The sequence below is a fragment of the Lactuca serriola genome, chromosome 4 (assembly GCF_051521515.1).
Source record: "Lactuca serriola cultivar US96UC23 chromosome 4, Lser_US96UC23_V15, whole genome shotgun sequence".
Taxonomy (NCBI): Eukaryota; Viridiplantae; Streptophyta; class Magnoliopsida; order Asterales; family Asteraceae; genus Lactuca; species Lactuca serriola.
In genome coordinates this window covers 111736859-111808947 of record NC_136411.1, presented here as the reverse complement: position 1 = coordinate 111808947, position 72089 = coordinate 111736859, and the positions used below count along the sequence as shown (strand labels likewise).

Below are 72089 nucleotides of genomic sequence, written 5' to 3'. Positions count from 1 at the left end.
TTCTTGGTGAGCAAATTTTTTGATTTAACACATTTTGACATGTAAGATTCACCAAGAGAGCTTTGAGTCCTTTTGTTTATCATTGAGTCACAACTGAATTCAGTGTCAGAAGGAGTTTGATCAGTGTTAGATGATGAGCTATCAGTGACTGATTTTGACTCATTCACAGATGGATTGCAATCAGGGAAATGCTTAAGTTGTTCATGAACAGCATGAAACACACCATTTGAGATAGGAAAAGCAATAATATTCTCAGTTAGAGGAGTTGGTCTTACAAGATGTGCAGGATAAGAGGTAGGATCACTTCCAGTAATTTCAACATTACACTCAGTAATACCATCAGAATTAGTAATACAGTATTCATCAATTAAACTTTGATTAATAAAAGAGTTACTGACAAACTTATTTTTGAAATTGTTTTTCAACTCATTCATGGAATAGAACTCAGAATCCTTTTCTTGTGATTTAAAAACTTTTTCAGCTTCTGCAAAATTACCCCCAAGAATTTTCTCACATGAATGTGGAATTTGAGCTGAAATAATATAATTTGCATTCTTATGAGATTTTGCCCAAGTGTGAAGCACAGTTTGTTCTTTGATCAAAAGATTTTTAACTTTGTCAATTTCAGCAGACAAAGAAGAATTTGACAGACTAGTAATTCTAAGATTTTCCTGAGTGGACTCAATAATGCTATTTTTCATGGATATATCAGTTTCAAGAAGATCAATTTGATTTTGCAAAGTTCTTATAGTTTGATTCTTCTTAGAATTAATGACACCCAAATACTCAAACATTTTGATTTTTTCATTCATTGAATAGGAAACAAAGTTTTTAACCTGGTACATTAAAGAAGAGTTAGTGTTGTGCTTCCTGGAATTTTCAACAGCATCAGACATATCAGCATCAAATGTACGTTTGTCTTTATCAGAAACATCCGGGTCTTCTATCTTTACCATTAGACACTTGACTTCATCATCTGATGACTCTTCATCAGTTTTCCATTTTTCTTCTTCAGCCACAAACACTTTATGTTCCAAGTTCTCAGCTTTCAGCTTATCAATCAGCTTGTTGTACTTCTGCTTCCAGTATTCATCTGAGCCTTGTTTCTTTTGTTTACATTCCTTTGCAAAATGATCAGTGCTCCCACAGTTAAAGCACTGAGCCTTCTCTTTCTTATCAGCACCATGCCTTTTATCAGCTCCTGATCTTTTTGAGAACTTTCCACCCATCTTCTTTTGAAATTTTGAGAAGTTTCGACCTGATTTTTCAAAAGTCTTTACAATCAAAGCTGCACTAGCCACAACTTTTTCAAGATCATCAGTGTCAGTTTTAGATGAATCAGTATCTGAATTACTTTAAGTGTCTGAATCTAACACTAGTTTTTTGTTGGAGAACAAAGCTACAGATGATTCACGTTGAGAATCTTTCATCAGTTCCTTTCTTTGAAGCTTGGATTCTTCATAGTATCGAAGATTTCCATAGAGACTTTGTAAGTCCATAGAGTTGATCTTCTCACTGTTTTTCAGCACATCAACATGATTCTCCCAACCTGCACCCAGAGAATCCAAAAACTTCTGCACTAGAACAGTTCTATGCTTCAACTGATCTAGTCTCCGAAGATCATTAACAAGAGTATTGAATCTGTTAAAGGTTTGAGTCAAGGTTTCACCTTTCTTAGCAAAAAAATGTTCATACCTTCGGTTAAGATCATTTATTTGAGTAGCCTTGACTTCTTCAGCGCCTTCAAAAGATACAGTCAGAGTATCCATCATTTCTTTTGCTGAGATGCAATTTTGAACTAGCCCAAAGATGTTGTATGGCAGAGAGTAGCTGATTGCGGCACGAGCACGAACATCTAGACCATGTTTTCTCTTGTCATCTGCCGTCCAGTTTTCTTTGGGAGTTTTCTTCATAGTACCATCAGGAACATTATTTTTAAGGGGCTGATACATCGGAACATAAGGACCATTCTCAACGATGTCCAACATGTCTTCATCTACTGACTCTAAAGCATATAGAGCCTTTATTTTCCACATAGCAAAGTTTGTTTCATCAAAAGGAGGAATTTTAGTAGAAGGATGATTTGATGAATTTGACGAAGAAGAAGATGAAGCCATTTGTTTGATAAGAGAAACCTGCTCTGATACCAATTGAAGAGGCCTTTAGATCAATCAATATATCAAACAATGATGGTAAATAAGAACAAGAGAAATTCACGAAGAAAAATTTTCACTAAGAAAGATAATCTCACAAAGAGATTATCGTGTGCACAAAGCAGCGATTAGGGTTTGTGAAAGGCGTAACCATTCACAAACCTTTACAAGAGATTATATATTGCTATTCTAGACAATCCCTACAATTCAGGGATACGCTAGCTAACTAATTAAGATAACTAAGGAAACACGATAAATACAAGATTTGTTACAATGCACTGAACAAACTAAACTATTACAAACTGAGCAGTTGACATGCTGGTGCTGATACTTAGATATGTGCTGACGCTGAGTCTGTTTTAAACATTATCATATTTCAAGGTTTGACCTTACAAAAAGTATTTTTATTCATTTTAAAACATTTCGGATGTCATCGTCAATACAGAAACATAAGCGTAAACAGAACTTACATTCATTATCACTATTGATTTATATATCCTCAATCTTTGAGTGTAATGTGACTTCATATCAACACATGTGATATAAATAAACTGAGTGGGTCAGGTTGGGAAACCTGGTGAGTACATAGGGTTTTCAACCCACAATAAATAAGTTTATTAACTATATCAAACCAAACAAACCTGATTACCCGTTCACGTTATCCTCACTTTACGTCCCTAAAACATCTAACACAAGGGACCTAGTCTAAGGACTTTCATCGGGGTGACAACACATGCTTCGAGGGTTCCTCAACAATTCATGTCAAATAAGGCAACCATGTGGGGGATGGAGTACTGCTGGTGAGCACACAGTTCAAATAAACACCTATAGGTTGCGAGCCTGCTAGCGTTCCACTGGACTGTCTAGAATAGTCCGTGGTCGTCATCTATACTCCGCTAGACGACTGGATCATCGATAACATCTATATCGAGACCTCTCCTTATTTTATTTAGTTACACAGCAACTATTACATCTACCCATGTTTTACCCAACACATTTTGTAGATATAAAATACATATACAATTTAAATCATTTAAAACGTGTATAAAAATATTTCACCCAGCATAGACAGCAAGTATTCAGACAATATGCACACATAGCACATAATTTATATTAAATAGAGTAATTTACACGAATGGTCCCTATGGTTTGGGGTAACTTGCGCGGTTGGTCCCTAACTTATTTTTTTAACTCGGAAAGTCCCTACTGTTTGTTTTTATTACGCGCTTGGTCCCTACTGTTTGTTTTTGTTACGTGATTGGTCCTCGTCTTACCTAAAAAGACTATTAATTAAATAGAAAAAATGGTGAGATCGGTAAAGTAAGGTGATGAGGGTTGGGGTTGGGGTGTGTTTATTTAAATATTTTAAAAAATCAAGGGCAAAATAGTTTTTTTAGGTAAGACAGGGACCAAGCGTGTAACAAAAACAAACAGTAGGGACCTTCCGAGTTAAAAAAATAAGTTAGGGACCAAACGCGCAAATTAACTTAAACCATAGGGACCATTCGTGTAATTTACTCTATTAAATACTTTATATCTATGTGTAAGATGAAAGAGACCATGCACTCACTTGAAAATGTAGTGAATCCGAACTCAGACAACGTTTCACTTCTTAAAAATAATTTCTTTCGACGAAACCTAGTATTATTACCACTAGAGTTTAGTCTATTATTCACCGAGACTAATTAATAGTCTAGCTATTATTACTATTATATAAGCATTAAACAATACTTATATAACCCATAATAATATCTCAAGTACTTATTATAAGTTCCTAATAACGTTACTATAATTAAATAAACGATATATGAAAAATAGCGTAGGTGTAGCTCACTTACAGCGGGTTTTATAGAAAACAGGGCTTTGCTTGGAGCAGCGTTCCCGAGCCGAAAAGCTCTTCTTCTCGGAGTCGCTGAGCACTCCGGGGCTTTCGCCTCGTGCTAGGGAGGTTCCCTAGGCTTTTCGGGGGGTTTCGGGGCTAGATAGAGAGGAAAGAGAAGAAAGAATGGGAAATGTGTGAAGAAAATGAGGATGGGAGAGGTTCTATTTATAGGGTGAAAAATGGCTGAACTTAGTGCCACATATCACCATCTAGTGGCAAGACTTGGGGAGAAAGCAATAGCCAAAATTGTGCCACATCACCCATTTTCGCACAGCACACTTCCGACTTCTAAATTCCATAACTTTCACATACGACCTTCGTTTTTGACGTTCTTTATATCCACGCGTAGGTAAAAATAAGATCTACAACTTTCATTTTGACTCTGTCGGCTAATTTTCGACTGATCCTAAATTTAACAGTAGGAGGAGATTATACTGTTAAATGTCCGCGTAAAATTCATAACTTCTACATACGAACTTTGTTTTCGTCTGTCTTTTTACCGTTGAGTTCCTATTAATGAGATCTTAAATTCTCATTTAGGTCGCATAAGCCAAAAACCACTCGATCTAAAATACGAAGTCAGATTTAGGTGTTCTTTTTTTGTATGTTCTCAGTTTAACGTATACTACAACTTTTGTTTAGATTTCTAAGGCTAAAAAGTCTTCCATCGTAAATTCACTATTTACGTCTTTCGGTGTCGTGCCGGTTTTGCCGTAAAACTTCGACGGACCATAACTTCTTCGTTATAACTCGGATTTCAACGTTCTTTATATGTATGGAACCCTTGAGACGTATTCTACAATTTGGTTAATATTATTTATTCTAAATAATCTTTTGTCAAAAATCCATTTTCGACCCCTATTATCTCTAAATTGACTAGCCCGGATCTACGGGCATTACAAAATCCTTCAACGATCATGGCTTCATTGTCTCAGATTATCAACAGGATGAAGTCGAAGGCATCAAAGACAATCAATTAGGATGGGACAACAAAGATGTTCATTACAGATGAGGCGCGTAAGCAGTGCTCTTCATTCCGTCTTGCTTAATTCCGTCGTCATTACCTGTAATATGTGTATTGATACTCGACTGAAAGCATCGATCGTAGTTCCTGTAGCACAGCAGCGTAAGATATTTCCTTATTGTGCTTCGAGCCAGTTCCATATTAAAAACTTCGCTGAGAGCTTCGTTGCCAGTCATCTAAGAGATTAATATACAAATGACGAGGTCAGGTGAGATTTTGAAATTAACTTTTATGCTGATAATTGAATTTTGATTGTGTAATTGAAGATTACTTGTATAAGAGATGCTTTTCTAAATTCAATGACCTTGACTTCTGGAAAACAAAAGCTTGAAGATTTTCCTTCACAATATCATGCAAGTAGATATTCTAATCCATACATTTTTCTTCCAAATATTAGATTCACTTAATTCAGACTAATATCTTATAATTATCCTCTATTCATCACTCTTCTTCAACTGATGGCCACACAATTTTCTCTTCTGTTAAGTTCCTCACATTTGTTTTGAACATTAGGTGTTTTTCATTATGTCTTAATGAGTTTTTTTTGTTGCTATGATCACGTTTTTACAAGTTGGAAAGAACATACATGTTATATTTTGCTTACTTGCTTAGCACAGAGGTATGTAATATTTATTTTTTTGCCAAATTCATTACGAATATTTATGATTTCATCAAAAATTACATGTTTTTTGAGTCATATTTATGTTCTCTAAAATGTCGTTGATTTTTTTTAGGTTTTAAAATGATTTTTTTTTTTTGTATTTTGGTTGACCATTTTCTTCTTACATCATTATTAGTTGGTGGCATAAAGTTCTCTATTTGATGCTATTAGTGTTATAAGTAGAAGTTCTCTTCATATAGATTCTCCACTTATGCTTTGCATTTTTAGTAAATATCTAAAAAAGAAAAAATAAATTTGTGCTAGAGAAAGTTATTTTTCATTAACATTTGAAGCATTAGCCAACGTGGGGAAGTAAAGTAACCCCATTTGGCCACCATGAGGGAACATGAGTTCTAGTGGGCCATCTTTAGTTGCACATTCCAATTGTTCCTGAAATAAGTTTATATAATCACCTAAATTCATGTGAAATTTGTTAAAGTTTACATGTAAAATTTGTTAAAGTTGTTCAATAATAATATGACCCTACTAGTTTAGATCATAATCATGTTGGTTAACCTTTCATTTTGTCAGATTATTCAACATATCTTGCTTGTTATCCCAAGCCTTGCATTTTTCACCACCTTTGTTCTCTTAGTTTTATTTTAGGCAAGAATATACTACCACAATTAGTTTAATTATTTTATCATATTTCTTTATTATATTTTAATCTTTTTTTACTCTTGGTGTTGATTGGTGAATCTTTGACTGCCATGTGTTGTATCAATTGATGGCATTCCTTTAACTTTCTAACCCTCTATTATTCTAATAGAGGGTGCTTGTGTTCAAATTTCAAAACCGTTTAGCAAATTTTGTAGGTTGATATGATTGTTGTTACTGATGGAAGCAGAATAATGGGTCTTGGACTCTTGGTGATCTAGGAGTTTAGGGTATTGGAATTGCAATTGGGAAGCTGGATTTATATGTTGCTGCAGCTGTAATAAATCCTCAGAGAGTAATGTTTGCATATTATCCATATCAATATATACATATTTCTAAAATTTCTCACATGCAAACATATATCTTTTTCCTTTTTTTTATTGTAACAGGTTCTTCCTATCATGATTGATGTTGGAACCAACAATGAGAACCTTCTAGAAAATCCCTTGTGTAACTTTTTTTCTTCTCTTCTTGATTTTTTTTCGAACCCTATTAAGTAAATTACATGTGATTCACATATGAATCACATGTAATTCACATGTGATTCACATGTTATTCATATATGAATTAGATGTGATTCACATGTAAATCACATATGAATTACATGTGATTCACATGTAAATCACATATGAGAACATTTTAGAAAATCCCTTGTATAGCTTTTTTTCTTCTCTTCTTGATTTTTTTTCGAACCTTATTAAGTAAATTACATGTGATTCACATGTAAATCACATATGAATCACATGTGATACACATGTAATTCACATATGAATCACATGTGATACACATGTAATTCACATATGAATTACATGTGATTCACATGTAATCACATGTTATTCACATGTAAATCACATGTTATTCACATATGAATTACATGTAATTCACATGTTATTCACATGTAAATCACATATGAATTACATGTGATTCACATGTAAATCGCATATAAATTACATGTAATTCACATATGTATTTTTGTGAGTGTTTTTGCATCAACCGATTTCTTTTTATTTTTCTTGTAGATTTGGAAAAAATTGTGGTGAATATTGAAGAGGTGAAAATGATAATTGAAGAAAATATGGAAATTTGACACGAAGACATGAAAACGCTTTGAAATTTTGTAGCAACTTTTGTTTTTTATATTTTATGTTGTATCGAATAAAATACTTATTGTATCGTGTTAATAGATTAATAAATAAAATGAGTTTTCTTATAAATTCTTTACAAATATTATAATATATGAAATATGCATACACTTGTAAAAATATGCATAAATGTACCAAAAATGTTGATTTTTTTTGGTATAAAAACTATACTATTTTTTAAATATTCCAGTTTATTTTTTAAAATTTTATTGATTTTTAAAAGTTTTTAAAAAAATGCAGTTTTTTTAAATATTCCGAAATTTTGATTTATTATGTATTATTTAGACATTTATATTAACTAGTGTGTTAACCCGTGGGGAATTTACAAAGTGATGTGGATTGTTACAAATTGATGTCAATGTTTTTGTCATTACGATATTAAGATGTTGGAAATGTAGAAGGACGGAACAGTAATTATGTCTAAAGTGATGCGGTGAAAGTCTGAAACGTTGAAAGTTTATTGTTCTCAGATGTGTTGGGTTTTAATATATGTATATAATATTTACAATAACACAAAAAAATTAAGCATTAAATGAGATTAATAAGATTACGATCATGCCCTTAATGAATTAGTTTTGATCTAATGCTCCACTTTTAGTTCTCAGGTTCTCGGGAAACTATGAATTCTCAACCGATCTCACCCATATATATATATATATATATATATATATATATATATATATATATATATATATATATATATATATATATAAAAGGTGTTATAAGTACCAAGTCAATAACATAATTTTTGAAAAGTTAAATTGTACTGATTAATTTGTTGAAAGTTTGAAACACCCCTCATGTTTAAAATATTTTAAAAACCATTTAGCCATATGGAAATCATTACTTGAAGAAATAGGGTCTCATAGTCTTAGTTTTAATAAAATTTACAATTCAAAAATATAAAATATGAGAATGATCAACATAATATCATAACATATGTTTCAAAAGTAACCACTATGTAAATTGTGGTCTTTTAAATATCCAATCTATCCTCTATGGTTTTCATCTTCCAGACTCATCTAAATCCATGTCAAAATATATAGGTTAGCATTGGGAAGCCTATTGACTAATATCGGGGTCCATCATCCTAAGAGTTTATAAAATTGACACATTTCTCAAATGAGTGAGAACCCCCAAACTATTTTAAGAACATCATAAGTAGTCTATAAATAAGTACTTTTAAGGAATAAGAATCACTCATAAACATTTTTCAATCTTATTAGTTATTACTCATTAATTCATCAATAGTCATTTGAGCTATTTTCATGTGTCATCAATTGTCATTTTAGTCTCCATACACATTTTATTCATTCTTATTCGTCATCCATAGACTTTTAGTAATCCTCATATTTCATCCATAGTCATTTTAGTCATCATCAAAAGTCACCCGCGATCATTTTAGTCATCATCATAAATTATTCAGAAGTCAATAATAAGTATCATTTGTATTATATCTTATATAAGATGCAATGCAATAAGTTTTTATTTCGTTTACACGTCATATCATGCCCTAAAGTCCTTACTCGTCATAGATAGTCATTAGATGGTTTTATTGAGTCCATGTAATATCTAGCATAAATCCTATTATACATTACTCTTTATTTCGTCATTTTAAGGTGCAAGGGGGTTAATACATAACTATTTTACATAAGTAAACTTTCATAGTGAATAATTCACGTAACATTTTCTAAAAGATATGGTTGTATTTGTAAATTATTACATTATAGGATGTGAATTTTTTTTTTAAAAATTCCAATACATTTTATGAATATAGTTATATTCACAAATGATTACGTCACAGATGAGAAGTTAGAATAATGTTCATCAAAAGATCTATTCATTTAAGATTAAAATGAAGGTTAACAAAAAAAAAGTTTGGTTTGTGGTTTCTCATTTGTATTTTAATAGAATTATATTTATTTGGGTATTAATTTTTTATTTTTTTGGTTTATTCATTGTAAAAGACAAAGAAAGGCAACAACATGATAAGTTTTCATGGTTTGGACGGAAATCTGGATCTCTAGTTTCTTATTTCTTTGAGATTGTTTTCCCGCTCTAAGTGTTTTATTCATTTATTAATATAATTGTTGTCTATGAATTATATAACTATGTATAAAGTGTACTATTTATTTATGAATATAATTATTGTGCTTTATTCATTTATAGTTCTTATTTTTTTACTTATTTATATACACTAACGATTAACATAATAAGATCTAATAAAATTTTCAAAAGAAATCATTTATGAAAGAAAACATGTGAATCAATCCATTAAATTGTCAAGGAATAATAATCTATTAACATATTTATGTTATACAGACCATTATTTTTTATTAAAGAACTGAAATTAGAAATTCATTAATGAAAACAATAACATTATGGAATAAAAATGAATTGTGTTGATATATTAAAAAAATGAAGTTTATGTTATAACATGATTGGAATTTCAATTGATAGAAAAAAAAAATACTCTCTCCGTCCTAAAATTATTGTCCACGGACAAAAAAACACATAGATTAAGAAAACATTAATTACCACTAATTTTATACGATAAAATGACTGTTTTGTTCTTACTTTGCATTTAATGTTGCATTAAATGCTTAATTGGTTAAGTAATAATGAAAGGATATTTTGGTAAAAATGTTATTTATTTTTGGAAGTGGACTATTATTTTGGGACAAACCAAAAAGGAAAGATGGACTACAATTTTGGGACGAAGTATGAATTCTTATATCTTAAAAGGAAAATCATTCAATTGAATTATTTTATATTAATAAAAAAATAATTCTTTTTGAAAAAGTTGAAATAAATGATTGTAATATTATAGGAAACTAACATTTAATTAAGTTCACCGTCTCATTAATGCAATTGTAAAATTTCTATAATGTCCTTTTGAAAATGATTGGTCATGTTCTCATGTTCTCAACCATTTACGTTCTGCATATAACCTCTCTCTCTCTCTCTCTCTCTCTCTCTCTCTCTATATATATATATATATATATATATATATATATATATATATATATATATATATATAGGGAATGGTTATATGGAAAACAAAAAAACCCTAAAAATCATACAAATGCATAAAAAAATACTTAGATATCACAAAAAAAAAATTGGATTTATATAACAAAAAATCGCAGGTTTTTTTTAGAAATTCGCTGGAAAAAAAATCGATTTTTTTTTGTTTTCTTTTTTCAAAAAAGAAATCAGCGAAAATACATAAAAAGCTACGAACATTTTGGACAAATCCAACATTTATATTGTATTAATCAAGCTTTTTCATTTAACTAGTTGCCACTTGTTGTCGTACCACCATCGGACCGCCGCCAGACCGCCTCCGAACAACCGCCGAACTAACACTAGTGGCATTTTCTGGTTGTATTCACAACTTAATAGAACAAGGATTGTTTCCCTCTAAAAAGTTCAATGGCTAAATGTGAACAAACTTCCTATTGTATTATGTTTTAGCAAATTATTTATTTTTGTTTAAGTGTAGCAACATTTGTTAATGAAGAAATCTATGAAATAAAAAAACAAAATGTAACATCCGGATTTCCAGGTATCATAATTTAAGTATTTTTCTTTTGAGTTAAGAAGAGAGACTCAATGAGTTGACCCCTCAACTCGTCGAGTAAGGTCGTGACTGATGACTCGGATTAATAAATGGACTTGACGAGTCGGTGAGACGACTCGATGAGTCTGCGCTGTTGGCAGAAACCCTAAATCTTTGGGCCCGAGCCATATTTAAAGGCACTTATGGCCTTCAATTGCGACTACCTTTCCCATAAGTGAGAACCCTAACGATCTTGAGTGTGTAGAGTGAGAGGAAGAGCTATCTTGAGCTTTTTGGTGTGATTTTGCAAGAAATGAGAAGAGTTCCAGCAAGAGGGACCAAGGAAGGTTATTTTTCTGAGTTATTCAAGCAAGGAGCTTCATTCTGAGGTACAAAAATGAACCCCTTTCCTTCCCTATTATGTAGATTCCATTTTAGGGTTAGGGCTTGAATCACTTCATCTTTGGGGTTTTGAATGCCTCAAACCCCTCTTGCAAGTTTGTGTTATAGATCTAGACCCTTCTAGGTCGAGAGAGCCGAGAATATGAAGCTTTAGTAGAGTAAACCTTGGGGTTTGAAGTTAGGAATCTGGACCCTTCTAGGTCTAGAGAGCCAAGAATATGAAGCTTTAATAAAGTAAACCTTGGGGTTTGAAGTTAGGAAGCATTTATGGGATTTTTATGGTATATATAGTTACTTTCATCTTACTCATAGATATGAAGTATTTTATATAAATTACGTGCTATGTTGCGGATGAAACATGGGTAGATGAAATAGTTGGTGTGTGATGAAATAAAATGATGAGAGATAGGTGATGATAGAGAGGTGATGATAATTAGGTAAATAGATGATGATGAATAGGTGATGTAGGATGAAAGGAGATACCATAACCTTAACCGGCAATGTGGCGATGTAGTCATCTACCAGGGTATAGATGGCGACCACAGACTATTCTAGACAACCCAGTAGAAACACTAGCAGACCCATAACCTGTAGGTGATGAATTACGAGTTCATGCGATGTTGTAACTACGTAATCATGCGATGATACTCTAACTCCTTACTATGAATTATGAGTTCAGACGATGTTGTAACTACGTATTCATGAGATGTCACGAATTCCGCATGCCAAACCAATGGTTATAATTTACATCAGTGAGAATGGTTCATTTTTTTGTAAAACCAAAATCAGATTGGAAATTTTGATTTTTTATTTTGGAAAATGTCAAACCATTGGTTTTTTATTTTGGAAAATGACAAACCATTGGTTTTTTATTTCGGTTTCGGGTTTTTGTTTTTTTTTTAAATATATTTTCAGGGTTTTGTTTTTTTTTTTTATTTCATAGATTTCTTCATCAACAAATATTGCTACAATTTAACAAAAATAAATAATTTGTTAAAACATAATACAAGAGGAAGTTTGTTCACATTTAGTCATTGAACTTTTTAGAGGGAAACGAACTTTCGATTTTGTTCATATTTAGTCACTAAACTTTTTTTCGTTATCTATTCGCCACTAAACTATTGAACATGTTCACATTTTACCCTTATGACCGGTAACAGCCGGTCATAAGGGTAAAATGTGAACAATTTCAATAGTTCAATGGCAAATAGATAACGAAAAAAAGTTTAGTGACTAAATGTGAAAAAAGTCGAAAGTTCGTTACCCTTTCAAGTCATTATCCCTAAGAATTTTATCTACCAAAATAACATTACAAGGAACATGCATATTCTAGAGCTATATGTTAATCTTTGCAAAGAGTAATTGTTTTTTTCTTTAAATGCGTCATCTGTCCCATTTTTATTTGTAAAATGTTAGTTTGATGATTCAACATATTTATTGGAAAAAATGGAGGAGAAATGAATAATATACACAATTTACGATCTTTAGTTCCAATTAACTGATTTTGATTTTGAGGAATTACTTATTCTTCTTATTGCAACAATGTCTAAATGTTATGCCATCTAAATGTTTGATAAAATGCCTATAGAACCCATTTTTTTATTGCACTTTTAGGATTACATTCTATTAGAATAAATTACAATTCTTTAATATGTACTAAATTCTGTCAATTATTTAATGTGTATTAATTTCTGTCAAAATTTATATTTTTTATTCTTTTAGAATGCATTGAATTTTTAATATTTGAAAGTTGATTATGTTTTCTTTATGGATTTTTAATATTTGAACGTTGGTTATGTTTTTTTGTGGATTTAGGTTTTAAATAGGCTGTTATTGATGTGGAAAAAGAAGAAAACATGGAGAACACTGTTGTGGAGAAGCGGTCGTTTGGCCAATAGGTGATCTTCTTCTTCATCTTATTTTGATTTGAATCCATGTATATTTGGATGTTTGGGTTTTCCTGAAAAAATTTATGATAATGGACGGGATATAACTCATGTTTGTTTAGGTTTGTTTCTTGAATTCAAGAAACTGAATTGGTAAGACTATCACTAATTTTTTATGAAGAAACTGAAGAAGCACACCACGTGTTTGATAAAATGCATAGTTGAAATCTAGGTATTTGTAACTGGAAAACAAAATATTATTTACCTTAATCCTGAAAATATATTTTATATCCAATTGTTTTTTTATTTTGAAAATAGATTTTACAAATACAAATGCATCTTACATGTATTTTTTTTTTGTGTTTCTATCTGTGTATGCTTTTGTAAATGTCCAAAATAAGACTAGATGAGCGTGAAGGTACATCTGATATAAACTACATCTTTGTAGTTATTAATTCAAGATACATATTTGTGTTAACATGATCTTTTCCTACATTTATATTTCAAATGTTTTGTTCGTTGAATATATTCTTGATAATACAAATTCTTTAAGAATATTTAAAACCATTCTGCAAGAATAATTTATTCTGTAAGAATATTATTGTTGTATTCTGGTAGAATTATAGTTAATTAGTTATATGTTTAATGTGCAGTTGTTACAAGTGTATCACTACAAAATATTCAACAATGAATTTGTGATAGAATGGCTTGAAGACCTGATAGGAAAGACTCCTTGTATAAAATCATTCTCATGCAATACAATTCTGACAGAATGTCAATCTCACAAAATGTCAATCTCATACAATGCTAGCATATTTTGAAGTGGCTTGGAGGTCAAACATATACAAGACATATAAAAACGAAACAAGAAAGTGAATGAGGATTCTTTCAAGAATGCCGATATTTTTTTTTTTGCAAGAGATTTCAAGAATGAATGTAGTTTATGTTCATAGTTGAATTCGTTAAGAATGAATTTAATTACTTATTCTAGATTATGTATGAATTTGTATTTAAGTTCGGATGTATAATAATATATTAGAATGTTTGTTATTTTTCAACATCTAATTCAAGAACTTTGTTTTTCTTCAATGATATTCTATTAGAGTACAATTCTAGAAGAGCATCATTCTAACAAAATAATATTCTATTAGAATAAAATTCTGAAAGAGCATCATTCTAACAAAAAATATTCTGACATAATATAATCAGTAAAAATTGAAATTGAATTAATTAACAAATTCAGATTTTTTTTAAATTAGGAGAATTAATCATCCCTAAAAATCCGAAAATTTCCTTTTATAAATGTAGTTAATTGTCCATAATACCCTTTTGCTAAAAATTGTGTTATTATATGGTACATGTTACCCTATTGTAATATCATACACTCTCAAATCATGTCCATTGATTAATTCTATCCGTTGGTCCAGATCTGTGCATTCTGGCACACAATACTTAGTAAAAACAATATAACCTAAGCCTATACATATATATATATATATATATATATATATATATATAATTGTCTTGACAAATTTAATTTTCTCTCTTCTAAATCGTAGGTTTTTTTCAATATATATATATATATATATATATATATATATATATATATATATATATATATATAAGACTTATTCATTGTTTAAATTACCATATAAACAGTTTAATAAAGTAAATTCACAAGTTAATACAATAAATTCATATTTTAATACATAAAATTCAATGCTTAAATAGTCAATTCATAATTTAATACACAAAATTTAAAACTTAATACAATAAATTCATAGTTTAATATAAAAAAAAAACTATACAATCACAACTATATTTTCAACTTAAAACTTACATTTTAATCACAACTATATTCTTTATAATGGGTTACTCGATTTGTTTTTTATAAAAATTTATAATCACACTATAAAAATCCAACATTATTACATAAAATTCCAACCTTATTAAACAAAAATAAGGATCCATATTACATATATTGTTAATCTTCATGTCAAGTTTATTTTAATTATTTCAGTAATATTCTTATACTATTAAATATACATTTTTATTTATTTGCAATATTTCTGGTCTTTTTATTGGGATTTTATGTTTTATTTTCAAATTTTTATCGGTTGCTATAATTTTTTATTATAACATAGAATCATTATCTTGTAATAATTTAATTAGCGTTTAACTAAATAATGTTTTAATTGAAAGTTGCTTATAGTTATAAATTGTAACAAAAATGACAAAAAAAAAATTAATATGAAGCATATAAAAGTAAAAAATATCTTCTATGAATAATTGTCTCATATAAGTATGGTGCGAAAGAATTGAGTAGAAAGGTTTAAGAAATAATTTTAGTTAAAAATGTTTAAGATATTTTAAGATATTTTATTGCGATATGAAAAAGAAATCAGACGAAAATGTTTAATCATCCTTTTAGGATAGAGGAATAGTAGCCCCAAGCATAAATTGTTTAGCCCAAAATAAGAGTAAAAAAAAATTATTTTCTAGACAGATTAGACATGAAGGAGGCAACACGAGAGATGGTGATTACATAAATTTTGGCGATTTAAATGCACTAAGGAGGCAACACGATCGGGTTGTGTTTTTTTCTCAGAGAGAAGCAGATGATTTCAATTCCTTCATTACAGATACAAGTATAAAATAAGTTGCGATAGGAGGCTTTGCGTATACAAGGGTGAGTAAAGATGGTGAAAAAAATGAGTAAGTTAGACTGATTTTTGGTTTCGGAAGGTGTTGGAATTGCTTATCCTGAAATTAGTGCAATTACTCTAAATAATAATATTGCGGAAGAGAAGAGAAGAAGGATCGATTAAGTATAAAGGAATCCTTGTATCGGTTTGAAAAAAGAAGTCATGGATTTACAACAAAAGCAAAAATTACATGGAGCATAGAGGGAGATGAAAAATCAAAATATTATCATGGTATTTTGAATTGCAAAAGAAAATAGATTGCTATCAAAGGAATTAATAAGGACAGTGAATGGATTTCAGATGCAAGTTCGGTTAAAAGTATCTTTCATAATTACTATAGGGTTAAATTCAAAGTTGTTAGTAATCTCTGAATTGGAGATCCAAATGGCAGGTTTCAAAACTAGGGGATGAAGCTATTGCAACTTTGATCAGGGACATCACGTTGGAGGAGTTAAAGGTGGCAGTTCGGTCCTGTGCTAGTGATAAAGCTCTGGGTCCGGATGGGTTTAATTTTGAGTTTATTAAACGTTATTGGGATCTTTTAAAAGATGACTTATTGAAATTTGTGGCTGAGTTTTTAGGAAGAGCTTTCTCTCTTCAGGGTGTAACTCATCTTTTATCACCCTTATCCCCAAAACTTCTAGTCCCATGGGAGTTTCCGACTTCAGACCAATTAGTTTAATTGGAGTTTAATATAAGATTGTGGCTAAAGTTCTAGTTGTTCGTTTAGCTAGTGTTGTTGATTCGGTAGTTAGTAGTGAACAAACTGCTTTTATCAAAGGCAAGCAAATATTAGATGGTCCCTTGATGGTCAACGAACTAGTGAGTTGGTTTAAAAAAACTAAACAGAGTATGATGGTGTTGAAAATCGATTTTGAGAAAGATTTTGATTCTATTTCCTGGAACTATTTGGATCAAGTGATGCGTCTAATGAACTTCCCTCCTAGATGGTGCTACTGGATTAAATCTTGTCTTCATTTGGCAAGATCTTCTGTCTTACTAAATAGGATCCCTACTTAAGAATTCTGATTGTTTCGTGGATTGAGACAAGGAGATCCTTTACCTCATTTCTCTTTATTTTGGTTATGGAAGGACTTCATGTGGCTATGGAGGATTTAGGTTCCTTGGGGCTATACAAGGGCATTAAATTGGGTACAATTAAAACCATTACATCTCATATTTTTTATGCAGATGATGCGCTATTTTTAGGGGAATGGTCCAGGCGAAATATCGAAAATCTAGTGGGAGTTCTTAACTGTTTTTATCTAGCTTCGGGATTGAAACTTAATTTGGCGAAATCAAACTTATTTGGTGTTGGTGTTCCCTCTGAAGATGTTCAAGTTCTTGCGTCTTTAATTGGTTTTAAAGCAGAAAATTTTCCAATCATTTATCTTGCACTTCCAGTGGGTGATAACATGGCTCGTGTTAAAGGTTGGGATCGTCTCTTGGATAAGTTCAGAAAGAAACTCTCTAATTGGAAAGTTAAAACTCTTACAATTGGAGGGATGTCCATGCTTTTAAAAACTATTCTTTGATCTTTGGGAATTTTCTACTTCTCCTTATTTGTGATGCCAGTGTCAGTGGCTAAAGATTTGGAGGCCTTACGTGCTAGATTTTTTTGGGTTGGTTCGAGTAATAATTGGAAAATTGCTTGGGTGAAATGGACTTTGGTTATGGTGATTCGTGATAAAGGTGGCTTGGACATTGGTAGTCTTGTTAGTTTCAACTTAGCTCTTATTCTAAAATGGAAATGGAGGTTCTTCACCATGGAGAACTCTTTATGGATTGAGGATATCAAATTTATTTACAGGGACAAGGGTGGTTTTGAAGGCAATGGGAAGAAATTTTTGGGATATAGTCCTTGGGCTAGGAACTTGGCTGATGATCGCAAACTCCATGAAAAAAATGTGGTATATTACAATGTGTTGTATAAGAAAGTAGGGAATGGTACAAAAACTGGTTTTTGGAAAGATAGGTGGTTTGGTGGTATTTTTTTTTTTTTTGAAAGATCAATTTCCAAGGTTAGTGAAGGCTGATTTAAACCCAGAATGTAGTGTTGCGGATTAATGTACCCCCCCCCCCAACTTTGGAAATGGAACTGGGCTAGGAGATTTAGAAGAGGGGTTGTTCAAAATCAATTACATAACTTGTAAAATCTGCTTGGTGGGTTTCGATGTGGTCTTGACCGTGACGTTTGGGTTTTTGGATTGATTTCAAGGTTCTTGACTCCAATGCTAATTCTACTAGATGGTATACATGGGTGCTTAGAAAGGTAAACATCTTTGTTTGGAGGTTGCTGCTTGGGAGATTACCGACTCGATATGCATTGGAACAAAAAGGTATTGATCTTCCTTCTAAATGTTATCTTATTTGTGAGAAAGAGGAAGAGACGATGGAACATCTTTTTATTAATTGTGAGGTTGCAAGGGCTATGTGGGAAGGTCTTTTCTATTAGCCTCAAATTAAGGTTGCCAACTTTAAATATCCAAGTGGCATTTTCAGTTTGGTTGATTCTTTAAAGATCTCTCTCATCAAGAAATACGTCATTCATGCGGTGGTTGTTACTGTAGTTTTGTTTCCTGAGAAATATCGAAACGATATCGTTCATGATACTAAGAAGATAAAGAAAAACATGATTATTGATTCAATTCAAGAATTTTTCTTTTTATGGTGTAGTAGTAGACAGTAAAAATAAAATTTTAAATGGGATATTAGGATGCAAAACCTCATTAACTCTTTGTAATTTCCTTACTCTTCGCTTGTGTGTTTCTATTGTTGATAGTTGTTTCCCAAAAAAGACATGAATATTCTTTTAAATACAAAATTATCCTAATTTCTATATGTAATTTCGTGAGAGCTTTGTACTCATTTCTTTAACAAATTGCAAATTTATAAATGAACCAACGATAAAATAAAAAAAATAAAGCATTGTTGCAGCCTTTTATTGTTTTAACAATATTTTAGTATTTCAAGTTTCAATAATATCATATTCTACTAGAAAGAAAGATAAAAAGTTGTAGGAATCACATTCATAATTTAATAAAATAGTAGACTCTCATTTCTAGTATTCAAACTAAAAAACATACTTGATTTATTGAATCATTTCATCAAACACCTTTTATAAACCATACAAAATCACATTTTAATAGAGGATTTCAAGACTCTCATTCAAAATTTAATAAAAGAATTCAATACTCTCATTCATGATAGGTTCAAAATATACCTCATTTTCATTGGTGGTCGACCTCAAATCCAGATCTTGCGAAGGTAGAGCATGCAGTGGTAGGCAGCGGTGGTCGGTTTCATTTCCCCGAAGACATCAGTAGTTGTTTTTAGTGGTGGTTCATGGTAGTGATTTCTGGATCGATATCTGATTTGTGGTGGTAGTTTTAAGATCAAAATATGATATAGATTTTGTGATATCTGATGTAAATCTAGTGAGATTTAATTCAGATCTAGTGATAGATCGGAGAAGGCGTTGGTGATTTATGTCGATGAATGAGATGACGGTAGAAGAAGTCGTTGGTGGAGTAGGTAGTGGTGCTGCTATCGACAAAGGAACCACCACCAGCCACCAGGTGAAGACAAGTTTTCATATTTTCTCTTCATATTTGACCACAAAACAACTTATTTGGATTCGGAGAGTTTGTTTTGGTGAAGTAGACTATTAGAAAACAATCAACGCATCATGAACCACAGATCTGAAAGAAAGTGGAGACGAAGCAGATCTGGAAGGAGATGGTTGTGGTCCTCACTGGAACTTCATAAATCTGCAGTAGAAAATCGTAGATCTAAAGGCGAATATTGTATATCTGAGCCAGAAATCACAAATCTAAAATCGATTGGAGCTTTTACATCTTTGACAGTATTTACCGGTGGTAGGAGATGATGATGGTACATCAAAGATGAAACAAGGAAGAGGTAACAACGATTCCGGATCTGAAATTCGTCGTCAGTGGTGATAGCGGTGGTGAGGTCGTTTTCGGTGGTGGTGGTGTTCATCAAAGGTGGTTAAAGGAGATGAGAGGGTTTTTTTTATTGGTTAATTATGAAAGATTGTTATCTGATTAAAAGTTATGGAATGGGTTTTATACAAAGACCATTATGCCCTTATTGTTTTGTTTCTATTTATAAAAAATCAAAATATTAGAAAAATAAAAAAAAAAATTGTGCCATCCCCATTTTCACGGCCAGAAAAGACCGATTTTGCTTATGCTTGTTTGAAAATCAGAGTAATATTTTACATAAAAGTCTTGCGGAGTTTGTTCCCAAAATAAAAGTATGATAAAGATTTATCGAAGCATTTCCGTAGAAATGTATTTCATTAAAAAGACTTAGGATGTCATGTTCGATACAGATCAAAAGCATAAACAGTACAATATAAGCCTTACTACATTATTTCATATCTACAGGCTTATATCCGTAATCCCTCATCCAAAACATCACATCTATGCTTGAGCGCCACTACTTGTAATACATGAAACTGAGTGGGTCAGGCTTGGGAGCCTGGTGAGCACATAGGGTTTTCAACCCACAATAAAATAAGTTTATTAATTTCATCAACCAACAATAACTCGACTACCCGTTCCCGTTATCCTCACATTATGTCCCTAAAACACCTATCATAAGGGACCTAGACTAAGGATCAACATCGGGATGGACACTAATGCTAAGGGGATTCCTCAGCAATAAATGTCCTTAAGGCAACCATGTGGGGGATGGAGTACACCGGTGAACACATCGTTCACAAACAGCTACAGGTTGCGAGACTGCTAGTGTTCCACTGGACTATCTAGAAGAGTCTGTGGTCGTCATCCATACTCCGCTAGATGACAGAATCAACAACAACAACATCGAGGCCTCTCATCATTTTATCACACGTCGTCTATTACATTTACTCATGTTTTACCCCAACATTTTTGTAGATATAAAATACATATACAGTTTAAATCATTTAAAACATGTATAAAAATCGTTCATCAGCATAGACAGCAAGTATTCAGACAATATGCACACATAGCACATAGTTTATATTAAATACTTCATATCTATGTGTAAAATGAAAGGGACTATGTACTCGCCTGTTAAGATGGTGATTCCGAAGTTAGACATCGCTTCGTTACTCTTGAAACAATTTCCTTCGTCAATACCTAGTATCATTATCACTAGGGTTTAGTCTATTATTCACCGAGACTAATTAATAGTCTAGCTATTATTACTATTATATAAGCATTAAATGATACTTATATAACCCATAATAATAGCTCAAGTACTTATTATAAGGTCTTAATAACATTACTATATTAAAACATAAGCTATACTAAAGATAGGTTAGGTGTAGCTCACTTACAGCAGGTTTTTCTCAAAACCGGGTTTCGCTGGAACAGCGTTTCCGAGCTGAAAGGCTCTTTTCTAGGGATTTTGGGAGCCTTGGGGCTTCCTTCTGGTGCTAGAGGGTTTACCTAGACTTTAGGGGCATTTGGGGTTTAAAGAGAGAAACTAGAGAGAGAAAGTGAAGTTGGGATGGTGTGAAAAATGAGGGAACCCGACACCTCTATTTATAGGTTGAATTCCTGATGGACTCGCCGAGTCGGTTCACTAACTCGCTGAGTTGGTGCCAGATGTCAGCTTTCTGGTGGCCACACGTGTGTGGCCTGTATTGTGCCATGTCACCCCTTTTGCAGCAGCACCCTGCCGACTTCTAAACCCCGTAACTTTCGCATACGAGCTCCGTTTTCTACGTTCTTTTTTTCACGCGTAGGTAAAAACAAGATCTACAACTTTCATTTAGACTCCGCCGGCTAATTCTCGACCGATCTTAAATTTAACAGTAGGAGGAGATTATATTGTTAAATGTTCGTGTAAAATTCGTAACTCCTTCATACGGACTCCGTTTTCGTTTGTCTTTTTATCGTTGAGTTCCTATTAATGAGATATTTAACTATCATTTAGGTCGCGTAGGCCAAAAACCGTTCGAACTAAAATTCGAGTTTCAGGTCGTGCACTGTTATGCCAAATCTTAGAAAATTCATAACTTCCTCATACGAAGTCAGATTTTGGCGTTCTTTTTTTGTATGTTCTCGGTTTAACGTATACTACAAAAAAATTTTAGATCACTAAGGCTAAAAATTCCTCTATCGTAAATTCACTATTTACATCTTCCTGGTGCCGTGCCGGTTCCGTCGCGAAACTTCGACGGATCATAACTTCTTCGTTATAACTCGGATTTCGGCGTTCTTTATATCCCCGGAATCCTTGTTTCGACCACTATAGCTTTATGTAAAGATATCGGGCTTATCTCACACTTTAATTTTGACGCTTATTTTTATCCTTTATTTATTATACATTTATAAATAAGTAATAAGCACATTAATGCACATAATTCATATAATACTCAAATATTTCATATTTATTACTTCAAAAACAGTTACAATAGTTGACCTAGACTATTACATCATCTACTACTGCTTAGCCCCGAAACACGGGCATTACAAAAATATCTTAAACATAAATTAAAAATGAATGGTTCTTAGGTTCTTAATCTTTTATGATTCTCATTTGATATATATATATATATATATATATATATATATATATATATATATATATATATATATATATATATATATATATATATATATAGGATCCGAATCTGGTAGGAACCATGAGGACTAAAGAAGATAATGGGGATGTGAAGTTGGGATAATTGTTTGATGATTAAAACTAATAATTATATTATTATGGGTTGAAAATCTTATGTAATCACCAGGTTTCTCAACCCGACCCACTCAGTTTATTTGTATCACAGGTATCGATGCGAAGATACACTAGACTGGGAGATTAAAGGATATGTAATTCATTAATATAAATGAATGTAAAGTCTGTTTATGTTTATGTATTGACGATGACATCCCAACGTTTTAATATAATTAAAATACATTTCTTCGGAAATGCTTTGAAACATCTTTATCATATTTTTTTTGGAACAAATTCCACAATATTATTTTTTAAAATGGATACTCTGATTTTTAAATAAACATAAATAAAAAAAATTATAACCGTGAATTTTGGGATGTCACGGTAATTTTGTTAAATCACACTATGTAGTGTGGCTTGTGGTTTTTAGTTATGAAACTGTGGTTCAGACTTGAATAAATTCCTTGAAACGTTAATTTTGAATAGTTTTTTATTTGTCAAACATAACAATATAAAAATTAAAAATTAAAAAAAATAAAAATAAATAAAAAATAAAAACTTAAAGAAATTATTTAGTCGGGGAATGCCAAACTTGTATTGCCTAAATACTATAAATAATATTGATAAGTCTTTTCGTAATATTTTTTCTCTGTCTAAGACATTCAAAATAAATAAATATTTACTAAGAGAGATGTGCATTGTCAACGAGAAATGGCAATATGGCTGAGATGTCACCTCTTAATGTCATTATAACATGGGGAACATCCCCCCCCCCCCCTCCTCCTCTTATGTTAAGGGTATTATGGTAAGAAATGTTAAAACGACCAAGGAGAATGTGAATATTATTCTCTCTCTCTCTCTCTCTCTACATATTATAAGAATATGAATACTATTTCCTATGCAAATGGTATGGTGTTAAGGATGACATGGCATGTGAGGTAGCAGAGTTTTGATGTGATAACATATCTTAAGATGTTTTCCATACCAAGCGGAGGTGGATTTACTATATTGTACGGGGTAGCATGTGTTACTCCTTAAATATTCCCATCAAATGTAAAATAAGTAAAAATTCATTAACATTCATCACAAATCCATTGACAATACATCATAAAGTCTGATAATTGTGAATTTTGTATAAATTTGTCGGTTTACTGAGGATTTTGTGAGTGAATCTCCTTTTAAAAATGAATTTTTCTAGTAGTGCAACTCATATAAAATTTGTACCCTATATTTTTCTTTCTGGATCCACCACTATACTTAATAATCAAAATATCCAAAGATTCTAATAGATGATATAATCCTTCATGGAAATGAAATTATCTATTTATTTATGTTTATTTAGACCATGCAGTATGGGTCTTTTGTTTCTCGTTATTGCCGACGTGGAGGGGCATAACGGCGTTATAACGAGATGAACACCGTCCCTCCCTTCTCGTTTAGTCTCGTTATGGCGCTTATCGTTGTTGTCTTCACCGGATGAAACGAGCAAATATTCGACCGTTTTTTAATTCAAACCGTTTGACTACGGTCAATTTAATAAAAAAATAAAAAAAAATTAATTATTCTTTTCCTATATAAATTCCTATTATCTAAACAATTTTTTACACATAACTTCTCTCTTTCTCTCTATATAATCTTAATTATCTTCAAAAAGAATTATGGATCTTTTTGACTCGTCCGATGATGATATATTCTTCATGATGATATAGCATTATTACACTAACAAGCTGCTACAACCAGACTTAACTCCGCTGCTAACAATACGTGCGATGTTAAACAAAAATTGTGAGGAAGGACACGAGCATCTATATCGCGATTACTTTGCGGATAATTTTCTATACGGGTCGAAGGACTTCAAAAGAATATTTTGTTTGAGTAGGAATGTGTTCCTACGGATCGTCAACGCCTTGGAAAGTCGGTATCGCTTCTTTACTATGTTTAGGTATGAATTTTTTTCAGTTGAGATATGATGCTAGAGGTAGACGAGGGTTTACAACGTTGCAGAAATGTGTTGCGGCCATTCGTTTGATGGCTATGGGGGAGTCACCCGACACCATAGACGACTACATGAGAATGTCCGAAAGAACCAAAAGGGAGAGTTTGTATACATTGTCAAGGGGTGTTGTTGAAACATTTGGAGACGTGTATTTGCGGAAACCTTCGTTGTATGATTTGCAAGAATTGTATGGTGCATGAAGAACGCCATGGGTTTCCCGGAATGATCGGAAGCATTGATTGCACACACCGGATATGGAAAAATTGTTCGATAGCATAGAAAGGGAAATACGCAAGTGGTCATCACGGATCACCTTCATTGGTTTTAGAGGTTGTTGCTTCTCAAGATTTATGGATTTGGCATGAATTTTTTTGGGGTCACAAGTTCCAACAACGACGTCAACATTCTTGATCAGTCGCCAATATTCGATGGTCTTTTGAATGGAAAGACCTCGTATGCTCCTTTCACGGTGAATGGAAATGAATACAAATATGGGTATTACCTTACAGATGGAATATATCATTAGTATTCCACATTCGCGAAGACATTCTGCCCCCCGGTTGAAGAACGTGAAAAAAAATTACGAGAAGACAAGGAGCACGTAAGGATGTGGAACGTGCTTTTGGAGTGCTGAGGGCGAAGTGGCATATAGTTGAACATGCAGCACGGACATTGGACTTAGAAACTCTACGATATATCATGTATGCATGTATCATAATGTATAACATGGTAGTAGAAGATAAATGACGAAATATTGCACACCATATCCCAACGGATCCCAGACACGGTCAATTTCAGCTGGGAACAGCAGAGTATTTGCATCGAGTCGTTGACATTCAGGACGCAAATAAACACAGACAACTTCGAAAGGACTTGGCGGATTGTATCTTCTATGGTAACAATAACGATAACGATTAGCGTTTAGTTTTTTTTTAAATGCATTTTTTAACGAATAGCGTTGTATTTTTTTAATTTGGATGTTATGTGTAATTTAACTTCTATGTTATTTTTAATTTTTTAAAATTAATTTTATTCTATGTTATTTATAATTTGTAAACATTATGTTTTATTTATTATGTTATATTTAAAATATATTTGTTTAAATTAAAAAAATTTCAAAAAAATTTCAAAAAAAAATATAAAGTGGAAAAAAGTTTGTGTTATAACAAGATGTAACATGGTGACCATTTCCTCATTTGGTGTAATAACACCATTGGTGATGTGGCATGTGAGGTGACACCAAAATGAGGGAGTTTGTTGCAAAAATGGGGTTATTTTGATTTTGCTTTGTAAAAATAGGGCACTTTACAATCCATTTGCAAATCTAGGCCTATGGTCCCACTCAATCACCAACATTTATGTTTATCATTTCAAATATTTACGCTTAAGGCCCTTAAATTATCATACTATATTAAATGGATATCCTTTTATTTTTAATACTTTTTAGCTTTTATTGATATTTTTTTCATATTTTAAATTTATATGTGAGACCCTTAAACTATATTATTATTAATAGATTATATTTATATTCTTTGTTATATTTTATTCATATTTTATCTTTATTATTCTTTAATATTTTATCTATAAACCTATTTCTTTAAAATGTTTACTTTGTTCATTAGTGTCTTTAATTCAATATTGATACTTCATATTACTATATATTACTATAAGTGTATAAATTATAAACAAATAGATGATTTTAGGGATTACCACTTAAAGCAAAAATAATATTATGCCTTTAATCATTTTTTGTTTATCTATGAAAGGATATGAAATCAAAAACAATTAATGTTGTTTAAAATAGGTTATTATGATTTTATATAGCATCCATGATTTAATCAATTTTTTTTATTTATAAATTTAAATCCAAGCTTGTCTTAATTTTTTGTTTTTTTACGAACTCATTTTTAAATATCTTTTAAAAAATCATTTTCACAAATTCTTTTTTTTATAACTATTTTTGAAGCACGATTGTTATATTTAAAAAAAATCATAATATTATAAAACTGTTATAAAAATATGATAAAATGTGTGAATATGTGGAGTTAAATAATTTTTCTACAAAATTTTTTTAAGTCTTTAAAAAAAATTAAAAAAATAATGTGATTTCTGAACTAGTAGATTTACATTTTTTATTTACTTTTATTTTTTTATTTTCTTTTAAATATTTTGAAAAACAACTCATTAAACAAATTATTTAATTCCACTAGTTCAGAAATCATATATTCAGTTTTATTTTTTATTTTGTTAAAGACTTTAAAAACATTTTTTATAGAAAAGTTATTTGATTTTATATATTCACATATTTTAGCATGTTTTTATAACCTTTTTACATTATTAAATGATTTTTCTTTAAAATATAAAAATCGAACGTCAAAAAAAGTCATAAAAAACAAATTTGTGAAATTAAATTTCTTAAAAGATATATAAAAACAAAGTTATGAAAATATTTAAAAGAAAAGAACTTTGTTTTAAAAAACAAAAGGAGTTCATAAAAAAATAAACTAGAAAGTTATGAAAAATAATTAGAAATGTAAAGACCCATATCATAATAAAGATAAAGTTTGGATGTAAATTTGGCAAAAAATTTGGTTAAATCATGAGTATTATATAAAAGGTACATGTTTTTAATTTATGCGCTTATAATAATGAAAATTTTATGATAAAAGAAATAAGTCTCACAATAAATTTAATAGATGAAAAAATACCAATAAAAGCTAAAAAATATTGAATCTAAAAAACGATATGCATATAATATGTTATAATAGTTTAGGGGTCTTAAATATAAATTTTTGAAATGATAAAAGTAAATGTGGGTGATTGAGTGGGGCCACAACCCTATATCTACAAATCTACTATAACAAAATGAAGGTTTTTTGCCACATGTCCTCTTCTCATTCATTTAGACACATGGCATTTTTTAAAATTTTTAAATTTTCTATTTTCCACTTGTCATTTTATTGTCTTTTTCATTTTATTAAATTAAAGTTCCACATTTAATATATAAGGTAATATATATGTAAGGTATTTATTAGAAAGAGTTTATATATGTAATATATTCAATACATTAAAGCCTCATTAATTTTAATAATTCCAAAATTTTCTCATTTTTCTTATAAATTCAAAATTTTTAAATTGTTAAAATTTTAAATTTAATTTTTTTTAAATAAACTCATGTAATACATAGGTCTCACACCTAATGGATAGTAAACAACCCTATTTTTACAAAGCAAAATGGGAACAACCCCATTTTTGCAAATAACTCCAGAATATGTTACGACTAGTTGCCCACTGTAAAGCCTAAGAAAATCTCACCATTTGTTTTGCATTGCAAAATATATAGAAAAATCTAGAATACAATTTGCAAATGTTTGGTCACCCATTTCCAATGCAAATGTTTGTTCACCCATTTCCAAAGATCTCTCTTTCTCTCCCAAAATAAATAAATATAAATATTTACTAATAATAAGACATGGAAATATCCAAAGATTCGTATAGATGATATAATCCTTCATGGAAATGATATTATCTATTTATTTATGTTTATTTATGCCTCCGAAAATCTCTCCATTTGTTTTGCATTGCAAGAATATAGAAAAATCTACAAGACAATTTGCAAATGTTCGTTCACCCATTTCCGAAGAGGTTTGTCTTCCTCTTTGGACCTCTCTATCTCTCTCCCTCTCTCTCTCTCTCCATTGATGAACCTCCCAAAACTCACATACATGTAAAGGTTTCAAGATTCTTTTTTCAGATTCACCCAAACTATATGCATGCATATGATCTTTATATCAACCGTTGAATCAACATCAAAAACGTACGTTGTGAGTTCATAACCTTTTCGTCCATTAGCAATTCTAAAGAGGAAGAGTTAGAAGGGATTGTGAGAGATTTTTCAAGATCACCAACTTTCATTTTCCTGATCAAAATCTTTGGAAAATTTGTGATCTTTAGATTGAATCAAGATTGGCCCATGATTGAGGATGTCTTCTCAATCCCTAACTGATGACCACAAAACATCACAAAACACCGCTACGTGTGTGTATCAAACACAAGTTGGTGGCTCTAGCAGGAATGTAACGGTTGTTTGGGAGAAAAACACCATGAATCATTCTCTGGATATCTCCATAGATAGTGTGTCATCTGAGGTTCATCCGAATCACAAGATCGACCTCAAACCATGGTGTTTTTGGGCGAAAAAGGGTTGCAAAACAATAGAAGTTGACTCGTATCAGATTGAGCTTTATTGGGATGTCCGGTCAGCAAACTATCTTGCGTCGCCGGAGCCATGCTCGGACTTTTATGTGGCATTGATTCATGAAGAAGAAGTTGTGTTGTTGATAGGTGACATGAAAGAGAAGGTATACAGGAAGACGCAAACACGCCCTGCAGAAGTGGAAGCTGCCTTGGTTTTCAAGAAAGAGCATATGTTCGGGAAGAAAAGCTTTATGACACGGGCAAAATTCGACCCGAATGAGAAAGAATATTGTGAGATTGTGGTGGAGAGGTCGCCTGTAGGATGTAAAGACCCTGAGATGTGGATCAGAGTTGATGGGATCGTGGTGATCCACGTTAAAAACTTGCAGTGGAAGTTTCGTGGAAACCAGACTGTCTTGATCAACAAACAACCAATTGAGGTCTTTTGGGATGTGCACGCTTGGCTTTTTTCCAGTCGTGGATCGGGTCATGGATTGTTTGTATTCAAGCATGATCAACAAGAGTCGGATAATGATCACCGAGAAGATGATAAGCAAAGTACTGGAGACAAAGACAACGAATGCAATGTTAGTTCAAATAGTTCGACAAAATTACGATTATGTCTTATTCTTTACGCTTGGATGATTGACTGATCAAGTAGGTACATATATACAAGTATATATATAGATTGGAAAATCGACATGAGAATTGAGATATGTACATTTGTTCTCGATGAAGCAAAGGGCTATATGAAGCATATAATATGTGATTATGGTTTGCTAGTTGTTACCTGAGAATATAATATGCAAGTATGCAACAATTGTGAGTAGATGGATAATGAAATGTGACAATAGGACGAAACCATGCACATTAACTATATTCCAGAGGCATTACATAACTGATAGAAAATCTAAATTTCACATGATGTTCATTAAGGAAAGATTGAAATCAAGCCCAAACTGATAGAATTTAGCTAGAATTTCGATGACTTGTTATCAAACCAAACTCCATGCGACATATCGGGTCTTCTTCATGTGAGGTATCTTTGAATGTGATGCAAAGCGAAAGAGAACACAAGCATACAAGCCGTTCAAAAAAAAAAAAGAACACAAGCCTACAAACATTTTTCAAAGTTTACAAAAGGATTCGTTGTTTAATTAAGGAAACTTTTGTTTTTGACAAATTCGATCGTGAATTTGAAATCAGAAATAAAATCTAAAACAACTAAAATTCACTTCTTATTAAGAGATAGCATGATTGGATTGACGGGTGAAGGACTGATTCAAAGCACTTGACTAAAACCAATTCAAAATTATTATAATCTTTAGCATTTGTTTCTTCCTAAATATTTTCTAGGCATGTACTTTCTCTTTTACTTTGAATTTTGCGTTCTCTTGAAGCCTAAAATTAAAGGCGTTAGCTTCTCAATAAAATCATCAACCGTGTTAGTTTTCATTGTCTTCCAAAATTCCCAACATTCTCAATTAGAGCACCAAATTTGAATTGCAACCTACGCCTCTCCAATAAAATGGCAGCACACGACATAGCATTGAATGTGTCTTAACCTCAAATTCTTCACAAGTAAGTCTTATGAGTTCTCAAGCATAAAGATTAAGACCCTCTTGAAGTCGAAAGATCTATGGGATTGTGTTGAGAGTGCCTATCCCGGAGAAAGTTCTAGCAATGCTTAACAAAAGGACAATGTAAACAAAGATGAAAATGTGTTGAAAATAAACTCAAATAATGTAAGTGGTGGACTAAAGATATGCTCTAAATTTACGTAGGTATGGATGACGAGCTCACTAATAAGTGTTATTTTGATACGAGCTTCCAAATTGATAAAGATGATTCTCGATCTCAGTCAAAATATGTCTTCGTCATGAGTAAAGAAGTAGTAGACTCAAGTAGCTCAAAAAAGATCAAGGTTGCACAATGAGGACTCAAAATTCGGTTACGACAAAAGAAATTGGGCTTGGTGCGCCCCAAGTTCAGGGAACTGGACTAACTTTAACAATTAGTTGCGTCGTCGTTTTCATTGAATCTATTTGTGTTGAACTACTTTAATGAATATTTACATGGTGGGCCCAGATTATTATTATTATGGGTAAATGGTTTTCTTCATAAGAAATAAATATATGTTGTAATTTGTTTCTGTTTTACACTATTCTAAAATTATAGAAATAGAAAATATTTTGTTTTCGTACTAAGTCAAAAAAAGTCAGCGTGACTACATGTTTTGTTTGATTTTGACGGAAAGTTAAAACAGTGATGTTTTGGTCGACTAATTTTTTCAAAACACATTTTCTTTGTATTTTTATTATCTTTTCTGGTATAGATTTGAAAGACATAATATTTTTGAATGTTTTTTTTTGCAGCATAATAAATCAAACATCATAAATATTTTGAATCATAAAAAATTATAAATTATAAATATATTATATCATAATATTTTGGATCATAAGTACTTTGAATTATTTCAATTTGGATCGTATCATTTTTAACATAATTTTGGATCATAACATTTTTTTAAAATCATGCTAGTTTTTGTTTTTTTTAACTCATTTTCGACCATTAGACTTAAGATCATAAATTTTGGATCATACGATTTATTGGATATCGAAAATTAAGTTGAAGAACCATGTGTACGACAAAGATGGTAGTGGTTCTAGTGCTACGAAACATATGTCTTTGGAGTAGTTGGGTAGGGATTAGGAAAAAAGGTGAAGTGATATGTTTAACATGGGCATATTTTTTGGTTGCCTTATTTTTGTTCATTTTTTTGTTTTTCCACTAATTGCATTAAACATCGGATTGTCATATGTTGTCATATATGTTAATAAGCATTTTTTGCACAGAAGGATGGCTGATACATGAAACATTATGTAATGCACACCCCTATTATGTGAAATATATTTTATGTCTAATATTGACATGTTTGTTTTATAGCATCGTACTTCGGTGTCCAAATAGTTTATAACATCTTTTTTGGTTTATATGGTTAATAGAATCTTACTTTGGTATATACCGTTCATAGAATCTTGCTTTGGTTTATATGTTTTATATGGTTCATATCATATCACTTTGGTATATACCATTTATAACATCTTACTCTGGTTTATATGGTTTATAACATCTTACTTTGATATATACCATTTATATCATCCCACTTTGGTTTATATGGTTTTGTGGGTATTGGTCAAGTGTAGTTAAAGGCCAAGTGCAGTTTGATGCCAAGGTAGTTGTAACGCCTTGTTCCCAATCATTTTCCATTTCGAGGTGGTGATCAAGGATTGGGAATTAGCATGCTTAGGACCCATGAGGAATTAAGATATGGACTCATTTGGAGGTGGATGATGTAATTTAAATGATCCGGGTGTTCAATTTGGGTTTTGGAGCCAAAGGGTATTTTGGTAAAATGTCAGCTCGGGCTTTTATGGAAATTAGATTTTTGTTTGGGAAATTGTAAGGAAAGTATGATTTGATTAAAGCGTAGAGCTTCTCGTTACCTTTTCATGGATATAAGGATCATCGAAATCAAATATATAATGAGGAGGTTATGGCCTTCGGAGTATATTAGGGTTTGAGGGAAACCCTAGTACGCGAGGAGTACCTGGGGTGTATGCAGGGTGTACTGGTGCGAGGTTCGGTACGTGAGGCGTACATTGGAGTATGCTTAGCGTACTACGAAGGGTGGATCGTGGATGTGAGACTTCATACGTTGGGTGTACGAGGAGTATGTGGGGCATACGAGGAGTTAGTGGAAACCCTAATTTAGGGTGTTCCACCCTATATAAGCACTTTAAATCTTTAGGGTTGGCCTCTTTACCAGCCTCCAAGCCCCCAAAACCCTAGAAATCGTTCCTTAGCCTCCATTGTTGTGTATTAGAGCTCATTGTGTGCATCTTGGTGTGTTTTGGTTCATATTCAAGAAGAAGGAGTTTGGTGTAAGGTTGTGGATCAAGGAAGAGCTTGTGGATCCTGATTCTCTACTTCATTTCCAGCTTGTTTGAGGTAAAAAAAACTATGACCTTGCTCATTATAAGCTTAGATCTAGTCTTTATGGGTTTTGGACCCTTTTTGGCCCCATTAATGAGGTCTAGTGGTTGGGCACCACTCCATGAGCTATAAGTTGCCACTCTTGGCTTTTATGAGGTTCAAAGTCCATAAAGTTAGCACCTTTGAGGTTTAGAATCACTCATGCATGAGATTATGTCCATTTAGTGAAAGTAAAGTGTTATATCTTGAGGATGGGTCCTTTTGGGGCATGCAAAGTCACCAAGTCAGTGACTTTATGGTTCTAGACGTTTATTGGGGTTTAGATCTTTGGTTTGGACTTCTGGTCTTAAGCATTAAGTGTTTAAAGAGGGTTTTGGCTTAATGGGTGAGTACGTTGGGCGTACAAGTATGTACGCACGACATACAAGTCATTTAGCTTGTATGCTTAGTTTACAGCTGAGTACGCCCCGCGTACTCAACAGGATGGGTTTTCGATGTTTGGGCTTTGTTTTGGACCATATTTTGGGCTTAGTTGACTTGGGTCTTGTTGGGCCATCAGGTTTTAGGCTGATAATTATTTATGAAGGCCTACAATGGGATTTAGGCCCAATTTGTAAAATTGGGCCATGAATTAGGCCTTGGATGGCTAATTTGGTAATTGGGCCTTTTAGGATTATTAGGTTTAGGCTTAAGCCTTGGTCCAAACTAGGTAAGGGGTAAATTGGTCATTTACCTAATTGTTGTCTGATGGTTTGGATGGGAATCCAATTGTTAATTGAAAGTTATTTGTTATTAGTAGCTCGAGGATTTCGGACCAGCAACCACGACTATCAGTGTCTTTCGGCAATGCGAGGTGAGTCTCCTCACTGAGTTTAGCGGACCAGCAGCCAGGATTATCGGTGTGTTTCGGCAATGTCGGCCCATGGTTTATATGTTAGGATGCTAGATGTATGTGTGACTCTTGCATGTGTTATGTGATGGTATGCTTATCGGTCAAGCCCGATGCCAGGTGGGACCTGATGAGTATATTGTATGCTAGTTATCAGTATATGGTTTTATGTTTACCGGGCGAGGCTCGATGACTTTATTGTATGCTATTTTCTTTGTGACTATTACATGTGCTAGTAGATTGTATTTTTATATGATTATATGGTTAGATGATTGTGTGTATCGGGTGGGGCCCAATGTCAGGCAGGGCATGGTGATTGACAGATCTGTAATCCGAGTGGGGCTCGATGTCGGGCGGGGCCCGAGGCCGAATAGGACTCGAGACCAGGTGAGGCCCGATGGAGGGTGGGGGGCCCAATATGTGTTTTATGTATGTATGGTATGTAGTATCTTGGGGAACTCACTAAGATTTGTGCTTACAGATTTCAGTTTATGTTTCTGGTACTTCGCTTTTCAAATGGAAGAGTTCGATATGATTGTAGAGCACGCACCACATGTTTTCGTATTCTGTGATTTACTCTAATAACGATAATGTATTAATAAATCTTTGATTACCTTGGTTTATGAAATTGACATGATGTATTATTTTAGTAATTTAAAAATGAAAAGCTTTTGGGTCTTATAAGTGGGACGTTTCAAGTTTGTATCATAGCCTTTGTTTGAGGGATTCGAACACACTCTCGGGTGTGTCTCAAACTAAGGGTTTGGTAAAGTTTTTCAAAAATGAAAGAAAAATGATGTAAAAAGGGGAAAAACAAGTTTTCTAATACAATAAAGGGTGTGGTGCATGCAATCGACCGAGCTCAAGTAAGTTTCTCCGAAAATATCCATACATGTTATCTGGTATTATTTGATTTATGAATCTGTGAATCGCATGCTAGTTAGGGCTAAGGATCTGCTCAGTTTTTGCATGATAGAATGCTAGGAGAGATGCCTTGTATGCCTATTGTATGATCTTGTAGACTTGCATGCTAGTTCTGATTAGTCAGTGATAGGTTGGTCTTATATGTGATGTCTTGTAGCCTAGGAAACATGGGATGCTAGATTAGGTATAATTTGTATGCGTAAGGCAATCAGTATCGGGAATGGGAGCTCCTAGTAAGAGTTGTAGTATGTGGTATTGGATGCTCGTGATTATTATATAGATTAGAGTGCTACTTCACAAATGATGCTTGCTTTGTGCTTTGTGGAACTCATAGGTGTATATTTTAAGTCATATGTGACAAAGGTTGAATAATATCATAGTGATGGACTTGAACCTATTGCGGAGCTCTTGTTTGAGTCTAACCGTTGTAGGAATGAGTCTGTTACTCGAAGGATTATCTAAGCTTTGTTGCATGTGATTGTATTTATGAGATGGGTGACTGGCATTATGGGGAGTTCTTCAGTAGCTGATGGCAGGGTGAGGTCAGGAACCTAGGAAATCCTAGGGAATTGCTTCAATGGGTTTCGTTGCGCTGGTTAGCGAGTGTTTGGTGTAAGGATTGAGAAGGTGACTTAGAGGATTTGGTACGATTCTTGAGGAAAGTATGGATAGGTGTGGAATGTAGTATTGGGCCCATACTACTGAACACACAGGATCCATACTCGAATCAGGGAGAGTCTTGGAGAATCTAGGAAGCCTGTGAGATGAGGACTCTTGGGTATATTCGGATCTTTTACATGTTGTTTTCGGTATGGTGTTGAGCACTCAGGAATGGGGTTCAGGTTCTGGTTCCGGATCAGGTGCAGGTATTGAGTCGATCGATGCGCGGATGCAGGAGTTCATCTCATCGTAGATTACTCGTGGTATTTTGGAATGGACCTCGGTGATCTTTAGTTCGGTCAGGGATGGGATTTTTGAGCTCTTGGATGGTCGTCTTGGGTCCTTTTAGGCCGAGATTGTAGTTGGGCAGTTGGGGGCTCATCTGGTGTAACGCCCGTAGATCCGGGCTAGTCAAATTAGAGACGATAAGCATCAAAAATGACTTTTTGATGGAAGATTATTTAGAAGGATTAATATTAACCAAGTTTTAGTATATGTCACAAGGTTTCTGTGCATATAAAGAACACCAAAATCCGAGTTATAACGAAGAAGTTATGACCTGTCGAAGTTTCGCGACAGAACCGGCACGACACAACGTGACGTAAATAGTGAATTTACGTTAGAGCGATATTTATCCAAAACAATCTAAAAGATAATTGAAGATCTCATCGATAGTAGTCCAACGATAAAAAGACAGACGAAAGCAGAGTTCAGATGAAGGAGTTATGAGTTTATAACGGAGTTTTCTGTCCCGGCCTACTAAAAATAATATATAAGTAATATAATTATAATATATTAAAAATAAATTCAAAATTAGCCAATGGAGTCTAAACTAGAGTTTTAGAACATAATCTCACCTTCGCGTCGATATAAAGAACGTCGAAAACGGAGTTCGTATGCGAAAGTTATGAATTTCTGAAGTTCGGGGCGCGAAACCCCAAAACTGTCAGAGACCACGACGTGGCAAGCAGTGACACGACGTGGCAAGTCTCCTGACACCTCCGGGAGTCCCCTAGATGCAACTTGCAATGACGACCAAGCCCACGACGTGGAAAAAGGATCCCACGACGTGGCAAGGGCCAAATTTGCCCTATAAATAGATTTGAAGGGCCAGCCGACTATGGTTGCTCCATCCCTTCTCTCCCACTCCCGATACACCCTCTAAGCCCTATTTTAACCCCCCGAAGCCCCGATATCAACCCCGAGACCCGAAGCAAGTCCCGAAGCACTGAAGATCCCGAGAATAAAAGAGTTTCCGAGCCAAAACTCTGCCCGCGAGAAACCCGGTGTGTGAAGTGATCCCGGTTTCACCGAAGAATACTATCATTGCAAGCCGTAGTGCTGTCCGATCATCTTCTGATCAAGTGAGTGTATAGTCCCTTTCATAAACACGATAATAATACAAGTATTGTTTGAATATATTAAGTATATTGTTGTTTGTATGTGTGAGTGTGTGGTAACTTTCTTCTACCACATAGATATGGAGTATTTGCTATGAAATACGTGCTATGTGTTTATATGTTGTTGATTTACTTGAGATGGTGGTTGAATGATTGTTTTATACAGGTTTTTAAATGATCTAAACTATATATGTATGTTATATCTACAAATATGTTGGGTAGAACGTGGGTAGACGAATTAGTTGGTGTGTGATAACGGATGAGTTTGAGGATGAGGCGAAAGACAAACCTTGGTAGCTATGGATTTAGTACCATATGGACAAACCTTGGTAGTTATGGATTTAGTACCATATAGACAAACCTTGGTAGCTATGGATTTAGTACCGTATAGACAAACCTTGGTAGCTATGGATTTAGTACCGTAGAGATGAACGCTGGTAGCTATGGATTTAGTACCCGATGAATGAACCATAGCAGCTATGAAATTAGTGCTTTACGAAGGAACTTTGGCAGCTATTGTCTTAGTGCCTAATACGGAGTAAACGAATAGATAACTCTTAGGGTACACCCTTAAGAGTAAGGAAGATAATGGGGATGGGAAATTGGGTTGATTGTTTGATAATTAATTATAATAATTATATTATTGTGGGTTGAAAACCCTATATGCTCACCAGGCTCCCAAGCCTGACCCACTCAGTTTTCTTTGCATTACAGGTAATGGCACAAGAGTATAAGTTGGTGGACTTGACGAGAGATTTCGGATTATAGATCAATAGTTATAAATAACTGTTGTAAGGTCTATTTTGTTCTGTTTATGCTTTTGGTCTGTATTGAACATGACATCCCGAGATTTTGTTATATAATGAAAATACATTTCTTTAAAGAAATGCTTTGATAATTTTTATCATATTTTGTTTTGGGAACAAATTCCACAACTGCTTTCTTTAAAAGATAACTCTGATTTTAAAACAAAGCATAAACAAATCGGTCTTTTCTAGCCGTTAAATTGGGGATGTCACAGTTGGTATCAGAGCATTAGTTTAAGCGAACTAGAAAATTGTAGGAAATTTCTAGACTTAAACTTAGAATGCTAAGTAATGATTGTGAGGAGTGTGTCTAAAATATGTTAGGTAGTACACCTAAATTGACACGAGCACTAGTTTATTTTAGGAAAATTGCCTAAAATGCTTTTATGTGCTAAATGTTATATGTTTGCCATATATGATATTATTTGTTCAGATCTATGGTCTGTTGCCGACCGGATCTGGAAACCTTATGTGTGTAGGATTCTAAGCGTACGTCTACGATATTAGAACTAGCATGTAAACATTTCGGAGTGATAAGGATGATTTGAATATCTATCATGAATAAGGATCTAATTTCACCTTATTGGGTGTGTAGATCAAAAATGGTGAGAACAAGAAGTGGAGTTGGAAATGCTGATGAAAACAGGAATCAACCACCTGTGATTGAACAAATAGCTGTTGAAGCTGCTGCACCAGAACAGGTCACCATGGCTGGAGTGCAAGCCATGATTCGGGCTATGCTAGCCGAACAAAGGGAAGAAATGCGACAGATGTTGCATGAAAATAGGGACGAACCTATCATACCCATTGAGGAACCCGAACTGAGTCCCGAGCAATCAGAGGAAGGGAACGATAGTCGCATTATGAGTCAAGGTGAGACTCAAGAAGAACGAAGGAATGACCCGGAAAGGGGAAACTACAAGGATGGGCGAATGTATAAGAATTTCTTGTGCGCCAAACCACCAAGTCTTTCTGGGAGCCCAAAGCCTGTAGAGATTATGGACTGGATCTCTGAAATGGAGATGGTGTTTGAAAGTTGCGACTGTAGCAACAAGCAAAAGACTGTCTTTGCAGTTAGACAACTAAAGACTGGAGTATTGAGCTGGTGGAAGTTGCTAGCAGATACGATGCCCCGAGGGGAAGCACTAAGGATGTCTTGGGAATCATTCCTGGAGCAGTTAAAGATGCAGTATTGCTCAGAGATAGATCTGATTGATCTGAATAATGAATTCCAGAACCTGAAGAAAGGTAAAATGAGCATTGATGATTATGTTACTGCATTTACCGAAAAGATGAAGTTATTTCCATACCTAGTGCCAACTGAACTCTCCAAGATTGAGAGGTTCGCAAATGGACTGACAGCCGACTTTGGCCCAACAGTCAAGATGGCAACCACTCTGAAAATAGTTGTTCGAGCAGCTAAGAATGTAGAGACCCAACAAAAGGATCGGGGTCTGAAGAAAGTTGAAATTGGAGAAAAGAGGAAGCTTGAAGGATCCTCAAGACCTGATACTAAGGGAAAATTCGCAAAGTCTAACCTAGATGACCAAAGGTATGGACCCAAGTGGTGTGAAAAGTGCAAGAAGAAGCACTTTGGAACGTGCAATGAAGAAGTAACCTGTTACAAATGTGGAAGGAGCGGCCACTATTCTAAGAACTGTACACACAATGATAAGGTGTGCTACGGATGCGGAGGCAAGGGGCACATGTCTAGAGACTGCCCAAAGAAAAATGAAGCAGCAAGGCTAGAGGCACCGCCAAAGCCAAGGGCATTCCACATGATCCTCGACGAAGCGAATCAAGGATGAGGAATTTATATCCAAGGATCAACTTATGAGGTAGCCAATTAAAGGCATAGTATAGGGTGAACTTGAACTTTTGTGTAATCATTTCAAGTTATAATGTAAACCCTGGTTTTGATATTTATGGTTTTAATACATGATGTGTTAAATGATTGTGTGATTTTTGTATAGTGACTTGGTTCGACTGAGAGACAATACTTGGGACGAGTATGAGTAGGTGTGAAAGGTAGTAGATGCATATACTACCGGAATCACAAGACTCGCACTTGGATCATGGAAAGTCACAAGGTTACCAAGAAGCTAGTAATTGATTCCGTTTTGTTCAAGTGTGTCATTACCCTTGTTTCGGTAGTGACTAGTAAGATGGTTGTTATTCCGAACCTAGTGGTCATATCAAATTGAGTCTGAATTCGATGAGTTTGTTACGTGGTTCATAGAACCAAGTTCGAGGTAGCATCTGACTCAAGTCAGAAGATTGAAATCAATGCGATCGATAGCATCGCGCTCGTTGTTAAGGAAGCTTGTAGCTAGAAATGCTACATGCTGAAATGTGATTATATCACATTAGAATATGAAGGAAAGTATATTCCATTTTGGAATTTGACTCTAAGAGACTTGAGTCAAAGCGTTGCATCATGCGATGAGAGGTCAATAGAGCACGACCCATCGGTCTATTGCAATAGATGAATGAAAGTACTTATCCTAAGAAGAAAAAAGAGTCCTCAATAAGGATTTATTTTGTAACTAGAAGGTTATGATTGAAAGTCCAACATAGAAAGAAGAGCAGATAAAGGATTGAGCATCACGGTTATTACTTAGGATGGAGAGATAGCGTATGGAGTCAGTATACGAATCCTGTTTCGTTGATGATTACGGGACGTAATCATCCTAAGGGGGAGATAATTGTAACGCCCGTAGATCCGGGCTAGTCAAATTAGAGACGATAAGCATCAAAAATGACTTTTTGATGGAAGATTACTTAGAAGGATTAATATTAACCAAGTTTTAGTATATGTCACAAGGTTTCTGTGCATATAAAGAACGCCAAAATCCGAGTTATAACGAAGAAGTTATGACCTGTCGAAGTTTCGCGACAGAACCGGCACGACACAACGTGACGTAAATAGTGAATTTACGTTAGAGCGATATTTATCCAAAACAATCTAAAAGATAATTGAAGATCTCATCGATAGTAGTCCAACGATAAAAAGACAGACGAAAACAGAGTTCAGATGAAGGAGTTATGAGTTTATAACGGAGTTTTCTGTCCCGGCCTACTAAAAATAATATATAAGTAATATAATTATAATATATTAAAAATAAATTCAAAATTAGCCAATGGAGTCTAAAAAAGAGTTGTAGAGCATAATCTCACCTTCGCATCGATATAAAGAACATCGAAAACGGAGTTCGTATGCGAAAGTTATGAATTTCTGAAGTTCGGGGCGCGAAACCCCAAAACTGTCAGAGACCACGACGTGGCAAGCAGTGACACGACGTGGAAAGTCTCCTGACACCTCCGGGAGTCCCTCAAATGCAACTTCCAATGACGTATGCAATGATGACCAAGCCCACGACGTGGAAAAAGGATCTCACGACGTGGCAAGGGCCAAATTTGCCCTATAAATAGATTTGAAGGGCCAGCCGACTATGGTTGCTCCATCCCTTCTCTCCCACTCCCGATACACCCTCTAAGCCCTATTTTAACCCCCCGAAGCCCCGGTATCAACCCCGAGACCCGAAGCAAGTCCCGAAGCACCGAAGATCCCGAGAATAAAAGAGTTTCCGAGCCAAAACTCTGCCCGCGAGAAACCCGGTGTGTGAAGTGATCCCGGTTTCACCGAAGAATACTATCATTGCAAGCCGTAGTGCTGTCCGATCATCTTCTGATCAAGTGAGTGTATAGTCCCTTTCATAAACACGATAATAATACAAGTATTGTTTGAATATATTAAGTATATTGTTGTTTGTATGTGTGAGTGTGTGGTAACTTTCTTCTACCACATAGATATGGAGTATTTGCTATGAAATACGTGCTATGTGTTTATATGTTGTTGATTTACTTGAGATGGTGGTTGAATGATTGTTTTATACAGGTTTTTAAATGATCTAAACTATATATGTATGTTATATCTACAAATATGTTGGGTAGAACGTGGGTAGACGAATTAGTTGGTGTGTGATGACGAATGAGTTTGAGGATGAGACGAAAGACAAACCTTGGTAGCTATGGATTTAGTACCATATGGACAAACCTTGGTAGCTATGGATTTAGTACCATATAGACAAACCTTGGTAGCTATGGATTTAGTACCGTGTAGACAAACCTTGGTAGCTATGGATTTAGTACCGTAGAGATGAACGCTGGTAGCTATGGATTTAGTACCCGATGAATGAACCATAGCAGCTATGAAATTAGTGCTTTATGAAGGAACCTTGGCAGCTATTGTCTTAGTGCCTAGTACGGAGTAAACGAATAGATAACTCTTAGGGTAAACCCTTAAGAGTAAGGAAGATAATGGGGATGGGAAATTGGGTTGATTGCTTGATAATTAATTATAATAATTATATTATTGTGGGTTGAAAACCCTATATGCTCACCAGACTCCCAAGCCTGACCCACTCAGTTTTCTTTGCATTATAGGTAATGGCACAAGAGTATAAGTTGGTGGACTTGACGAGAGATTTCGGATTATAGATCAATAGTTATAAATAACTGTTGTAAGGTCTATTTTGTTCTGTTTATGTTTTTGGTCTGTATTGAACATGACATCCCGAGATTTTGTTATATAAGGAAAATACATTTCTTTAAAGAAATGCTTTGATAATTTTTATCATATTTTGTTTTGGGAACAAATTCCGCAACTACTTTCTTTAAAAGATAACTCTGATTTTAAAACAAAGCATAAACAAATCGGTCTTTTCTGGCCGTGAAATTGGGGATGTCACATCTGGAGCCCAAAGCTTATGGATCCATTGAATCCTTCAGGAAGGAGGATCATATTGCTAGTTCTCGTCATTTGGGTTCGGAGGTGGGTTATGCACCAAGTCCTCGGGAGGAGGGTCGATTCCATGATTGGATTTCGTGGAGGTTTCACGAGCTTCACGCAAGGAGTTACCCAACATCATTGATATATTGGTCGCCAGGTTTGAGGGTCGGACCTCGGTTGTTTAGACGGTTAATAGGGTGGTCGGGGTAACTCAGGAGGAGGAGGTCAGCATTCCAGCAGATGCTTCTACGGGTATGTTATCTTTTCATTTATTCTCGTTCATTATCAGAATTTATATTGCTTGGAATTTTGTTATGGTTTGGGTAAGCATTATCTCTGTTTTGGTTCTCTGCTATTGTCTGGGTTATATTATCTAGTATTGTTATATGCCATTTTGCATGCCATGAATCAGTAAAGGGTCGTATCTTGCTGAGAGGGTTTCAGCGTGTTCGATTGTTGTTCCGGGTCTTTATCGGGATCAATTATGGGGTAATGTTGAAGGGTCTATGGTCAGGACTAGTGTATTAGTTCTCAATTGAAGTTAGGGATTCAGTTGTTTTATCTTTTGATCTGATGGGATCGGAGGTTGTCTATGGAAGAACTTTTTGGTTCAAACACTATTGTTGCTAGGAGAGGATCAGTAGTAGGAAGATGGTGGTGTCGATTGCATGAGTTGAGTGGTCAATGGAAGTGTCAGGGAATTTTATATTTTCATGGGTTGTAGACGGTTAGAATCCAATGATTCTTTGAGAATGGAAGTCGGGGTGAAGATTCGTCAGTTCAGGGCAAGGGTTATGGTTTTTAGTCGCCAGTATAAGAACTCAAGGAATTGGGATAGGAGATCTTCGATGAGTCCAAGTGGGGGAGTATTGATCAGGAATTTTCAGTAGTTGGATCGGGTGTGAAACTAGGGTAGACAGCCCAAGTGGTCGTCTGGATTGAAGTTATGTAAGCTGGAAGTTCAGGAAACTTCCAACAGTTGGTCGGCGCCTTATTTTCTATGCATAGAAAAATTATGGATGGGTCCAGGTCGAGGGTTGTGTTAGAGTCTCGATGTCTGTTCTTGTATGATGAAGATTTTGGGGTTCGAAGCATAACCCGAACACCTGATTGGATGCAGTTGGATGCAGGTTTCGGCTCAAGATGTGTAGGGTTGTGATGGTTTGGGTGTGGTAAGACCATGGGTGGAAACCATGGTTGGTTTGAAGTGTCATAAGACAGTGATGGGATCGTAGCATTCACCAATTTAAGGAAGACTATCGTTGGAGGTGGTCATGAGCGTAAAAGGGAACCAGTTCATGCTTTGGGCACAACGGGCAGGACTGTCGAGGAGCATTTCCTTGTTTTAGGTTGAGGACCATCGGGGTCCAAGGCGAAGTTAGACCTGAGTAGCTCTAGTTTAGGTGGGACCCGTGGTCGAGGCCTGCTCCATGGTATAGCTTGGGTGGGACCCATGGGCGAGGCCCGTGTGTTTATGGTAATACAGGTGGGACCTGGTAGAGACCGTTAGGCCGAGGTATTGGATCTTGGGTTGCACGATTGAGTGTGTGGTCAACAAATGGCATAGAGGGATGTTTAGGCTAGTTAGCCTTGTCTTTTGGACTCTTGGGAACCTGGTGGCTAGACTAGGTGCGAGACTGGTAGTCTCAACGATGGTTGGGAATCTCCATATCCTGGTTGAGTGAGGGGATTGTTGTGAATCAGATGGTTTCGGGTGAAATGCAAGTGTAGATCCTTGGATCTCAAGTTATAAGTTATGTAGCAAGTTGGTTCTTGGTGGGAACTCACATTGGGGATCGCGAGTATTTGTGTGCAAGCTAGGTCTTCATTTTAATGGGATATGAATTAAGGAATATGCATGTCAAGGGTATCGGTTGAAGAATTTAGGGTTAGAGGATGGGTTCAGATTCGAAGGTAGATCAGACTCTTATGGCTGTGTTTTGGTTTGGTTCTATCTGTGTGGGGGTCAGGTAAGGATGGAGTTACAGAATTTCAACAGCGGTATTTTGGTTCGGCAATTCAAGGAAGCAGAGTCTTTTTCAGCACCAGAAGGTTTATCTCCCAGGTTGTTTTGCGTTGTTCATTATTTTTATGGAGTTTTTATTATCATGATGAGTCTTTCTTGAAGGATCGTCTAATCCCTCTGGTTAATTGGAATGGAATTAGAAATGGTTTTGCATGGGTAGTCTGTTAGGGAGTCAAACCATCTCGAGACTTCAGATTTCTGGTTGAGTAGCGTGGTTATTTTTTCATGTGATTGTTTTAGGTTAGGAAAGGATTCATTCATCTTCGGGTTGGAGAGCTAAGCTAGGGTTGGTTTCAGTTGTCTTGGGAAGGTTGGGCATTCTCGAGGTTGTGGTTGTTTCTCGGTTTCTATGGCATGTTGGGGATGGTAAGAAATGATTTCGAGGACTAAATCTAAGTTAATTAGGGGAGAGTTGTAATGCCCTAATCCAAATCGTTTTCCATTTCGGGGTGGTGATCAAGGATTGGGAATTAGCAGACTTAGGACCCTTAAGGAATTGAGATATGGACTCATTTGGAGGTCGATGATGTAATTTAGATGATTCGGGTGTTCGGTTTGGGTTTTAGAGCCAAAGGGTATTTTGCTAAAATGTCAGTTCGGGCTTTTATGGGAATTGGATTTTTGTTCGGGAAATTGCACTACTAGAAAAACAGCATTTTACGACGCACGTTTACGACACGCAATGCGTATCAAGGAAGGTCCTGTCATAAAAGAAGACGACATGCATTCGTGTGTCGTAACCTAACGACGCACATGTTATTGACACGCAAAGCATATCAAAAAATCCGTTGTCAAGAAAGCCCATGTCATAAATGAAGATGACGCACATTTTTGCGTATCATAACTTTAAATGTTTAAAAAAATATATTATTTATAGATTTACTTATTTTCAAGTTAAATTTTTATTTAATGTTTCATAATAGAAAATAAAATATCATATACAAAAAATAGAATCCATTGCATAATTTTAATGTCATACAAATAAGTCATTGCACTAGTATGTCAAATACAAATAATCATTTCAATAGTAAGTAAATGTAACACGTTGCTAATATTGCATAATATTTATTATAGAAAACAAAACATGTACAACCTTAAAAGAAACCCATGACTAAATTCTCCTTTGACAATCTCATTTGACAATTTCCTTTCTAAAAGAATAACCTGAATGCAGGAACTTTGAAAGGTTGCAAGGCATGGAAGGAGGTTGCTAGAGCTGTCAGAAACTGCACGTCGTAAAAGGCTGTTATTATGTCTAGAGTATTGCATACCTGAAGATCCATTTGTTAGCTCTACAACACTTTTTGAATCTGAACCTTGTCTTTCATCACTAACACCAGCATCTTTTGTAGCCCAATTACATCTATATAAAAACGTATATGCACTAAAAAATTACATGCCAGATAATTAGCAAAAAAAAATCTTTAATATGAATAAGAGTATCTATTCCGCTACGTTTATTATCAAAAACATATTTTCAAATGTCTTCTCCAATACAAAAGCTTCTTTTTAACGATTATCTAATTTGTTGTTTTTGAACCACACGCCATATTTCTATAAAATAACTATGTCAGGACTTTTTTTTTATATTTTACGTATAAAAAGATAATAACATTATCGTATATGTAGTTATAAAAATATTATCCGATAACTATGTTTTTGAATACTTGATATTGGGTCTTACAAAAATCATTTCAATGGTAATTGTTTTCTAGAAAAATATTCATTTTTATTTTGTTAAATCAAATAGATAAGTAGTCAGGAAATAATATACATTTAAGATTAGAATATGATTCGGAGGGAGGGGGGGATAAAATATTATTTCATAATAGTAAAATCTAAAAACCTTATTCTACAATAAGTAGTCGGTGGAAAAAAATGACATTTTTGCACTGCTAAAAAGCTTTAAAAAATACTTAAATAATAATAAGAAGATAAGTAACAAAAGAATCACCTGCCAAGTTAATTAGTCCATTATCCCGAATTCTACATGAATCTGATTCAAGCTCTCCAATTTATTTAAACCTGCATCAAGCGGCACAAAAACATATAATCTTCTAATTTAATAGACATCAAAAACTTCGACTTTATACATGTTTAGTATAAAACATAAATAAAAAATAATCAAAGGACAAGAAGCACCGTTCAGATGTACCAAAACAGCATCTGCAATATCATTGAATCCCAAATTGAGTACTCTTAAAGCCTTAAGCCCTAAAATCACACCCATGAAATTAAAATTATATTATAAACTAACATATTTAAGGAATTTTTTTTAGCTTTAAGCTACCCTAAGGAAGACTTACTTGATAAATTTATCAAGATGTTACCATGTCCTCTGGGTTTTTGACCAGTTTACCCCTGTGTTTCCTTCTTTTGTAAACTAGCATGTTTGGGGGCTTATTAAAATCATCGACACCAATCCAGTCAAGAAGATAACCATCGTAAATGAATTGAATGTGGAAAACTAATGAATCTGCAGTGATGCAAAAAGACGGTTATACCCTCATGAGTGGAACTGAAAACATGAGTTATAGTGTTCACATGATGCTCAAAAAGTTGATAATCCATGTAAACATCAAATCGGCATGCAAATGTGATGTTAGTTTCCGTCTATTTTACTGAGAAAGTCATGTCTCATGCAAATGCAAAAAATATAATTAAGAAAGGGTAAAACTAAAAATTATGCAAAAAATCATAATAAACAACCGCCTTAAGATTTATGTATATATCATATGCTTGATTGGAAGGAAACATTCAAGTCCTTTGTATAATGTATATATCATCAGTTTTAGTATTTAGTTTACAGAACTAGTATCTCGATACAAAACTCTCCGGTTTCTGGTTCTTTTGCAACAGTGGCTGCTAATCCAACAACATAGGAAGATTTCCCAGATGTGTAAAAAGATCTTGAAACTAAGGTTGTTGTGTACCCACAAAAGAAAAAGAAAAAAAAAATTGTCAAACTCTGCACATATTATATATAAAACAAGATTTAAATAGATATGCTTACTTGAGAAACTAAGATTTAGCACAATTTGGATCTCCAACAATACAAACATTGATGCCCCCCGGATATTGATCCCTTCATGGGTGAACTTATGAACTCCACCCAAAAGCATAAGCAGAATTGCTCGCTTGATGTCTTGATGACCAAAAACAGTAGGGGCCATACTCTCAACAAGCTTGTTGAAAAAATCAGGGGTTTTTATCATTTGTTTAACCTCAGCTAGCTCCTCTGCCTACAAAAACAATAAAAATAAAAATATGGTCATTAATCTGATGAAGCAGAGAATAAACAGATTAAATCATTTCTTCAGGCATAAATATTTGAATTTTTTTCTTTGTAAAGTTTATTATATATAACCTTGCTCTTGTTAGAGCCACATTTTCTCTTTGAGGTCTAGCTAGAAAACCAATATATCCACTCTCAATTCCAATTACAGTTGAAATGATTTTCACATCCTCTTCACACCCTTGGAACCCAATAACAGTTTTAACATTCAAAGAAGACTCATGTTTTCCCGCAGAAGATGTTACCTTCATGAAGCTTTGTAATCAACTCAACAACCACATCTACTTCCTCCATGTTTTTCCCACTGCTAAAATCAAAAAAAAAAAAAAAAAAAAAAAAAAAAAAAAAAAAAAAACGAAGAAGAAATACCTTTGTGATGGATAAGGGGAAGAGTATTTGCCAATGCTGTCAACACTTTAAGAAAACCTTCTGAACTAGTAAATAAAAAAAAAGAATGTTGGGAAGTAACCATTTAAACGTAATTGACAACCACATGAGAGGTAAAAATTAAGGTCTGATTCTATCTGTGACAATATGAATACCTAGAAATAAAGACGACAGCGACACAGTGGGGATGGGTGACTATGATGGTTCTGGTCTTCGTCTAGCCATTTCTGTGTAAAATCTACGGGGGTTGAGTTCTTTTCCATGAACCGTTCTCACCAATTACCACCACTACTGGATTCTGATACATAGTTTCTAATATCTTTTCTTCAAACTATGAATTCGAAGGTTCAACATTGAAATTAATTTGAACAACAAGAACTAGGGTTTTGGGTCGATTTGATTTTGAGAGAAATAGGATAATAAACGCAATCAACGTCGACATGTACAATCCATTTTGAGGGGTTGGAAGCAGGAGGAGGTAGGGTTTCATCAACTTCGACTGTGGTGGGTGATGGGATAGATGGTGACAACGGTGTTGCAACACCAGTTGGCAAGAATGCGGAGACTGAGAGATGGAACGAAGTCCGAACCCTAAATCGACCAAATTAGGGTTTTTTAATTTCTAGGATTTCCTAATTATGGTAGACGGGAGGTAGAGTAGGAGTCACCGCTGGAGCAGGTGGTTGTAATGTGCGATGAATGAAGCGCGGCCGACTCTCTGCCAATTCACCGTCACCGGCTGCTTGCTTCTAACTACTCCTGTAAGAACCTCTACCTGCCTGCATCCTCCGAAGCCCCACACGCAGTTTTATCGGTGGCCCAACTGTGGGAGGAAGAAGACTACCCAATCCCGTCTTCTCCCCAAATCACTCCAAAACCTAACCCCTAATTCACTAATTCAAGAAGTGGTGATAGAAACTAGGGTTTTTGTGGGAGACAGAGAAGCAAAATAAGAAGTGAGCCTCATTGTTTGGTCGCCGATTTTATTGTATGGATCAAGAGAAAATGGTGGATAAGACATCGTCATGAATGGCCGGTGGCTGTGTCTAGGGTTAGAGAGAGAGAGAGAGAGATAGAGGAGGGAGAGAATGGCCTTATGCGATTTTACTAGAGATAAGGCGGAGAGAGTGAGAAGTGGTGTATTCAAAATTTTAGAATTTTAGATCCCTCTTTAAAAACGCGCGTTTAGTTAAAAAATATAAAGTGACATTTGTAGAAGACACACACTTAAAATAAGCACCCTCCGTGTTTTTAGTTTTGTTTTGTTTGACACTAATTTCAAGGCACGCACAAATACGTGTCCTCTATCCTTCAAATTTCGGAAAACTGACATTAGATTTTAGGGTACGCACAAATGCACGTCTTCTATCAGTGTGTGTCATTATTTGCGCGTCGTAAAAGGCTGTTTTCTAGTAGTGTTGTAAGGCAAGTATGAGTTGATTAAAGCTTATATATTCTCTTTACCTTTTCATGGATATAAGGATCGTCGAAATCGGATTTATAATGAGGAAGTTATGGCCTTCAGAGTATATTAGGGTTTGAGGGAAACCCTAGTATGCGGGGAGTACTGGTGTGATGGTCGGTATGTGAGGCGTACATTGGAGTACGCTTAGCATATTGTGAAGGGTAGATCATGGATATGAGACCTCGTACGTTAGGCATACGAGAAGTACGCATGGCGTACGAGGAGTTAGTTGAAACCCTAATTTGGGGTGTTATACCATATATAAGCACTTTAAGTCTTTATGGTTGGCCTCTTTACCAGCCTCCAAGCCCCCAAAACCCTAAAAATAATCCCTTAGCCTCCATTGTTATGTATTTGAGCTTATTGTGTCCATCTTTGTGTGTTTTGGTTCATATTCAAGAAGAAGGAATTTGGTGTAAGGTTGTGGATCAAGGAAGAGCTTATGGATCCTGATTCTCTACTTCATTTCTAGCTTCTTTGAGTTAAAAAACTATGACTTTGATCATTATAAGCTTAGATATAGTCTTTATGGGTTTTGGACCCTTTTTGGCCCCATTAATGAGATCAAGTGGTTGGGCACCACTCCAAGAGCTATGAGTTGCCACTCGTGGTGTTTCTGAGGTTCAAAGTCCATAAAGTTAGCACCTTTAAGGTTTAGAATCACCTATGCATGATATTATGTCCATTTAGTGAAAGTAAAGTGTTATATCTTGAGGTTGGGTCCTTTTGGGGCATGCAAAGTCACCAAGTCAGTGACTTTATGGTTCTAGATGTTTATTGGTGTTTAGATATGTGGTTTGGACTTCTGGGCTTAAGCATTAAGTGCTTAAAGAGGGTTTTGGCTTAATGGGTGAGTGCGTTGGGCGTACAAGTCTGTACGCACGACGTACAAGCCATTTAGCTTGTACACGTAGCGTACAGCTGAGTACGCCTCGCGTACTCAGCAGGATGGGTTTTCGATGTTTTGGGCTTCGGTTTAAACCATATTTTGGGCTTAGTGTCTTGGGTCCTGTTAGGCCATCAGGTTTGGGCTGATAATTATTTGTGAAGGCCTACAATGGGATATAGTCCCAATTTGGAAAATTGGGCCTTGGATGGCGAATTTGGTATTTGGACCTTTTGGGATTATTAGGTTTGGGCTTAATCCTTGGTCCAAACTAGGTAAGGGGTAAATTGGTCATTTACATAATTATGGTCTGATGGTTTGGATGGGAATCCAATTGTTAATTAAATGTTATTTGTTATTCATAGCTCGGGGATTGTCGGAATAGCAACCAGGATTATCAGTATGTTTTGGCAGTGCGAGGTGAGTCTCCTCACTGAGTTTAGCGGGTCGAAGGCACCAATGTCGACTCATGGTTTATATGTTAGGATGCTAGATGTTTGTATGACTCTTGAATGTGTTATGTGATGGTATGCTTACCGGGCAAGGCCCGATGCTATTGCATGTGCTAGTAGATTGTATGTTTATATGATTATATGGTTATATGATTATGTGTGTATCGTGCGGGTCCTGGTGATTGATAGATCTGTAATCCGAGCGGGGCTCGATGATGGGCGGGGCCCGATGGGGGGCAGGCGGCCATTATGTGATTTATGTATGTATGGTATGTGGTATCTTGGGGAACTCACTAAGCTTTGTGCTTACGATTTTCAGTTTATGTTTCTGGTGGTTGGGTTTTCAAATGGAAGAGTTCGGGATGATTGCAGAGCACACACCACATGTTTTCTTATTCTGTGATTTACTTTGATAACGATAATGTACTAATAAATCTTTGATTACCTTGGTTTATGAAATTGAGATGGTGTATTATTTTAGTAATTTAATGAAAAGTTTTTGGGTCTTATAAGTAGGATGTTTCAGTAATATTAGTCAATGTTCATACCAATAGATCCATTAATTGTCCATAAATATGATAGATAAACACAACTGGATTACCATTTCCCACCTTTAAAACAAAGATGAAACAGACTAAATAAATGGATTACCATTTCCCACCTTCCAAATTACAACGTAAATAATTTCAAAAAATGGCTTCATTTCATAAGAACACTAGTACATTATATTTTGATGACAAGAACTACAACCAACAATGCCATATATATATATATATATATATATATATATATATATATATATATATATATATATATATATATATATATATATATATATAAACAACCCCACAACTATCTTTAACAAACCCATCAACTAATATTGTTGCTCGATAGCTTTTTCCCCACCTTCATTGACCCATATGAAAAAACAACATCTTGACGTGTCTTGTAAATTTAACGAAGAGGAATGTGTAACAAGATTGAGTAATCACAATCTTAATACCATGGTAATAGATTTCATTTCAATTTCAGATCAAATTGCAATTTACCTTAAAATTATGGCATCCCCAAAATATTTTATTTGGGTTGTATGGTGTTCTTGATACTAATATTGAGCAGGCATCACCACAATACCATTTAACAACCAATATGACTTTGGTATGTGAAACTCTTGAGTTTGTAGACGAAGTTGACATGGTGATTTGGGCTTGAGATGTGTAAATGAGGAAGAAATATGATAGGGGTTTTATAGTATTATTGGATGGGAGGGGGTGTTACATATGACCGACTCTTTACCTACTAAATGGCTAATGTGACAAAAAGAGCACAAATGTTAGGCATTACCACACCTAAAATTGTCACGGGGACAATGTCGCATAAATTTGAAAAACTTAAGGACTTTTAAGTCAATAACCCTTTGTGAAATTTAATGAAACTTCATCTATGGACCATTTGCGAATTTGTTTTAAAAAAAATCAATTAAATTTTATATTAATTATCATACATCAAATAAAATGGCAAATTTCATGTTTTGCATATGTAATTTGCAAAAAAGAAATCTCAACCAAGTTTTTGCTGAGAAATATTACTTTCACTTATGTCATATGCGAATTTATTTTCCCACTTAATTTATTTGTTAGAAAACGTCATTTTCACATATGTTATATGCAAAAAAAAATGTTTTTTCTTATCTAAGTATTTTGTTGATAAATACCATTGTCGCATATGCCATATATGAAAATGAATTTATCATTCTTTTTCCGCTAATGGGACTTCTAGAAACCCTCAAAATATGGTTTAATGGATAAAGTTTCCAACTTTATCCATTTGCATATCTCAAACATTACCTACTCTAAACCTAGGTCTAAAATGAGTCCAAAGCTCCACAAGCTTCATGTATGGATCAAAAGAGAAGTTAAACATTCTCTCAATACACCTTAATGGGTCCCAAAAACAACAAAAACCACCTTCGGAACTAGAGTTATCCAAACTTCATAGAATCATGACAAAATTGGACCAAAGGTGCTTGAAACCTAGATCTAGAAGCATATAACCGTAAAGATCCAAACTTTATAATTTACATAGATTTATGAAGTGACAAGAAGGTTGAAACTTCAATTGATCTAGCTTCTTGTGCAACAAATCAACTTGCTTCTTCTTCAAGATTCACTTGAATGCATCAAGAACACCAAAAATAAAGGAGAGTGGTTAGGATTTCGAGTGTCAGGGTTATAGAGGATGGAGGCCAGTGATAAGAGCAAACCCTAGAAGTTAAAGCCTTTAAATAGCATCCAAAAGCCAAGATCTAGGGTTTTGAGTTGTTCCGGCGATGCGTCGCGCTTTTCCATAAACGCATTGCAATTTTCATAAGGGGTGACGTAACGTATGCATTTTTCCATAGATACGTCATGTTTTTCACTTCCCGCACAACACCAATTTTCTTATTTCAATAAAATTTCCTATTAATAACTTATCCGTAAAACGGACATTACAAGTAAATTAACCTAAGCTCAATATGTCACTTTAGGATCGATGTCATTAGTGAATTCAGAAAAATGATCGTGCTTTTATATCCTTTTGTGTGGGATATATGTTGGTTTTTAGATGAGTGGGTCATTATGTTTTAAAGTAGTCAAACGTCTCTCTAAATAAGGTTATTATCAGCCATAATGTGAACCACGTGTAAACATATGTAGTCAATATAATATTTATCTTTCTATTGGTTGAGAGTGTTATACTATTGGACCCCTCAATGAATGGAAAACATATGAGTTCATGGTCATACCTGAACGATATTGACAAGTTGTTCAATTTAGCTTGACGATTTTATTCAAGTTCCATACGGAGAACATATCATTGAACTAATATGAGAACGATTAGAACAATGTCTGAAGTTTCATTGATATCATAACAAAGGGATATTATACGACAAGTCATTTAACATTATAAGTTAATTTGTGTTTTGTATAAACAAACATTCATATGTAGTTAGGAAATCGGTGTAGTACTAGACGCTTACTATTGTCAGCATAGTTAACTGTTTTTGTCCCATACACAAGTCGGGTATGTTGGATTTATGTGTAAAATAACTATCTTTCTAATTATATATGAACATATGGGGAACGCAGAAAGAGCAATAATATACTAACCAAATAATATATGCAGTATATATTATTCAATCAAAACAAATAAAATAAATAAAATGTTTATTATTGGTAAGCAAAATAATAAAAAAAAAAATTATTGTTTATAGATCGTGATAAGTGAGTCAAATAATAAGGTGGGTTAGTTAATTAATCAGAGTTATTAATTAATTAGGCTTGGGATTTAAACCATATGTAACAACGCGACTCTGAGGTACAAGTTTTAAGCATATTATGACATATTTATGGACCTACTCGACGAGTTGGTTGCCCCCAACTCGTCATGTAGATGCGGGTTAGCCAGCGTGGATTATTGGATCTACTCGACGAGTCGGAGGACCCGGACTCGACGGGTAGGAGCTGGGAGATGAAACCCTAATTTTTATGGTTTGCCGCATATTCAAAGGACCTTAAGTCCCTTCCTCCAGTCATTTACCATCCCCCTTGACGGCTGAGAGAAACCCTAATTGATATTACCTTGTTCTTGAGTGTTTGTGAGGTTTAAAGAGTGATTTTGGTGCATTTTGTGAAGGAGGTGCGAAGTATAAGAAGCTTGGGGTAGAGAGGAGATTGTGGATCCAACTCTACTTCATCTTGGCATCATGGACGAGTCAGTAAGCTGCACTCGACGAGTTGGGTCAACATGGACTGTTGACCTTGACCGTTGACTTTGACTTTGACCAAGGGTTGACCAGTTTGACTTCTGGGGGTGTTGTAGTAAATTGAAAATTTATGGAGGTGGTCTTATGGTGAATATAGGTGGTGGAGTTCGTGGCTATGATTCGAGAGTTTGAGCTTTTCATTTCAGTCGACATTTGTGAGATGAGTTCTCTTCACTATACTAAGGGGTCTAAGGCACCAAGGTCGGCCCATTGGATTTGATATCCTAGTAGTTGTTGATATGTCGGGTATGATTTAGTATTGCATGCTAGTTGGTATGATAGTCTGAGAGTGGTTATGCATGCTCGTTGTTGTAATAGTTGGTAGATCTGTAGGACTACCTGTGATATGGCCTGATTATCTGTATGCATAGTTAGTATTATATGTCGACATATTATGTGGGTAAGGTTGAGGTTACACTACTCCGTGTGGTGACCAACAAACCCTGGAGTATGCCAGATATGAGCTGAGGGCCAAGGGAGCATGCCAGACTCATACTGAGGACTCCTAATCATTCCAGATACGAGCTGAGGGCGAGGAGAGCATACCATACTCGCACTAAGGGCTAGTCATTTTGTTACAGTCCAAGGACTAAGGGAGCAAGCTAGATATGAGATGTGGGCCTGTAGGGAAAGCCAGGCTCATACTGTGGGCTCAGGGGTAATCCAGTATGTAGAGTTGTTAACCCATTACATGTTGTTATTATGTGTGCTATTTGTTATGTATCGGTATTTTAGGGGAACTCACTAAGCTTCTGGCTTACAGTTTCAGCTTTCGTTTCAAGTACATGAGATGATCGCGGGAAGGCAAAGGCATGATCGTACAGCTCCTCACATTTTATGATTTTGTTTTTTGGGATACTTTGACGCTAAACTATTTTGAAAACAAGTTTTGTAATAATTATTGATTTTGAAATGTTTTAAAAGGTTTAAATTTGGCTCAAAATTTATGGATGTTACACCATATAGAAAGCCTTATTATTGGTGATTTTAGTGTCACTTGGTATTTTGTGTAATTGAAAACTGACATGTGAGCTAAGGGGCTTATCGTTTGTACTTTATATTATATGTTTGGTGATGCGGAGTGCATGCATATATAAGATCGAATTATAAGACGGTACAACAGAAAGGCGGGGGTCAAGGGGATCCTGCCCCCTTGCAGGGTTCGAAGGGCAGCGCCCCAAAATGTCTTTGGAAATTTGAATTGGTTATAATATGGAAAAACCGAATTCTAATGGGTGATTATGATAAAACTGATAAATCTTATCAATTTTGGTACCATTGATTATTCCATTAAATTCGTGATTCTCCTAACTAATATAGAAGACAGAAACCCTAATATTTCTAGTATAAATTCGTGTTCAGAACCCTCTGACGATTTGGCTTGTGTTTTTGTGCCAAGATACACAAGTGTCCTTTTAGATTATCCTAGATTGGATTTCCTGTAACCCAAGCAGGGTGGAAATATCAGTTCGGAAAGTGAACTTACACGATCCAAGAGAAATCTGGTTCTCTACCATCACCCTACTCAAATATCCTCCAACAATCGAACGGATATTCTCGTCTAGTGGAGATAGCAGAATCAATCCATGATTTGACCACCAAGTTCACAAAACTAGAAAAGTTGGAAGGCAATGATTTCAGGTGTTGGTAGAAGAAGATGTTATTCATGCTGACCACGTTGAAGGTTGTGTATGTGCTGAGTACTCCAAGGAAAGAAGTTATGGATAATGAGACATTGGAAGAAACCAGAAGGAGGAGAAAGTGGGACAACGATAACTACATCTGCAGAGGACACATTCTAAATGGTATGGTTGATTCTTTATTTGATATCCATTCTGAGGCTAAAAGTGAAAATGAGTTGTGGGACACTCTTGAATCAAAATACATGGCTGAGGATGCTTCTAGCAAGAAGTTTCTGGTCAATGATTTTAATAACTATAAAATGGTTGATTCAAGATCTGTCATGGAACAATACAGCAAACTCCTCTGCGTTTTGGGTCAATTCAAAATGCACAACATGAATGTGTGTGTGTGTGTGTGTGTGTGTGTATATATATATATATATATATATATACATATATATATATATAGAATTATAAGCCGGTACGACAGAAATGAGGGGTCAAGGGTGCAGCGCCCCAAATGGTCTTCGGAAATTTGAATTAGTTACATTATGGAAAAACCGAATTCTAATGGGTGATTATGGTAAAATTGATAAATCTTATCAATTTTGGTAACCATTGATTATGCCATTAAATTTTTTATTCTCCTAACTAATATAAAATACTGGAACCCTAATCTTTCTTGTATAAATTCGGCTCCTTATTTGAGTCGCTATATACCCCTCTTAGCTCTCCTTCTTCTATACGAACTCAGAACCCTCTGGCGATTTGGCTTGTATTACTATGCCTAGATACACAATTGTCTTTTTGGATTATCCTAGACTGAATTTCCTGTAACCTATGCATAGGGTGGAAATATCAGTTCAGAAAATGAACTTATACGATCCAAGAGAAATCTGGTTTTCCACCATCACCCTGCTCAAATATCCTCCAACACTTATCTTGTTAAAAACTCACTTCAAAATCTAACTTATAAGGAAAGGATTGAGCAGTTAGCATTTTCAAACCCCCCCCCCCCCCCCCCCAATCCCCCTGCATCATCTCTTTATTTTTCGACAATATTAAGCCACCCCTAACTCCTCCTTCTTTTTGGTTTTCGGTTTTGATCAAGAACAAGGAAGAGTATGTTGTTTATTGATTGCTTGAAGAACTTACATATTTTATGTCTCTTGGTTGCTTGTATGGATACTCTTAGAAGTCTTCCTTCTCGAACATAATTTCTACATCAACCCTCGTCATAATTGATTATAAGTATAATCTAAAAACATTATGGTTGATGTTGGTTAATTTAGTTTTACATAAATTGATCATTTCTTCGTGGAAATTGGTTTATACATAAATTGTTTATTTGTTTATGTTGCATTTTTGGTGCTTGAAATTGTTTTCAGCATGCTCGATTTTCGATATTATGAATATCTATATTTTGGTTTAATATTTATTTAAAATGGTGTTCTCTATTTAGATGCTTCATTTATAAAATTAAATGGGTGCTTAGTTTTAAAAATATAATCATTACATAACAAGTAACTACTCAAGAAAGTCATAAGGGAAGTAATGGATCCATGCATGGTTTATGTTCATCTCGTTTTGAACGTGATGGAGAACTGAAAAACAATAAACCAAAAACAACTTAATCAACATTCTATTTGGATTTTAATTGATTATGTTTAATTAATTTTTATGACAATTTGTATTTGGATTTTTAAATGGTTATTGTGTAATTTTGATTGTGTATGACAATTTATATGTTTTTATAATTATTCAGCAACTTCATCCATTACAGTATAGAATAACAGGTAATATGGTCATTTTTCATTATTCAGCACAGTCAATCACAATCATATGTATAATCAAACAGCATGGTTTCTTAGTCAGAAAACTTACCCGACAACACTTTTTCGGACAACAACTATTAAACGGAACCTAAGCAAGAGTAGAAAGAGTTGTAATCCAAAATCTTAACTCATGTGTGAAGTATGTTGGTAAATAAACCCAAAATAAAGTAGTTGAAAGGTAAAAATTACTACAATTTAATAAAGGTAACTAAGTCCGAAATCCAAAAGTAGTCAAGTACGTATATACATTTCGGATAATATGGTATTTTGGAAACTATATAAAAAGTCAGTTATAAAGAGATGTTGGGATGGTCATTTATGTGATTATATATTCTATCTTCTTTTTCTTTTATTTATATAATCAAAGACCATATAAAGAAGAATCTTTGTTTTCCGACTCTCCACTGAATCAATGCATATATATAGCTTAGTCGATTAAATCTTGTTGGAGCACTTCAGATACAAAGAAACTAAGACATATTTAAACTTCAACATACCCCATATCATATTGATTATGTATTTATATTTCTATCTTGAAATTTGCCATGATGTAATCATGTTACTATTTTGTCCCATAATTACATGTTTTATGACAGTGACAACCATAACAACATACTTTACGAAAATGACCTCCATAATTATATAATTTTATGAAAATGACCACCATATGCATACAAAACTTCAAAAACAAAAACATCTTCAACCGAATAGAGTGGAAGGTACGTAGTATACAAACTCAAATTCACTACCATCTACACACAAAACAAACAAAACAACATTCAACCCTAATCTCATCTCCTCCCATATATAATCCAACACCTTACAAATGAAACAATCCACAAACACAAAACCCATTCATTTTCAATCCTCAACTCAAACAAACAAAATGGACACACCAAAACAAAGATCGAGAAAATGTCTCAAAATATGTTGCGGCTTAATGGTTGCACTAATCGTCATTTTCATCATTGTTTCTATCATCTTGTATTTCACAGTCTTTAAACCGAAAGACCCACGGATCACCGCCCACCCGACAAAACTTGAAAACGTGCAATTCCAGCTCATACCAAATGTAAGCATAAATGCAACCCTAGTTTTAACATTAACGATTGATAACCGTAATTATGGAGGGTTTAAGTTCAAGGACTCCATTGCAAATGTTTATTACCGAGGAATGTTAATAGCTGAGGTCCCTGTTGAGCATGCACAAGTTCCAGCTCGTGGTAGTTTTACCTTGACTACATCTGCGAATATTACAGGGGGTAAAATGGCAACGGACCCTAATTTTTACAGTGATATAGGTTCTGGTTGGCTTAATTTTACCTCGACTTCAACAATGTATGGGAAGGTTACTCTTTTGAAGATAATTGGGGTTAAAGCTAAAGTTGATAATTTGTGTGATATCTCTGTCGACATTTTGAAGCTAGAAGTTGATCCCAAATGTCATTCCAAAGTGGAATTCTAAGAATCGATTTAAATTTCTGTTGATGTATATATGTCTATATTTCCTTTGTATTCAGTGAGTATATTATATTGTTTTGTTTTAAGTTGATAGAGTAAAATCAGAATTCAGAAAAGATACAAGTGGCATCGATAAAATACATTGAAAGACAATAAGAGTTGTGGCATTATCAGTATCACATGCATCATTGCAAAGTTACAACAGGAAGAAGGCAATGTTTGAACCTCAAAACTGCATATAAATTAAAAGGCTACTACATGATGAAGATGGGTAATTCCACAGCCAATTTGTGGCTAAAGCGGATTGATGATGAAAAAAAGGTCTCTTCCTTCGTTACTAATTATTAACTGCTTTAAAATAATTACTCATTTTCTTGAACCACAGAAGGAGATGTCGCCGGTTGTAGGTTTGGGAATTTTGGAGGCAAACTGAAAACAGGCTCACCACCTGCGTTTCCCTTACATGACATTCCCAGTGAGTACCCTAAGGCTCTTGCTACTGGAACAGCTACCGCATTTCCAACTTGAATGTACCTGTTAAGTGTTAAATATAAACAAGTTTATCAGGAAACAACAATCTACTTTTTTCTTTTATACTTTACAAATTAAAACAGAGTTTATTTCGTACCTTTCTTTGATGGGGCCCAGAAGTTTATAGTAATCAGGGAAACCTTGAAGTCTAGCATTCTCACGAATAGTCAGCACTCGATCTTGAAGAGGGTGAAGAATTGCCTGGAAAAAAAAACATATCCAAGTCAGCTATACGTAAATGACATATTTGGTCCCTCAACTTTTTAAAATGAAGATGATTTTTAGTTTGTATGGTTTTTTACCTGGTTGTGAGGCTCTGCTCTTGTGACAACTGTTGGTACAGTTTCATCCCACCATAGTCGCCCAAAGGGTCTGTATGTATTTTCATGAAATTATAAATAAATTCATATATAAAAAATTAAAAACTTAGCATATAAAACACTTACTTTTGTGATCGACCATCCACAAAAGTCATAGCATAATCGGGAACCTGTCATTACACAAAACAAAAAATAAATATCTAGTGAAGAAAAAAGAGCATGTATATGGGGAATGAAGACACCTACCAATGGCTTTCCAGAAGGTAAGTAGACTCTTTCGACATCAGGATCCCATTCAACATGATTGTCAGCTTTAACCCTGACACCTTTCAAATCCCGGAAATTTGCACCCTTCAAAGTTTAAACACAAATTAAACTTTTAAAAATTACAATGTCACTGCCACGTCATATAAAAAAAATAAGGGAGAGTAGAATGAAAATGTATGGCAGACCTTTTTCTTAGGGATTTGGCAGACACGTTGGTAATCATCGTCGTTTAGCTTCAGTGGACGATGATCATATAGAAGATGATCTGAAGCTTCTTTACCAGATGCCACACACCCAGGCATATCTAGATTACAGTTTTTAATAAACATCAGAAAAAGAAATAGAGAAATTAAACTAAAAATCTAAAACAAATATGAAGCAATTAGAGTGAAAAGTAAGTTAGACTCACCGGTCTTTTTGAGACTAATGAACTTTTGGAATTCTGTTTTGGGTTTTCCCCCGTAGGGCATTTCATCTCTTGTCTCGTCATTTGGTACCTAACAAATTTAAATTTAACAAGTTAATTCTCATCCTTAAAATAAATAATAAAAAAAAAAAAAAAAAAAAGATTGGATGTTGTACTTACAGGAGGAAGATCAGAAATGGCGTCACCCAGGTAGAGTTCTTTCTCTAATTCAACTTTAAGACCATCGTCATGAACAACAGTATTTGACTGCATCCATCAAGTAAAATAGCCCAAAAAAGGTTTAACTTTTACTTATTTCTTATTTAATTTGAAATTTGAAATTCCTTTATGGTACGAGAAACAATACCTCAAATTCCAATGGAGACACTCCCCTCGTGACGACGTTATGCGTGGGTAAAGGGTACTGCGGTAATTTCTGCAAAACGAAAAACAAATTGTTTTTTTATTTATCATTCGAACAGTTAGACCGGTTTAAGCTTAGGAATAGGATTTAGGGTTTAATTACCTCACTAGGCCGGGCACCCCACATGAACATACGTCTGCGGAACTGTGGAAGTCCGTAAGAACCGGCAACCATTAAACCGACCCGGGCTTGGTAGTTCATGGACACGAGCCGGCCCAAAGCATATCGGCCCAGAAACCCTTTAGCGAACTTGACGATATCCACCACGTTTTCCATTAACGCAAATCTTGGCTTTAGATACTCTACAATGTCCATGTAGACAACAAGTTGTTTGTTTTTTTCGTCTTCTAGAGGTTTGTCTTTGTTCCTAAAACGGTTGAATCCACTTATCCCTTGACATGGAGGGCCACCCGTGATGACGTCAACATCCCCCTACAAAAGTTGATGAATTTGTTAAATTCCAAAAGATCTCTTTTTACTTTATGTCTTCATGTTGTGAAAGGTACTTTAGGTATTTTATCATTAATCAATGACTTAATATGTCAAATGGAAAGTTGTAATTTTCAGATAAAAGAAGCATGTAATGTGAACTTACAGGCAAAGGCAAAAGCTTTGATTTGAAACCATTAACAACAAACTCTTTTATCTTGTCATGACAATCACTGATTCAAATAAATCAAACGTAAGTCAAATTATGGAATTACGAAATTAAGTGAAGAGAAAAAATAATCAACTATATTTCCATACCTTAAGCCCTCTATTGGCTCCCAGGTGTCTTCTTCAGGCCCATAACCCTTCCACCGGATCTAATCAAAAAAATTAATATTATATCAAAAACTGAAATTACCAAAATACCCTTGTCACATCTGTTTCTGGAAATGATAATGCTTGTAACAGGGAATAGCTAAGATACCTTAAGGTAAACCCCAGGCTTCTTTAACTCCTTTGGATCACCATAGCATATGGACAAAATCTGCTCGACCTCAAAAATTTCCACATTATCTACATCAACATCATCCTCTTCTTCTTCATCATCTTCTTCAATGACTGCAGGTTCTTCTTTCTGTTGAGATTCACCACCTCCAACTAAGGAATAAGACTGGCAAAGCTTCTCCCACTCTTTCAGCAATTGCAGAAAATCTTCTGCTGATTCATTCCTCACCTCTGTCTCTGGATGGTTCAGCTTCAAGCTTTGACATGCATATTGATTCAAATCAACAGCCCACCTCTGCATTTACAATATAAAATAAAATCAAGAGTTATGGATCATGAAGCTAAAAGGTAGGCACTTAAATTTTCACCATTTTATTGATACATACAGTGACAAGGTTAACATCAGCCATATTAGCACCCAAACAAAGTCCTGTAGACATAGCCCCACAACCTGAGTAAAGATCTAGCATTCTCATTTCTGATCTTTTGTTGTTTTGACTTTGAGATTCTTCATTAACAGCTCCATTAACATCAGACTCAGATGAAATGGTTGAATCGGACTCATTCCCATCTGCTTCAGCATCTGCAGTTTGTTGTTAAAGCGTATGCAAAGATTAATCACTTGCTAAAATTATAGTTTAAATAATAATATATATACATCATTCAGTTTGATATAGGAAAATGTACCAGGTGGCAAGTTCTGATAAGTTGAATAAGGCACCAAGTATGACATGTCATAGTAGTAGTCTCCATCACCAAGTTTTGCTTGCTTCTCACTTACATCAGCCTAAAAAACAACCAAAATTACACAAAAGATCAAATAAAATAACTAAATGCAAGAGCTAACTACTTTTATTACATTGTTTCTTATAGAATCTCACATTTTTTACTTATTAGAACCAATACTACGGCAACATCATCCATATAGAAAGGAATTTTAACTGTTATAATTGGGTAGATTTTTTCTAAGTGTGATGCTATAATAAGAAAACTGAAAACTGCAATGCTATAATGATAAGAAATGAAAATATGTCGTCATTTCTTACATCTAAAGGCACCCGCACTATTTTAAGCTTTTGCAAGAGGCAATCAAGAGGATTGTCATCCCTGATTTCAGAAAGGAAGACACGCTTATCATCAATTAAGTTTGAACAAGCTTGAATAATCTGAAAAAGGCAAAAAGAAAGGTCTGTGTTAGGAAGAAAAGACACTAAACTATCAAATAATTAAGTCAAGAAGCATAGTTTAGTGAAAAGCTTACTGTATCTTTAGCCCTGTAGAACCATTGAGCACTAAAATATGAAGTTCCATCCACTCCTTCAAACATCTCTACAACTCTACAGATGTAACTGTCTTCACCCTCACCAGCCTGTATAAAAAAGCAAATAATCTTACTTAGATAAACTTTAGTTACTAAAATATGGAGAAAACATGGATTTTTGACTTTTAATTTTTTAAGTGAGAACACAAACAGTAAGTGTCACACATAAAAACAACTTAAAAGTAGACAAAAAGGTACCTGGACATAACCATCGTCTCCAAGCTTGAACAGAACACGGCCATCAACAAGTGCTTCAGTAAAGTGTCTTTTAGCTTGCATAAGCTCCTTTGGTGGCTCCACCCTATAATATGACACAATTTATTTATCCACTTCACAAAAACAAGACTTAATGATTGCCTTTTTAGTTTTACTACTTTAATCAATAGAATAATGTTCTTACCCTTTTGGGGTTTCCAAGCTCTCTATCTTTCCAGCCTTCTGTAATTCCAGAAAAATAATTAAATATGTGATTAAATCTATGTGTAGTAATCTACCAAACTTAAACATATGAAAGAAGCTTTGATCCACAGATTGATATAATCTAAACATTTGAAGAGTAAGACTATAATCCATAGCTTGGCATGGTTGATAACAGATTAAGCAGATTTTACAGCAATCAAGTTTGTTACTAGTGAGCATTCAAATCCATGAGAGGCATCATAGAACTACTTTTGCAATGTTTACAGCTATAGATGTATAACAAGCATACCTAAAGTAAATGTCATATATTATTATGAGTTTGTCTACTAAAAAAAATATGCTAGATGTCTACACTTTCGTGAGCAACTATAGCCTCTGTTAGATGATTTGCACGTATGCAACATCAGCTAAAACCCTATTCACGTCAATTAAAGGTATTCCACCGGTTAATAGTTGATTAGGTACCCTAATATTTAATCTACATTCCACTCCACACAACCAAAACCAAATTTGTGGTACGCCAAGTTAAAAGTCAAGCTGAGTCAAAGAAACCCTCACATTTTTTTGCAGGTACCTAAGAGGCCATCGCTGTCGAGCTTCTTCGGCAGGAACCGGATCTCCAACAAATCGACTCTCCTCCGCATCCTCTACCTCGTCCTTCACCTTCTCCTTCGCCTTCGACCTCACCTTTGGCTTCTCCGACTTTCCACCGGAGCTTTTCGCCGGAGATACCAGACCGGGAACCACAGAAACTTCCTCATCCTCTTCCTTCTTTTCTTCTATCTTTGGCCGTTTCTCTGAAGAAACCAATGCATCGTCCTTGGAGGCAGATGACGACCTTCTCTTTGCCCTTGGCATTTTCAGACGGCGATGAGAGAGAAAACGAGGGAAGAGTGCGGCGGAGACAATATGTAATTAGAGCGCGTGTAGAGAGAGACAGGGTCGCGAGGGTTTATAAGAGGGGCATTTTGGGCGGGAAGTAAAAAGTGTGTTCCGCGTCTGTCGCTTAATTGGATTTGAATGGTGATTTTAGATCTGGAGGGAAAATTCTGAACGTTGCAAATAAAACTAAATCATAAGTGTTGATAATAGAGATTTCTAGTCATATAAATTATATTAGGTGTGAGACCCGTGTATTACACGGGTTTATTAAAAATAAAAAATTAATATCAATATATAAATATGAAATATTTTATAATGTAATACTTTACATAACAAAATGTAATCTTCTGAAAATTTGCAAAAAAAATTAAATCTTTTGAAGTATTTATGAGAATTTATTACCAAATTAATAGGATGATTTTATTTCCTTATAAAACCCATTATAATTTTATGGAATTTTATTTTAAGAAAATGGAAATCCCTTAAAAATGACAAGTGGAAAATAAAATTTCTAAAATTCTTACAAAATGACAAGTGTCAAAATGAAGGAGAAAATGACATGTGGCAAAAAAAACATTCATTTATTAAAGAGGATGATTAACTGATTATATATATATATATATATATATATATATATATATATATATATATATATATATATATATATATATATATATATATAAAGATATTAATTGACATTGACTTAACCCATTTTGATCAGTGTTTTAAAAACCGGTTCGAACCGGAGTTGATGACGGTTCGATTTGGACCTGTTTTATAACGATTACTTGACCGGATTGAACCGGTCGGTTTTGGTAAAAATTCAGTTCAACCGTCTAAATTGAACTGGACTGAATTGAACCGGATAGTCTTAGATTTTTGTATTTGTTTGGGCTTCTTTGTTTGATTTTGGCTTTTATAATGATTTTTTTACATGTTGCGTTGTATTTATCATTTGTAATACTAAAAATATGACAAGTTTTGTAATCACTATATGAGTTATAATTAAAAACATATAAAAATATAGAACCGATTTGACCATCTGTTTAAACAGAAAAACATCACCCAACCGGTTCAATTAAAAAACCGATTTTTAAAAGATTGATTTTGATTTGAAGTACAAAAGTTCAACATGTCTAATGTCGTTTTTAAATTTTCAATAAATAATTAAAATTTTATGAGATCATTAAAATAGACATCTCTTTTATGAATGGTAAGGATTGGTCATATGCAATGTCATTAAAACGAAGTCGTTTTTGTGATTATAGTAATGATCAATTTTTTGGCATATGCCCACAGTGACATCTATGAAAATGTTGGATGGCATAGAGTATGTGTACAAATTTTCATTTTTATATTTTTCCTTTATTTTTATAAAATAAAAAAAAAGACAATAAATCACAAATGGTCCTTATGGAATAAAGTTTTCTCCTGAAATGGTCCTTATGGATTAAAGTTTTCTCTTTATATGGTCCTTATGAAACTTTTTTTTGTATCGATGGTCCATTTCAACCAAAGTTGTCAGGCCAATGGTCCTTCCGTGATATAACATTTGAGTTTCCAGTACATATCTTGTTATGCCTTTAATTTGTTTAATTCGTTGAAAATCTAAAATTTGTCCGGAGGGCTCAGGACACCCATTTAATGTATGAAACGCGCCCAGGCCCATAGTTTGTTCATTTTTTTAGGATTTGCGAGTTATTTAATGGACATTAACCCCTATGGTCAATGTTGTAAAACTCGCCGAGTTGGCCGATTACTCCTCTGAGTACTCGCTAATCCCCCCCTTGCCGAGGCGAGTTACATAATTCCGAGTACTCCCCGATCGGCCCCTTACGAACTGAGTGGTGTTGTGAAATTCAGTCAACTCGATGATTAATATGTATAATATACTTAATGATTTATTATTTAACACACACACATGTGATTATTACTACATATATATCTTAAATTTTCAGTACTTATTCACGAAATGAGACCATTATGTGTTTTTCATTTTTTTGTGTATTCACATGTATCCAATTTTGTTATATATTTCAATCAACTTATGATTTTATCTTATGATTTTGACATATATAATTTCCCTAAAAATATTTCTACACAAATTTCCAAATCCGAGTACTCCCCGAGTACTCCCGAGTACTCGCTACTCGGTAGTCGGCCGAACAGGTACCGAGTAACGAGTTCTACAACCTTGCCTATGGTTTTGTCATTCTTAGACTTCATTAACCTTTGAACAAATCTTGTAAAACCTTAGCCTCCCTTTTAGAATTTTGAGTTCATCCTCTCTCCTCTCATCCATTTTTGGTGTGTATTGGTAGTTTTAAAGTGAATTGTTCTTGAAAGATTGGTCATTGGAGATTTGCAACTGAAGAGAACAACCTTTATTCGTCTTTTAGGCCTTTTGTAAGTCATAAAGATCATAGATTTATTGTTTTCCATCTTTAGATCTAAGAGATATTAGTGTTTTGGTCTATTTTAATGATGTTTTGGTCCCTTTATAGCTTGGTCTTTATAGCTTGGAAAACTCCTCTTATAAACATGCTTTACTTCATATATGACCTTTTGAATGAGTTTTGAGTGCATGTTTGTGCTCTCTTTGCTCCATACATGTAGAAAGTTGCATTCTTAGACATTTTATTGATTAAGGTTTTATATCTTGCTTGCTTGAGACATTTTAATGGATGAAGTTTGGAACTTTATCCATTTAGACACCTTAACGATTTAGATCTAAGAGTTAGAGTCTTTTAGTTAATGGATTAAATCGAAAAAAACAAACAAAAAAAAACATTAGAGTCATGTATGGACGTGGAGAATGTCTAACAACATTTCACTATCCCCAATAAAATACAACAGAGAATGTAATTCTTCAACATCTAATTCCCAAAAGCATAAAAGTTACAATTGATGTATTAGGTAAGTTTATCAATTATCTATTTGTTACAGACATCATGTTAAACGTGAGACTTGGATCACAATCAATCTCATTTGGTGTCGAACTTTGGGTAACGTGCATTACATGTCTAGCTCTCAACATATAAGAGGAACAAATATCATATTGACTACATAATTCTCTTGCATAGTTTACATCATACCTAATAATGACACATACCAGTGGCTTCCCATAAGGTAAGTAAACTCTTTCGACATCAAGATCCCATTCAACATGATTGTCATCTTTAAACCTCACACCTTTCATGTAACATCTCAAAGTTTAAGACCAAAAATTTCGTTTTAAATTAAGTTATTATAAAACCAACAATATAAAACATTCATAATAACATCACATGTCAAGATCATGGTGTCAGTAATCAAAACATGTTATCATAAAATAATATCATAGTGTAATCCTAAAGATCTCATGTGCGGAAAATCATAGTGTGATGCGTTGCGATCATCGGCTCCTTTCCTTTGAAAACAAAGTACCTGAAACCAAAACTGAAAACCGTAAGCATGAAGCTTAGTAAGTTCCCCCATCATACCACATACCATACGGTAACATACATAGCCAAGCATATATGGGTGTCGGCCTCCCCTTCGATCTATATCAACCAGATAACTGCCTAGCATATTTGGGTGTTGGTCTCCCCTTCGGTCTCTTTCAACCGGATAATTGCCTAGCATATATGGGTGTTGGCCTCCCATTCGGTCTGTTTCAACCGGATAACGGGGACTATTTCACTTCTACCACTACCACATAATAACATAGCATAACATACATAAATATATTGTCAGACATATCCGGGTGCCCGACCTACCCCTTCAGTATCTTTCAACTGGTATCTGGAAGCTGACCTCACCTTTGGTATCTTTCAACCGGTAACCCGGGACTATTTCACCCCTACCACTACCACATAATAACGTAACATAACGCATTGCTAGGCATGCATGGGTACTGACGACCCCTTCGGTATCTTTCAACTGGTGTCCGGGGACTATTTCACCCCTACTACTAATAACATGTATCACAGAGCATCCTAGCACACAAACATAATAGATAATGGCATACCAGATAATTATCACATAGACAGCCATCTAACGAACAACTCCTACTAATGGGCCGACATTAGGGCCTTAGACCCACTTCTATTGGAAGGTAACTTACCTCACACTGTTGAAGTCCTGCAGACACAACCCCAACTGCTGGATGAAAGGTTCCCAAACTGTCAATATCAAAACATCTCCCAATTAATAATTGGGTCCCAACACATAACCATAAGTTATTGGAGTAACATGCTACATTACCCCATATTGGCTTGATTCAAGCCTAAGGCCCAATCCAAAGGCCCACAAGTCAAACTATGAATCAAAGCCCAACATATGGCCGAATTTTCCAAATTAGACCCAAACCCTTACATGGTCTTATTCAAAGGCCCAACCATTTAGTCCAGTCCAAACATTTGGCATTTCTAATGGCCTAATATCTCATAATCATGAAGGCCCAAACTATGGTCCATCTATGGCCCAATTTTCAAAATTGGGCCCAAACCCTCATATGGGCCTTACCTTAAAGCCCATCAACATATTATAGTTCATATTATTATTCTTGGATGGCCCACCTATAACCCAATCATCAAGGTCCAATAGAAAGTCCCAACTCAAGGCCCAAGTGAAATTAGGGCTTTCACATGAAATGACGATTAGGGATAAGTGTTTCTCACTTAGCCCATTAAAGACTTAATCCACTAAGTCCACCAATCTACTAGATAAATCATATGGTGTGGTTGGGTGTAATAACTCATAATTCCATTCCAATGGCCCAAATGTGGGTCCAATAAGTCCAAGGCCCTTATATCCAAAATTAGGGTTTTCTAAACCCTAATTAGGGTTTCCAACCCAATCCCAACCCAATAGGCCCAATAGCCAGGTCTTTTGATAAATTAGGGTTCATTAGGTCTATTAGGGTTTTAGTCCATTTGTCCAAGCATCCAAATGAATCAAAACACAACAAGCACACCGCCACCCAACACAACAGCTGGTTGCGGTAGGAGGCGGCAACCACCACCTTACAGTGGTGGTTATGGGTTTTCTTTTCATTAATTCATCACCAATTACACCTTTACAATACAACACCCTAAAATAAACACACATACTATGATACACACACAACCACCCTAGTGGTGGCTGGCGGTGGAACATGGTGGTGGTGGTGGTTGTTCTTCGAGAATTTCGACCAACAACACGCAACACCACTTCACTACAATAGACACACACACATGTGTTTTCTATTTGCAAAACGAACCCAGCCACCCACTTGTTAGCACACGGCGACGACGACAGAAAGTAGAAGAACTGGTGGCAGGCGACGGCGTTCTCGTATTCGTCGACATATAGGATGGTCGCGGTAGTTGTTCGTTAGCCGCAACCGGAGAAAAACAATGAATGACAGCAATAGCGACAGTGGGACGGATACCCGTTGGTGGTCTTCGTCACCACCGACGATGGAACAGTGACAGCTCTGCTGTCCCGACGATGCTCGGCTAGTGATGATGCTTTAGCGACATAATAGTGGGTGGCGGAAGAGAGCTTCACGTGGCAGCCACTAGCTGATCGGAATGGATGGAGAATGGTGGCGGCGGTGCCGAAGACAAAGAGGGAGGCATAACCCTTGTAACCCATCTTCAAATAATAAGGATGTATTATTTGAGTATTATGTGTTTTGTGCTTAGTTGTGTGACTTAATTAAATTAAGAATGAAAATAAGCGTCAAAATAAAATGTTAGATAAAGCGGATATCTATGGATAATGTTGTAGTAGTTGAAACGAGGTTTCTGAATATATAAAGAATGTCGAAATCCGAGTTATAACGAAGAAGTTATGACCTGTCGAAGTTTCGCGACAGAACTATCAACGCTGAATGACGTAAAAAGTGAAATTTACATTATAGTGATATTTAGCCTTAGTGATCTAAACAAAATCTGTAGAGTTCGTTAAACCGAGAGCGTGCATAAAAAGATCGTCCAAATCTGACTTCGTATGAGGAAGTTATGATTTTTCGAAGTTTCGACTTAACAGTATGCATCTCGAATACTCGATTTGAGACCGACCGGTTTTTAGCCGAAACAATTTAAACGAGAATCGAAGATCTGGTTAATAGTAGTGAAACGATAAAAAGATAGGCAAAAACGGACGTTGGATGAAGAAGTTATGAAATTATAACGGAGTTTTCCTGTCCCGACGTACTAAAAATAGATAATAAAAATAAAGTCAAAATTAGCCGACGAAGTCTAAACGAAAGTTGTAGAGCGTAGTCTCACCTACACGGCGATATAAAGAACGTCAAAAACAGAGCTCGTATGAGGAAGATATGAATTTTTGAAGTTTAATTAATAATTTCGGTATTTAATTTAAATTAAAAATATCTGATATTATCCAAAGGGGGGGAGTCAGAGATCCTATCCAGGTTACGCACATCGTACCTAGATTTACGCCCAACGTAAATCGAGGATCCATACCCTATAAAAGGAAGTCGAGTGCAGCCGCTTCTTTTGCTCAATTTCTCTTCTCTCTCTCCCGTTTTACCTCGTTTTTCGTGCAAGAATTATCCCGAAGCCCGGGTATCATTCCCGAGACCCCAAGCAAGTCCTGAAGCCCCGAAGATCCCAAGAAGTAAAATTCCCGAGCGGAAGCTCTGCCCGCGAGGAGTCTAGTTTTTGTGAAGATCTTCCAGATCTGCAGAAAAATACTACTTCTACAAGCCGTCGTGCTGTCCGGTCGTCTTCTGATCAAGTGAGTGTGTAGTTACTTTCTTCTAACACATAATTATGAAGTATTTTATACGAAAATACGTGTTATGTGTATATTTTGTTGTTATATGTGTGAATGTATATTCACTTTCTTCTATCTCATATATATGAGTTATTCTCTATGAAATACGTGTTATGCGTATGTGTCTCGTCTGTTGGTTGGAATATGTATTGA

The 72089-nt window shown here is 34.7% G+C and overlaps 4 protein-coding genes and 1 long non-coding RNA gene across 5 annotated transcripts; 3 read left to right on the top strand and 2 right to left on the bottom strand.

Annotated features, from left to right (window-relative positions):
• Positions 1-15882: 15882 nt before the first annotated feature.
• On the top strand, positions 15883-18110 carry LOC145098727 (uncharacterized). Its single transcript, XM_079036338.1, has 5 exons — positions 15883-15906; positions 16466-16678; positions 16774-16855; positions 17266-17505; positions 17650-18110. The coding sequence occupies exons 1-5, from the start codon at positions 15883-15885 to the stop codon at positions 18108-18110; spliced, it is 1020 nt and encodes a 339-aa protein (XP_078892464.1).
• Positions 18111-28406: 10296 nt separating this feature from the next.
• Positions 28407-29700, top strand: LOC145100304 (uncharacterized). The gene has a single exon (XM_079037625.1). The coding sequence runs from the start codon at positions 28750-28752 to the stop codon at positions 29614-29616; it is 867 nt and encodes a 288-aa protein (XP_078893751.1). The 5' UTR covers positions 28407-28749; the 3' UTR covers positions 29617-29700.
• A 17454-nt stretch (positions 29701-47154) lies between these two features.
• LOC145100303 (uncharacterized) lies at positions 47155-48082 on the bottom strand. Its single transcript, XR_013704959.1, has 3 exons — positions 47824-48082; positions 47470-47698; positions 47155-47372 (listed from the first exon to the last, which is right to left on the bottom strand). It is a non-coding gene; the product is annotated as an uncharacterized LOC145100303 (long non-coding RNA).
• A 10981-nt stretch (positions 48083-59063) lies between these two features.
• On the top strand, positions 59064-59669 carry LOC145102332 (uncharacterized). Its single transcript, XM_079039717.1, has one exon. It carries the CDS (start codon positions 59090-59092, stop codon positions 59666-59668), a length of 579 nt encoding a protein of 192 aa, XP_078895843.1. The 5' UTR covers positions 59064-59089; the 3' UTR covers position 59669.
• A 102-nt stretch (positions 59670-59771) lies between these two features.
• Positions 59772-65223, bottom strand: CMT3 (chromomethylase 3). Its single transcript, XM_079039716.1, has 20 exons — positions 64845-65223; positions 64267-64304; positions 64065-64167; positions 63807-63914; positions 63592-63711; positions 63233-63332; positions 62932-63128; positions 62526-62840; positions 62360-62418; positions 62208-62274; positions 61715-62044; positions 61556-61624; positions 61369-61455; positions 61192-61279; positions 60968-61086; positions 60762-60866; positions 60642-60685; positions 60498-60567; positions 60293-60396; positions 59772-60198 (listed from the first exon to the last, which is right to left on the bottom strand). Exons 1-20 carry the CDS (start codon positions 65142-65144, stop codon positions 60027-60029), a joined length of 2595 nt encoding a protein of 864 aa, XP_078895842.1. The 5' UTR covers positions 65145-65223; the 3' UTR covers positions 59772-60026.
• Between the last annotated feature and the right edge of the window lie 6866 nt (positions 65224-72089).

Excerpts from the sequence above, each read along its gene's own strand:
- LOC145102332 (XM_079039717.1), top strand. The coding sequence starts at position 59,090 with ATGGACACACCAAAACAAAGATCGAGAAAATGTCTCAAAATATGTTGC.
- LOC145100304 (XM_079037625.1), top strand. The coding sequence starts at position 28,750 with ATGTCTTCTCAATCCCTAACTGATGACCACAAAACATCACAAAACACC.
- LOC145098727 (XM_079036338.1), top strand. The coding sequence starts at position 15,883 with ATGAAGGAGGCAACACGAGAGATG. Across the intron at positions 16,679-16,773 it reads GAGCTTTCTCTCTTCAGGGT|ATTGTGGCTAAAGTTCTAGT; the intron begins GTAACTCATCTT and ends GTTTAATATAAG. Across the intron at positions 17,506-17,649 it reads TAACATGGCTCGTGTTAAAG|TGTCAGTGGCTAAAGATTTG; the intron begins GTTGGGATCGTC and ends TTGTGATGCCAG.
- CMT3 (XM_079039716.1), bottom strand. The coding sequence starts at position 65,144 with ATGCCAAGGGCAAAGAGAAGGTCGTCATCTGCCTCCAAGGACGATGCA. Across the intron at positions 63,712-63,806 it reads TCTACAGGGCTAAAGATACA|ATTATTCAAGCTTGTTCAAA; the intron begins GTAAGCTTTTCA and ends TGCCTTTTTCAG. Across the intron at positions 62,841-62,931 it reads CTGATGTTAACCTTGTCACT|AGGTGGGCTGTTGATTTGAA; the intron begins GTATGTATCAAT and ends TTGTAAATGCAG.